This window comes from Phoenix dactylifera, chromosome 18 (genome assembly GCF_051530095.1).
Source record: "Phoenix dactylifera cultivar Ajwa chromosome 18, Ajwa_hap1_PhDact_Kaust_v1.1, whole genome shotgun sequence".
NCBI classification, from domain to species: domain Eukaryota; kingdom Viridiplantae; phylum Streptophyta; class Magnoliopsida; order Arecales; family Arecaceae; genus Phoenix; species Phoenix dactylifera.
Genome location: NC_143207.1, coordinates 9,080,916 through 9,153,004, shown reverse-complemented (window position 1 = coordinate 9,153,004; position 72,089 = coordinate 9,080,916). Strand labels below are relative to the sequence as shown.

General features: G+C 40.8%; 3 protein-coding genes across 3 annotated transcripts; 1 reads left to right on the top strand and 2 right to left on the bottom strand.

Annotated features, from left to right (window-relative positions):
- Positions 1-8,359: 8,359 nt before the first annotated feature.
- LOC103716362 (uncharacterized) lies at positions 8,360-11,622 on the bottom strand. Its single transcript, XM_008804324.6, has 4 exons — positions 11,385-11,622; positions 9,934-11,295; positions 9,650-9,854; positions 8,360-9,110 (listed from the first exon to the last, which is right to left on the bottom strand). Exons 1-4 carry the CDS (start codon positions 11,532-11,534, stop codon positions 8,515-8,517), a joined length of 2,313 nt encoding a protein of 770 aa, XP_008802546.4. The 5' UTR covers positions 11,535-11,622; the 3' UTR covers positions 8,360-8,514.
- A 23,115-nt stretch (positions 11,623-34,737) lies between these two features.
- Positions 34,738-37,967, bottom strand: LOC103716363 (putative histone H2A variant 3). The gene is made up of 3 exons (XM_039131910.3): positions 37,835-37,967; positions 37,513-37,630; positions 34,738-35,292 (listed from the first exon to the last, which is right to left on the bottom strand). The coding sequence occupies exons 2-3, from the start codon at positions 37,618-37,620 to the stop codon at positions 34,996-34,998; spliced, it is 405 nt and encodes a 134-aa protein (XP_038987838.1). The 5' UTR covers positions 37,621-37,630; positions 37,835-37,967; the 3' UTR covers positions 34,738-34,995.
- A 12,021-nt stretch (positions 37,968-49,988) lies between these two features.
- Positions 49,989-51,653, top strand: LOC149750898 (uncharacterized). The gene has a single exon (XM_089928545.1). It carries the CDS (start codon positions 49,989-49,991, stop codon positions 51,651-51,653), a length of 1,665 nt encoding a protein of 554 aa, XP_089784671.1.
- The last annotated feature ends 20,436 nt before the right edge of the window (positions 51,654-72,089 follow it).

Genomic DNA, 72,089 nt, shown 5'->3' with positions numbered 1-72,089 from the left:
GGCATGAACGATTGGGACATGTACACTTAAAGAAAATTAAAAGAATGATGGATCTAGATTTAGTCCCTAAATCCAATCTAAACTTTAAGCATAAATGTGAAGTGTGTGTACAAGCCAAACAACCTAAAAGGCCTTATAAGTCTGTAGAAAGAAACACTCAACTCTTAGAGCTCATACATAGTGATGTATGTGATTCGAACAGACCACCTACTAGAGCAGGAAATAAGTATTTTGTGACTTTTATAGACGATTGTTCGAAATTTTGCTATGTGTACTTAATAAAAACTAAAGATGAGGTGTTTAATAAATTCAAGATTTATAAGACCGAAGTAGAGAATCAATTAGAAAGAAAGATTAAGAAACTCAGATCCGACAGAGGAGGTGAGTATACCCTTACTAATTTTAGCATCTTCTGTGAGGAATATGGAATAGTACATGAAATAACTCCGCCATACTCTCCTCAATCTAATGGAGTAGCTGAAAGAAAGAATAGAACTTTAATGGATATGGTTAATGCGATGTTGATAAGTTCTGGACTACCTGAGAATTTATGGGGAGAAGCAATTCTTACTGCATGTTTCATATTGAATAGAGTAACTGTGAAAGATAATGATAAGACCCCTTACGAAATTTGGAAGAAAAGAACACCTAATCTTAAAATCTTGAAAGTGTGGGGGTGTTTAGCTAAAGTAGCAATCCCTGAGCCTAAGCGAAAGAAGATAGGGCCTAAAACTATAGATGCTGTCTTTATAGGGTATGCTCAAAATAGTAGTGCCAATAGATTCTTAGTTATAAACTCTGAGATTAGTGAAATTTCAAATAACACAGTTATAGAATCTAGAGATGCTACCTATTTTGAAGATATATTTCCTTATAAAAATAAAATTTCACACCAAGTAATAGATAAATCATCTACTAATGATAAACCTTCCACTAGTACAAATGCATCTAAGGAACCAGAAACACAATTAGAGTTAAGAAGGAGTAAAAGGTCTAGAATAGAGAAAATTTTGGAGACGAATTTTATACCTTTTTAACAGAAGGAGATCCTACTACCTATAAGGAAGCTATGTCTTCTTTAGATGCTCCATTTTGGAAGGAAGCTATACAAAGTGAGATAGAGTCTATTATTCAAAATAACACTTGGGAGTTAACTAATTTACCTCCTGGAAATAAAGCTATTGGGTGTAAATGGGTGTTCAAGAAGAAGTTAAAACCTGATGGAACCATAGACAAGTACAAAGCTAGACTAGTAGCTAAAGGTTTTACACAAAAAGAAGGAATAGATTACTTTGATACATATTCACCTGTATCCAGGATAACTACGATTAGAATTTTAGTTGCTTTAGCATCAGTGCATAATCTAGTGATTCATCAAATGGATGTTAAGACTGCCTTTCTAAATGGAGACATAAATGAAGAGATATATATGGAGCAACCTGAAGGTATTGTAGTTAAAGGTCAAGAACATAAGGTCTGTAAGTTAGTTAAATCCTTGTATGGTTTAAAACAAGCTCCTAAGCAATGGCATGAGAAGTTTGATAAAGTGATATTAGAATATGACTTTAAGATTAATGAATATGATAAGTGTGTGTATTACAAAGAGAGTAATGGAGAACATGTGATATTATGTCTTTATGTTGATGATATATTAATATTTGGGACAAATTTGGAGATAGTAAATGATGTTAAGTCTTATCTTTCTAGAAAGTTTGACATGAAGGATTTAGAAGAAGCCTATGTAATTTTAGGAATGAAGTTGGAAAGAACACCTAATGGAATTACTCTTAATCAAACCAGTACAATAGAAAAGATGTTAAAAAAAATTAATTATTTTGATTGTAAATCTATATCAATACCATATGATCTAAATGTGCATTTGAAGAAAAATAATGGTGGACCAGTATCTCAACTGAAGTACTCACAAATGATTGGATCATTGTTATACATAGCAAATAAAACTAGGCCTGATATAGCATATGCTGTTGGGAGACTTAGTAGATATACTCATAATCCTAGCAAAGATTATTGGGTTGCTTTAGAGAGAGTCTTTAAATATCTTAGAGGAACCTTGGAATACTCATTGTGTTATAAGGGATTTCCGAATGTAGTTGAAGGGTATAGTGATGTGAATTGGATAACAGACAATATGGATGTAAAGTCCACTTCAGGGTATGTATTTCTTTTGGGTGGAGCAGCAATATCTTGGGGATCTAAGAAACAAACTATTATCTCTCGCAGTACTATGGAGTCAGAACTAATAGCTTTAGATACAACTTGCTCTGAGGCTGAGTGGATTAAGAACTTGATGCTTGACATGCCTTTAGTTAATAAACCCATACCTGCCATTTCCATACATTGTGATAGTAAGGCAGTAATAGAGTTAGTAAGGCAAGCACATACCAATAAGAAAATGAATAGGCATTTGCAAGTGAGGTATAAATCAGTTAAAAGCCTATTGAATAAGAATATTGTGTCTTTGGAATTTGTAAAATCTGAGAAAAATATAGCTGATCAGCTGACCAAAGCTCTTTCTAAGAGAGCTATCATTGACTTGTCGAGGGGGATGGGCTTAAGCCCATAAGGGAGTCACCTAGGGAGGTAACCCAACCTTTGTGATTGGAGATCCCATGAAGAAGGTTCAATGGGTAGAAACAATCCATATTGCGTGACTCATTTCAGCACTACTTTTAAGGAGAGAGTCTCCTGCTCATCCCTATGGCAATAGTGCTTTGATATGTGACATTAAGGAAGGGTATTACCCTGAATGAGCCCAAGGCAGGCATACTCCTGCAGGATACAGGTCACATGTATTCTTGGAGGACTCACCTAAATGAGAGTTGTCGTGAGGCCGCGACTGTGAGAATTGGGCTGTTCTCTAATAACTCTCATGAGAATCAAGATTCAGCGCATGGCTATAAATAGCGCTTACCCGCACCAAGTCTATATCAATACTATGTGTGTGGCATGTTAAAATCTGGTCCAAAGGGTCTAGTTCAAGACTTAGTTCACTATGATCCTTCAGGTTAGAACTGTCAACACTAAGTGTAGGTTCAAGTCCGGAAGACACCTGCACCCATTGCATAGTATAAAGCTGCCCAAATTCCTCTCTATATATATGTATATGATTTTATAAAGTTTTGAAACTTGTGGGGGACTGTTGGAATTTGAATGAATTTTGAAAAGTTTTAAAGAGGTGTAAATAAAAAAGATTTGTAACCCCCAAATTTTTAAAAGAGTTGTTGTAACATTTAAGTATTTCAAATTCCATTTGGAAGTTTCAAAAACTTCCCATTATCTTTCATTATGGCCTTAATGAGGCCATAAGTATTCAACCGTTATGGTTGGATTACACAAGGCCTATAAAAGAGCCATTCCCTGCATCTAACAAATATACAATACAAAACCCTTCTTCTTCCTCTCATTGTTTCTCTCTACCACCATTCTCTCTTTTACAATTTTCTATATTATTGGGCAACCGATATAGACTAGGTAATCTGCCTACTACAGACGTGCACTGTAGATTAGGCCCGCTGTGAGCCGTTTGGGTTGTATCTTGGAGCCATCGCTGACCGCCAATACCTGCACGTGGGGAGGCAACAACGGTTTTAGGACAGTGCGTCTTTTGGCGTGCCTCTCACACCTCACAGGCCAGATATTTTCTTACCACTATTTTATTATAATTGTTAGATTTTCTTTTTATGTGATTTAAATATTTTACAAAGCATCTTGATAGATCAACATTTTTATGTGATACGACTCTACCAACGGATAATATTAGTTGGTGTTTGTCGATTACGACCCTATCATAGGTATAATAGTGATTTTAGCATTTAATCTGCGAGTAGTAATTTGATCATGATATGGTTAAATGGTAGATGATTTATGATTTTATTTATGCTATATACCTGAAACCATGTTTACGACATATTGATTATTTATGTATGCATGATTGACTTTATAACTTACTTTATCATAGGATACTATGATATGTTCTATTTTACAATAATTATTATTTTCTCTATATAATGCATCGATTAATGCAAAAACTTATGCTTGATCCGGTAAGATAGTAAAAGATTTATTTGATGAGCTGTATCACTCATATATCTCTATTCTTATTTTTCTCTCCCCAAACAAATAGTGTTGTTAGGAATGAAGTATGGTCTAGGTTTGGAGTTCGTACAAACAAGTTTGACGATTTTGTAGACGAATTTTAGTATTTTAAATTAATTGTAAATTTGTAGTTAATGATTTTATGAATATTGAAGATTATGGATTTGGTATTTATGTTTGTATTTAGATGCTTTGAACCAATATTGGTTGTATTTAATGAAAAATAAAATTAAACTTTTATTTATTTTAATTTTATTTGAGAGAAATTTGGAAGTTAAATAAAATATTTAGCTTCGTGTTATCGTGGGTTGTACCCCTCAATAGCATGGCCATGTCCTTCTTCGGATCTGGTGTGTGACACAAACAATTCTTAAGATGAGGTATTTGAGTCTGCTTAATTTGGATAAAAGTAACATATGGAAAGTCACCCGAAGTTGGTTATCTAAAATATAATATAAACGATGCAGCATCATCATCATCTAGATCAGGCATTAGTTTGATTGTTAGAGATTATAGAAGACATCATGTATTTCGTGAGGCAATACCAATGTCGGTGTTAGGGGAAAAACCCCAAGTCATACTGTTACGGAGGCGCTCGGCCAAAGAACGCCGACCGGAAAGACACTCGGCCAAAGAGCGCCGACCAGAGAGCTGCTCGGCCAAAGAGTGCCGACCAGTGAGGTGCACGACTAAAGAGTGCCGACCAGAGAGGCGCTCGACTAAAGAGTGCCGACCAGAGAGGCGCTCGGCTAAAAGGTGCCGATCAGATGTCGCCAAGAAAAGGCGCTCGGTTAGAAGATGCTCGCTCAAAGGGCGCCGAGCAGGAATACTTCACCCCGCCACAGGGTGCCCCATTGGGTGATCAGCTCGGCTCGGCACTTCTGCCGAGCCGATGCCTTAACAAGCACTCAATCCTCTAGGGGATTTGACAACTCAACTACAACTTGCCGCCTGCCATTATCTCTAGCCATCAAGGCATAAGATCTCCGCAGGTATTCGGCACGACCCGCCATTAATGCATGGGACTCCCCCAAGTCTCCGATGCACTCAGTCATTAAATGAACACGGCTCAAGACGATCTCCGGGCAATGAACCGTCAGGGCGTATGGCTCTCCCTGACCACCGGTTCATTCAGCAATTAATGCACTCACCATCCACGAACCACAGGCTCACCACGGCCGGCGGTTCAACCACTCCAACAAGTCCGATCGACCGTGACAGCCCCCTGACTCCGGTCCGATTCGGCTTTATCCTCCACTACGCCATTAATGGGCCAAATCACGCCCAATTATTACAAAAGGGACAAGCTCCCCTGTCACCTCCCAGGTAACGCAAAACCCCACTATAAAAGGGGAGCCTGGGGGAAAAAGGAGGGGGGGACAGACACAATTGATGACATCAAAGCTTTCATCTTTGCTTCATCTTAACTAAAATATTCTGTGCATACACTCTCTCTTCCCCGCTCTCTCCACATACTTGCCCCCTCTAACTTAAGCATCGGAGGGCCGGCGCCGGAAAGCCCGGCCACCGGTTTTTCCTGCAGGACCGGCGCACCCCCACCAGAGGACGTCAGCAGCCAGCGTGCAGCCATCCGCCATCCCTGTAGCGGGACCCCCTCCTTCCTCGACTGTGTCCGTGCTGCTCTTTTCCACTAGGAGGTCCGGCACCCACAGTCCAGTGGAGGACGTAGCCGGCCGGCGCACCGCCGTCCGCCCCCTGTAGCAGCGGAGCTCCTCCTTCCCTGGCTTCGCGGCAGCCCCCGGGTCCAATTTCCAGCAACAGTCGGTATTATAAGAAATTGGTGATTCAAAATGCTCATATAGAGGATGATGCAAATAATACTTGCAAGCTTCTGTTTGCTCATCCACCTTGACCCATCCATCAGTCAACTTCGGGCTGCAAAAGCCTCCTCCATAAACTTTGGCATATCAAAGTAAACTATTCCTGTAATTCCAACAATGATTGTGCTCATATGCTTGTCAAACTATCTTATGCAATACTAATCCCTCCACTTGGAATTACCAAAGTATTCCTGGATGTATTGAACATATCTAGTTAATGAGTGGTTCGATGCAAATGTTTTTGATAATTGAATGAAATCAGGTCATGAGCAACCCTTTATATAACCCAAAAAAAAAAAGAGCACAGTGAACAAGAAATATTTATGGAAGTATAAATTTCATTTTTTATGCAGATTTTCTAATTTCATATTAATTGCTAGTAAGTTATATATTTTGCTTTGACATATGTGCGGAAATATGAGAATTTGTGACTAGATAATTGTGCTAGAATTGCAGCTCATCTGAGACCGAAGAACATCAGTACTAAAAGGATCCATCTGATTTTGCAAGTCTCAAAATGTGAAACCATGATCATGTTTCTGTTGCCAATGACCTTGAATATGCTAGGAGAAAAAAGAAACTATAACAATGTACTAAGTGATTTGTCTGGAATTTCTCATCCCCTGCTTTGAAAGTGAGCTTTGCATTTGAAAGCAGGGGAAGTATTTGGAACACCTTGCCTTTAACATAGGAAGGCTCTCAGGAGTTACATGAAAAATCCCTGCTTTTCCACAGGCCCCCTACCTCAGCGAAGACACACCACGACCACCATTTAGTTATGAAAGAAATGTTTCCCCCCTTGGGGTTGACCATGCCTAAACTGCCTTTCTCTTGGCCTTACCTACTCTTCTTCTCCTATCAATTTTCTTCATTACTCATGCTAGGCGCATTCTTTTTTTTTTTTTTCTTATTTTTTTGACTCGTTCCTTTGAAGCGATGATCTGTTAACTATAATACATGATAGTGCAAATACTTTGGACATCAGTAGTAGTAGACATATCATTGGGAGCATAATGGCCAAATACTCTCCATGCAGCCATTTGGCTAGTTTATAAAGGTGCGACAAGTCCCTTTATGGAGGAGTCAACATGAGTCCTGATTGCAAAAGGAATCTATAGAGAGAAACCACATAATGTAAATTAACCAAAACTATATACCTGAGGATAAGCCACCAGCCAATGCTAGAGGGGTCTGCTTGTTGGAGCCATAATTTAGTTTTTGTCATAATCCAAGGCTGACTCATTAATCACAGGGCCTAAAAGCTAGGCCGGCAAGCATGCAACAACACTGGGACCAAGTCCACACAAGGCGGAATGGAATTTGTGGGCCCGGCGGGCGACGAAGCCCATGTGCGTTCCTGAAGCCCTGCCTCAGGCTTAAATGTGGTAAAAAGTAAGAGCTACCTACTCGAAGGGTATGATCAAGAGATTCAAGACAAATCCGCACTATGCAAAAAGTGTATCCTAGTGAAGAATCTTCTAGCCAAGCCAGGGTCAAGCATGGCAAGATCCGTCAAGGCCGGCTCTCCCTTACGACCCTTCTTTCACATACCCATCATGGACTGCCTATATCGACCCCACATTGCCCTTTCCCCAGTTCTCTAGGCTGATGACTGAAAAGCCTCTGCCTTGTTGATGCCCAAGTGGAAAAAGGAAGTGAAATTGGTGAATCAAGTCTAGGCAATGTAGGCTAAATCATGCGCCGAGATGGCCAAATCTCACCTCATGTTCTTTTCCATTACCACCCATACGGTACCGACACTGTCACTAGTTAGTGTTCAGCTACAATGCCAATAGAGTGGGCCTACTGCGAAACAGAGACGGCACGACCGACTGCTGCCTTCTGAGTGCAAACTATTCTGGTGTGGCCCAGCCATGTCCCGGTCAAAAGGGGACATTTAAGGTCGATGCGGACCCGAAGCTGCCATCCGGCTCAGTGATCATGAGGCCAGTCCTGGCCCCCCACTGCAACCCTCCAAGCCAGTGGGATGGGGTTTGCACTCTTAGGGATAGCAGCCAAACTTGACTCTGGGCCCCCAATAATTCCATCATGTTCGGTCGGCCGAACCTCGAAATTTTGATCACTTGCAGAGCACGTGAACAAAATTAATTCTGCTCCTCATAGCCATAGTGCTCCACAATATTCGCAGATTATCGAGAAAGTATAGTTCTTACCAGACCATACACATCTACAGAAAGACAAATAGTACTGCTAACTGAATTGCCTTCTTTGCGGTTCACCATTATAGAGATTTTGTCTGAGTGGATCATATCTACAGAAAGGTAAATAGTGCCACCAACTAGATTGTCTTCTTTGCGGTTCGCCATTATCGCGGTTTAGTGCTGGAACTGTAATGCAATCTTTTACTTTTACCCCATCCACACTGGTGATTGTACCAAAAAGAAAAAAAAACGGATCCACCTTATCATCCCACCGTCAAATCACAGCAGACTGTTAATATTATACATCAGGACCGTTGCACCGGGATCCAACGGAGAGAACAACCGACGCCTTGGAAATATGTTTTAAGTTAAAAGAGAAAAGAAGAGGGAAAAGATTAGAAGAGAAGCTTGCGACGGGGGCGGGGAGGAGGCCGCGAGGAAAGGTCGGCGAGGTCGCGGATGGTCTCGGCGACGAGATCCTTGAAGATCTGCCGTTCGATGTGGAGGACGGCGTCGGACATCTCGGCGGAGGGGAGGGTGCCCCAGCCGCGGTCGCCAGCGAGGTCCTTGCGGATGGCGCCGCAGGTGACGTCGTTGAAGTCGTCCGCCGGGTGGACCTGCTCTCGTATCCGCCGCACCTCCACCCACACCTCCCGCGCCAGCGGGGAGGCGGCGCCGGGGAGGGACCTCGCGCGTGTGAAGGCTTCCCAAGGGGAAGCATGGCGCTTGCGGTCGAGGATCTCGGTCACGGTGTCGAAGACAAGCCGGCGGTGGAGCCGCGAGACCTTGGAGAGGCCGGCGGCTGACGCCTGGTGCCGCTTCTCGAGGACCGCGAACACGTCGGAGGGGTCACCAAGGCGATCGGACACGCGGACGATCTGCGAGACGTACACGTAGTCGTGGTCCTCCGCGTGGGGCCCATCCGCGCCAATCGATCCGATAGCCGGCGTTGCTGCGCTCCAGGGCTCCTCCTCCCAGTCCAACGTTTGACCTGTGGACGACCACACGGAGATACAAATCAACGGCCGCAGAACAAAACTGCGCCTAGTGCGCATGTTAGCATTTTTCCTATGCTTTTTTTTTTTGTTGCACGTTAGATATAAGTCATCGTACTCGGCTAACGTGCGCACCGGCTGGGCGAAACATTTCGTCGTACTTTCCGAAAAGAAAGTGACGGTTACTAGCATCCGCTGCCGTGCATCGGTGAGGGGAGCACGTTAGATTCAGGGAGGGGGAGTGCTCGGCGCACCTTACCGCACCCGGAATGAGCGCCAAAGAGGTTTTTTTTTCGCCCGTTTCGTCCCCGGCGGTTCTCAATATATATATATATATATTCGGGTACGGGTGCGTCAAGGGGCACGCACGGCACTTTCCCTCAGGGACTCGCGTCCAGTTGTGATGCGCGCCGAGTGCTAACGTAAGCCGCCAGCTCGGCTCCAGCTGGAGCACGAAGCAGAAGGCGCGAAAGCAATGCTAACGTCGGCCGAGGCAGCGATGGGTTTCGCAGTTGGGAAAGGCTCGCTCGCTCACCTTTGAAGTCGATGGCGCGCTTCGTGACGGGTGACGGCGAGCGCTCGTCGCAGAGAAAAGACGAGTCCAGCACCGACACCGGGCTCGGCTGCTGTTCCATCGCGGTAACCTGCTCCGCCCCCGTGATCGCCGCAATGCTGTGCAACAGCTTGTCGCACCTCTCCAACAAACTCTTCCCCGTCCTGTACTCCTCCGCCGTCGATCTCTGCGGACCATCACCGTCCATTTTAAAGACATTTTAAAAACGCTAATAATGCATTTAGGAAATTAAAAAATAAAAATACCTCGAAATCTAATTGAGGGAAGGAACTCATGCTGCTGGTATCGTCCTCCATTAGTGAGCAGATCATATCCTTCATAGAGATCTCAGATGGTACTCTCCGATTCCTCGGGGATCGGACGGCCAGCGGGTCCGGCCCGACCCTCTTCGGGCTGGCCTTGGGGGATTGGACGCCGGAGATTATCCGCTGGGGCAGGGGGCTCGTCGGGAGCTCTGCATTTAAGGCCCTCCGCCTCGCCGGCGAGCTTGGTTCCGCCGAACTCGGGGTCCGGGTTCTCCTATTGTTGATACCTCTCGGGTTCCGGTCGACCTCCGCACGGTCCCCCCTGGCCCTCGCCGGCAGAACGGCTGCGCCCACGGCGGCGGCCCGGCGGGGGGGTGTGGACCGGGACGGAATGGGAGGGGACTCGCTGGCGGGTCGCCGGGAAGGCTTCGCCGAAGGCTTCATGACGACGATCGGGGAGTCGGTGGCGGAGATCTGGCGGTGGTGGTGGTCGTAGATGAGGTTGCGGCGCCCGTTGATCTGTTGATCGGACGGCTTGGAGCGGAGGAGGCCCTTGAGCTGGAGCGCCTCCAGGATCTGCTTCAGAGTCTCCAGATCCTTGGCCGGCTCGTCGATGCCACGCATTCGAAGGCGCCGCTCGATCGCGCCGTAGAGCGATCGCGTCCGCTTCGGCGGCTCCGGGAAGAAGTCCTGGGCGTCGAAGAAGCTCTTCCGCTGGAGGGGTGGAATTGGTGTTCTCGACGGCGGGTCGAGCTTCGCGTATTGGAGCCGGAACTCGCCGAAATCCGCCCCGAAGAACTCCTCGTCCGAGATCACGGCACCCGGATGAGGCTTCTGGAAGGAGCTGACGTCGACGAAGCGGTAGTCTCTGGGGACCCGAGACTCGGATGCGGATCGCCGAAGCTCGGCCCTCTTCGGCTCCCCTCCTCCCCCGCCGCCGCCGCCGCCGCCGCCGTCGCCTCCGGATTTCGGCAGCTCATCGAGCCCCATCAGCCGCGCGACAACGCTCGGGGACCGGCGCTGCCTCTCGCTCTCGTCCACCGCCTCCGAGACGCCGGATTGATTCCCGGAGACTGCCGTCCGGATCTCCCGTGGTCGGAGCTTGCCCCTGGCATCCACGACGGCACGGCTGTCGAGAGAGAGCCGCGGGGTTTCTCGTAGCTTACAGGAGGACCTTTGCTCGTCCTTGAAATCGGACACCGGGAGCAGGAACGGGAGCGAAAGCCTTGCCGGGGCCTGCGCCGGAGCGCAGCTCTCCGGCAAGGGCGGGCACGCCTCCGGAGACGGGGACCTCTGGATCTCCTTAACGAATGAAACCGACGAAACCTCGGATCTCTCCGACGGTGACGTCGATCCGGCGACCTGCATTCACTCACCAAATGCACCATTAGAAAACCCCGAAAACCCACAAAGTCAAATATTTTTTCAAGAAAACGAGCCCGAATTCGTACCGGAGAGGAGGGGAGGCGCTTGGAGGCGTAGAGCCGCTTTCCAGCGTGGATCTGGTGGCGATCGAAGAGTTGGAGGAATCCGGCCATGCAACCCATCTGCCTCTCGAGGCTCTTTTCGTCGGAGATCCCCCGACCAACGCCCGGCGTCATCTTCTCCGGCGGCGGAGCGCGTCTGCTCTCAGGTGAGATATCTCCCTTCTCTCTCTGTTTCCTTATTTCACATGCGTCGCCTATGCGAGCTTTCGTCACGGCTCCCGCTTCGGGGGTTTTAAAAGCGACGTCGTACGGCAAATGTCAATATGGCCCCTGTATAATTTCGGAAATGACGAACGTGTCCTAGTTTGGGGTCTATTTGGATATCGGTAGTTTGGTTTTTTGTGCGGGAACGGGGGTGAGGGAAAATTTTTTCCTCGCGGTCTTTTGTTGGGGGAGGGCCCGCACGGGCTTCCAGCTGCGGGAGCATTTGACCGGAAGAAGACCAAAGTGCCCTTGGGGGTGACGCACTCGAGTCCGACTCGTGTCCGATAAATTAATCCAATTGTTATCGCAAATCACATAGTTACAGTTCGAGCCTAGCAAGCCGGCAGATATTAAAGTAAGGGATGTTGAATAGACCGCTATTCTCGGTTTGCATTTTTACTAATCCACATGAGAAAATTAATTTTTCCTTTCACTATTGTTGCCACTAGAATTTAAATTGAAGAATTGAGATCGGTATACGATCGAGGTGGAGCTTTGGTATTGAGGTTTCGTGCTATAAAGCTAGGCCGGCGAGTTGGCGGAAACTGCCAATGGAAAAGGAACTTGAGCTCGAGCGAAACAACTCCTGGCTAACCTAAGAACAGCAAAAACAAGTTTTGTCGTAGGAGTTTGTCCAGCGGAAAACCCTCGGATGCTTAAATCAGTCGAATTCTAGGGAAACAATGAAAAAATTGAGAGAGTGAGAGTTTTTTTAGAGAGAGAAAGTGGAGAAAAACCTACTTAAGGGTCTCTCATTTGTCTCCTTATATAGATAGGGATCAGTACCCATTATTGAGATTGATGAGACATACTTTAACTATTCAATAGTGGCTGCCAGATCATGTACGTGGGTAAAAATTAATTACCCAATCATGTTATAACGGCCTACCAACCATAATAGGTTATAATTACTGCTGAGATTATGACCATGCTCTTAATGGGCTAACTATCTTTAAATGGACTTTAATAGGAGACATGTGGCTCTTCTTAGAACGACACCGAGATTAGATACTTTGGCTCATATCATAGTGGGGTCAACAAATTTACACCAAATCACTTGCCCCACTCTTTCAAGCCTGAGGTTGCCTCCGATCAGATGAAGGAAGTAGCAATATTGAGTTGGTTGAGGTTATATTTGACACTTGTAGATCATTTCGGAAGCGTTATTTGATGTAGAATGGTGTCGATTGAGATCTCTCAAGCATCATTTTTTTGTCACAATTCTCTAGATGACGATGGAACTTTTCAAAAGGATTTGAAATGGCGATCCGGACGAATTAATAATAGCGTATCCCGAGCTGAGACATAGCACAATTAATCCGCTCCTTCTTCTTCTTCTTCTTTTCTTTCTCTCTTATTTCATGTTTATTCTTCCATTTCTGCCATGAATAAAGGTGGCATTTCTTTTGTGAATTGCACGTCCGACCCTCTTTCTCCTAGGTCCATCGTTCTCCCTCTGGTAGCTCGAAGATTGGGTTCGAAGCTTTCTTCGGACCTAAGAATAAGGAGTTCATCCTCATCCAAGAGGATTTGGACAGACTTCGAATCCAATATTTCATCCCTTCAGAATTCAATCTCAAGCTTCCCTGTCCCCAAGACTGAGTTACTTCTCCCCCTCCTCATCTTGGCTTGTACGAGGAAACACTTAAAGTGGGGTTGAGACTTCTACTCCATCCCTTCATCTCTAAACTAACGATTTATTATTATTTGGTTCTGTTGGGGGGGAAAATGGGCCACCCCACAAATACAATTAAAGTACCCAAATCCGACAGCGAGCCGAGCTCATAGGCCAAGCCGAGCTCAGAGGCCGAGCTCAGAAGGCTGCCGAGCTCAGAAGGCCGAGCACAGCAGACCGAGACCAGAAGGCTGCCGAGCTCAGAAGGCTGAGACCAGAAAGCCGAGACCAGAAGGCCAAGCACAGAAGGTTGAGCACAGAAGACTGCCGAGCTCAGACGGCTGTCGAGCTCAGAAGGCCGAGCACAACAGGCCGAGACCAGAAGGCTACCGAGCTCAGAAAGCCGAGTTCAGAAGGCCGAGCACAGAAGGCCGCCGAGCACAGAAGGCCGAGGACAGCAGGCCGAGACCAGAAGGCTGCCGAGCTCAGAAGGCCGGACCAGAAGGCCGAGCACAGAAGGCTGCCGAGCTCAGAAGGCTGTCGAGCTCAGAAGGCCGAGCACAGAAGGCCAAGCTGACCTTAGAAGGCCGACCTCGTCGTCTATATGCTGCGGCCATGCCCTACAGCAGCCTCACCGCACCATGCTATACTTGCCGGCCACGCCACGACATATCAATCAGGAACCATACCCTGCTACGACTGTCAACGTCTCACCATTCCCAAGAATGTACTGCACTGCGCGCCACAAGCAAGCTCTGGCTACGCGTCATCTCCTCCCATGATGGGAACAGGCCATCCACGGCAACTCATTACTTCACACGCCCACGTCCAATCGTGACGGTAACCCATTAATTCGCCCAGTCATATCACAGGTAACCCTGCCACTCTCCCTATAAAAAGGGAGGCTTCCTCCTCCCAAGGGAGGGTTTTGGACTTCTACATACAGTCCCTCTCCTTCTCCAAAATTAAGCCCCCCTCTGACTTAAGCATCGGAGGGCCGGCGCCGGAAACTCCGGCCACCGGCATTTTGCAGGTCTCCCGGAGGACACCGCCTGCCGACGGACCGCCGCCCGCCATTCTTGCGCCGGAGCTCCTCCTCCTCAGCCGATGGCCGCCCCCGGGTCCAAATTCTAGCAACAGGTTCCAACCCACTTAGTCCCCAATTTCTAGCGGGTTATCATCGATTTTCTTGTTCTCTATCTTCTTCTTGTCTGACCCACCGTTACTCTCTTTCGAGCTTTTTTCACTTTAAAGAGGCATCTTCGGGAGAGGAATTGGTGGTATTTTTGTCTTCAAAAAAGCTATCAACTTATCTAAGGAACTTCTTTCTTGGTTCATGCGTGGCATTTCAACACGCTTTGGGAAAAGCCTCGTGCCCCTCTTGCGGGATTTGTTGTTCGAACAGACTTTGATCAATGTCGGCCTGAGCATAGTTGATCTCTAGGGTAAATACTATTACTTTTGATCGTATTCTGGTCTTTTGTTTAGGTTGTAACAGAGTCTAACATTTTATCTTCGATATTGCAATAATGAAGGCCGGTCTTACTATACTAAAGTAAATCGTCCTTAAGAGGATGACCACTCGGAGTAAGCCCCACATGAAAAGGGCTTAGAAGGCTTCTTCTTTTGTCCCTCCAAAGCTAATTGCAGCAGCCTTCGACTAGGATTGGGCAGCAATTAATGACGATGACAAAGATGGGGCAAAGACTTCATCAGAGTATACAAACTGAAATGCCGAAGAAAAGGGGAGAATGGTCGAAGATGGAAATGCATCGGCATAGTAGCCCTCAAGTCTCAGGTGAATGCAGCTGAGAGAAAAGTAGGGGGGTAAATACCTTTCATAAGCATGAAATAGCCTAGATTGATGCAACCTTATAGCCACCTGAGTTGATCGTGCCACATATCGGCTTAGGATATGCTGTTATCAACTTACCTGGATCGTCATTTCAAATCTTCTTGAGCAATCCTATCACCACCTAGAAAATTGCGCCAAAACAATGATGCTTCGGAGACTTCAATCAATGCCACTCTGCATTAAATGCTACTTTCAGACCCTTATGCATAGATCTAGAATCAGGCTTGAAAGTGAGGAACAAGTGATGTGGTTTATATATGCTGAGGAACCTTAATACAAACCAAAGTACCTAACCTCGATGTTATCCGAAGTGATTGATCTCAGAGATAGCTAAAGTGCCATTCTAATCAAACCAAACAATGGAGAAGGACCATGTGTCTCCCACATTAAAAATATGGTCATTATCTCAGCGATAGTTCCAACCCATTATGGTTGGTTGGCCATTACAGTATGATCGGGGTAGTTAATTTCTACCGGTGTGCATGATCTGGTAGTCATTATTGAGTTGTAAAAGTATGTCTCATCAATCTCGGTAACAAGTGCCGATCTCCCTCTATGTAAGGGAACAAACGAGGGACGTTCAGGTAGGTTTGTCTTCTCTCTACAAACTGTGTCTCTCTCAAATCTTTTACTATTTTTTAGAATCCAGCTGACTTAAGCATCGGCAGTTTTCCCACAAGCCAAACTCCGGCAAGAGGACTTTCTTTTTCTATTTTTAGGTCAACCATATGTCATTCTGCTCAAGCTCAAGTTTCTTTCCCATCAGCAATATCCACCAACTTGCCAACCTAGGTTAACAACTCGAAACCTTAATACTGGCCTCATCTTCATCTCGGTCATATACCGACGTCAATTCTTCTGTTCAAATTCTAGCGACAACAACTACAATTTTCATTAGTTCATTTTTTTCATGTATATTAACTCAAGATGGCAATCTTTGAGACAATTCATTAGCCTAACTTACTAGACCATGTTTGTACAATAATTGCCGTGATTGATCTACTTATTGAATAAATAAAGTTCATCATGAGATCCTTGCTATGAACTAGGACTTGCCTCATCAATCAAGTCACTTTATTTAGCCATTAAAAATGGAAAAGTGAAGTATGGGCCAGTCTTCCTCTCTATTTCGCTCAACAATCGGGAGAAAAGTCTTGATCTATAGGTGCCCATAGAAAAGTTGGTAAAATCACTAAGAATTTAATTTCAGTGGCTTGGATTCAATCCTACCTTTGTCCTTAAAGGGTAGGTTGGGCTCATGATATATCCCTCATAAACATTAAAATATAATAAAATAAGAAAAAAATCTTGATCTACATGGCCTAATTTGGTCTATTTAATAATTGGTTCCGGTCAACATAATTATGTCCCAAATCAACATCTAGCTAGTAACTTAAGACCTCTATGGTTGAATGAATTACATAGATCGGATTAGGTCATCCTCTTTTTAGTTAAATTTGTTAATCAAACATGATCTATTTATTCAATAGGTTACATGGATTAGTCGAGTTACCTGTTTAAGGCGTAGGTTGAGCCGTCAACTTTAGGTTTAATCTCACATATTTGTTAGACGAGTTGAGTTCAAAATGAAAGTTTTCTTGAATTACCCGGTCTTATCTTAACATTAACCCACCTTGACTTGTTGCCATCCCATTGCTATAATCATGTCTGCAAAGTAGAGTGTTCCTTTTATACAATGTACCGATATTATTACCCATTAACTTATCCATCAGATGCCAACACTATCGCTCTCCCATCAATGTTATACAGAAAACTGAGTTGATTAGTATAGCAGCATATTATCTTGTTTTATCCTTTTTAATTTCTAAACTTGTAGTCAACCTTAATTGTAATATCAAGGGGGTTTCAATAGTATGATGTTCAGCTAAATCATTTAAGATCTCTATTCAAGTTGAAATAACACAACTAATTAACTATATCCAGTGGCGAGGGACAATATTTCTAGTAGAATTATCTTGTGGCTTCTCTTGATTCTGTTTGTGCATGTCTAGGATAGGCATATACTAGTTAGTGGTAGAGTATCTGAATGAGAGAGAATTTAGTTACCAAAAAAAACAGAGAGAATTTCCTGTCCATTGGTACATGTGAGTTAGCTATACAATTATTGGATTTTATTCTTTAATGTGGTTTAGACAATCACAATTGTTGATTGTCTAAGACCAAATGATGATATTGCAATTTAAAGCTCAAATACGAAAGGTAAATGAATTCTTGTATAAGTAAATTAAGCTCATCAACAAATAAAATATCAGTAGAGCTCCATAAATTAGGATTTCTTTAGGATGCCCTATACGAAGAAGCGATCGGTCTTGAGCATATGTTAAAAGCTTATCTCACATTGAACCTAGTGTTCAAGGAATTGGAAGACTGAACTCATTTGAAATAGTGATTTGGTTGATCGTCAGAGCAAGTATATTTTTACCTTTCAGTCTAATGAACTGAGGCTTGTCCTGGTGGTCATGCCCCTCTGCGCAGCAACCAAAGAATCCAAGTTTGAATTTAGAATGGTGTATAGTCACAAATATTAGGAGCTAGGTAATTGTAGTAAAGATGGGTGCACCTGCCTTTTTTCTTGAAAAAAATCTACAAATAAATTCCATCAATAAGATCATACATTTTAAAATGTATTAAAAATTCTGATTTTTTTATAAAATAAAAGAATGATATTAGATGCAAATCAACTGGGTAATTTAGCTATGGAATGTGTATTGCTTGAGAACATCAAATTAATTCTTGATCTGACAGGACCTTGGAAACATATATCCACGTGCAAGAAAGGTATAAAAATTAGGGATGAAAATGGACATAATAATATCCATCCGGATCCATTTTCATACCCGAAGCTATCTCCATATATATAGAAATTTGAGCATTCGACTCATGTTCGTATCCATATCTAGACTTTTAAAAAAATAGATATGGATATACAACTATCCCATCTCTATCCGAATATCCAATCCTATTTTTAATTTTACTTAATTTTATATAGCACTCATAGATTTTTAATAAAAATATATAACTATTTTAATATATTGTTAACTGGATTTATCATCCACTTCAAAATATTTTTGATTCAAACTTCTAGTATCTGATTTGTATCGGTATCTACTAAAAATAAATATGGATATAAATTTTTGCATCTAATTAATATACATATCTATATCTATATACATCAAATAAAATAAATATAGATATAAATATACTAGTATCCAATCCGATTTTAGTCATAATAAAAACTGATTAATTAATTTTAGTGGTGGTTGTTTTGCCCAAAAAGTTAAGCTCATTGCTAAATTCTAATAACAGTTGTCCCGAAATTTTCACGGCAAAACTAGTTAGGCACAAGTGCAGTAGTTCATTAATCTAAGAGTATGATGATGGGTTGACTAACTTGGCTTATATATATATATATATATATATATATATATAGAGAGAGAGAGAGAGAGAGAGAGAGAGAGAGAGAGAGAGAGAGTTGAACTTAGCTACACTCAAGTAGATCTCTATTCAAATTTGGTCAGGTCTACATTAGATAATAAGAGCTCTATATTGATGATCCGAACTGTTAAATGATCTTCTACCTCTAAATTACTTACACAATAAAAATTGTATGATTTGGTGTCGTCGTTGAGTGGATCTTTACTCAAATTCATTGGGATGTAGATTGGATGATGGGGTCCTACATTGGTGATCCAATTCTTTGGCTGTAATCTACTGCCTTTAAACTTCTTATATACCAAATATCATAAAATTTGGAGACTTCTTTTTCATGCATCAAGTGGTTAAAAAATTGAATTAAGGAGATTGGGTTCAACCAAAAACATCTTTCCTTAGTCAACAAACTTCCATAATTTCTAGTAGGACAAGGATAACATAAAAGATAAAAACAACAAGGAGAGTAATAACTCATAGGTAAGAAAAACCTCTTAACATAGAAAAAATAATTGGATACTGACAAGATTCTTGAGGGATGGAATACTTTGTCACTCTAGAAACTAAGATTTAGCGAGTTTATGGATACTTCCATGGAAAATTTGAAGCATATTTAAGATAGTTGTGTTGACATATTAGTGAAGCCCACTTCAAATATAACCTTGTTCTTTTATACTTGATAATCACAAGTAAACCACCCCAGAACAATTACATCAGCCCTATTCATATTTTAAATTACATTCAATTCTCAGAACTATCTTGATACTTGTTTGCATTTAGTCGGTCCAATACAATCGATTCTCAAAACTACCCTAACATTTGCGAGCTTATGGTCGATTCTCAAAATTACCTCAACACCCGTGCTTGCTGTTACTTTTTTAGGTGGTGTTTGGTTGTAGAATAAGTTAGGGATATCCTCCTACATTCTTGCCAAACACTAAATAATTGGAGCTTATATCGAGCCGATGATATCCACCACATGGTCTAAATCTATTTCACTAAAATAGTGGAACAATTTAAACCTAAGAATAGAGGATATCCTCCTAAATTCTTGCCAAACACTAAACAATTGGAGCTTACTTAGTGGCGATGATATCCTCCACATGGCTTAAATCTATTCCACTAAAATGGTGAAACAGATTTAAACCTAAGAATGGAGGATATCCTCCTAAATTCTTGCCAATCACTGAACAATTAGAGCTTACATAGTGGAGATGATATCCTCCACACAGTCTAAGTCTATTCCACTAAAATGGTGGAATAGATTTAAACCTAAGAGTAGGCTTGTCCATATTTTCTTCAATTACCATTTTACCCTTTTCCACTATAAACACTTGAAAAATGAGAGGACAATTTGCTCTTTGTGAATCATTCTTACCTTTTTCCCTGCCTTTGATACCGATTAAAGATAACTGGGATCTTGGGTCATCTTCATATTCCGTCTTCTTGATACTTTATATCATGATATCCTAAAATGACTACAAAATGTGCATGGCCATCACCAATCTTTTAGTTTTGACTAATTAAATGCTCGTGGGGGTATATGTTTCAACCCTAAATTTTATTTCAAAGTTGTCATATTTATTTTTCATAAATTAATTAAAATTGTGGCTTCTTGCTCAGAAATTTGACTTATATAAGTAGAACTTTTTTATCAATAATATGGGCGTCCAATAACTCTTTGATATGAGACATAAAAACAAGAACAAAAAGAATATCCTAAAAATCTAAAGAGGAACAAATTGAAATTTTTTTAATTATTCTTATAATAATAAGAGCAAAAATGAAAGCAGAATAATTACAAGAAGTTTAAAAAAAATGACATGAACTCTCTAGTAATTAATAGCAAAATTTAACATGTTTTAAATGATCATTTATTGTACAACTGCTGAACCATTTTGGATGATATTTTTTGCATCTTAATATTCAAGCATTGATTTGGATAATTTTAATAGATCATGCTTCAACTATTTTATATTTATGGAGCTAATAAAACTTTCATTTGTGGCTTGTTTGCATATATACATAAACAAAAAAGAGAGTGCACTAAGTTACAAATATCCAATATGGTAATACGTTTTTTTTTTTTTTTGGTACATCAGCTGCTCACACTAATCCCGCATGAGCACTGTCATCTAAGTCAAGAGAAATGATACACCTCAGAGGTGGGGGAACAGAAACATAACAGGTCCAGAGAATCTCTCCGGAATGGTGAACAGCAAAAAAGGCGACCCTACTTTAGCCTTTACATTGCAGGATATCAGCATATTTTACTATTCATGATGTCCTCTGTGTTCCCAGTTTAAGCATCATTTCCTCGAGAGAAACTGGTAAGCTACCCATCAGTTTCTATAGACCCAAGTGGCCTTGTAGGCTTTACCACAGTAGTAGTAGGAAGTGTGGAGGCATGTGGTTTTAAGGCTACTGGAGGCTAGAGGCGTGAGATCTTAGGCGTCGATGAGGGAAGGCTCCTAATTCCGAGGGCAGCAAAAGTTTGTTTGGAACGGAGCGGGAATGCGTGTATATGTATACAGTTCTGTAGGGTTGTGTAACCTTAAATGGGCATGAGGATGGAATCCTTAGAAAAACAAAAAGGAAAAAAAAAAAAGAAGAAAAAAGAAAGAGATAGGCTCTCTTGACTCTTTTGATTTGCAAGGAGAGAAAAAACAAAAAAATATGGTCAACGAGAAAATAAACCTAATGTATTTGGAGGTTTCGCATGGGAGAGATAGAAGAGTAGCTTTTTCCATATAAATAAGTTTTTATGTTTTATGAAAAAAATCTATATGGAATATAAAAAAGCCACTTTGCTATGGGACGGATTAAAAATTATATTATTTTTTTTTCAAAATTACCCTTAATCCATCGTAATCTCCTTAATAATTATTTTTAATAATTAATTTAGATATTGAAAATTACTGCAATATAAAAAAGTTGTCTAACAATTAAAAATTGTTAGAATCTAAAACTCAATCTAATAGATATTTTAATACCTATTTTTAAATATTTAAGAATACTTTTACATATTTTTAGACTTAGAAATATTTAAAAATAGCTATTAAAAATTATATATGTGATGTTTTATAGGTATGTTACACAACTTTATTAAGGGCATAATAGATATTTTGTATTTTTTTTAGAAAAATAGATGCTCAATTAAATATAAATCACTCTGAAAAGTGTGCTTTCTATGCTACTTTTCTATGAAAAAAAAAATGCAAAAATTACTTTCTCACATACATCAGCTCTTCAGAAAAAATATTTTAGCGGTTAAAATTTTTTCTATAAACCAAACAAGTCTTTATTTCTTAATTTAATGTTCACTTTTTCGTTTATTTACATCACCTATTTGACTCATTTATTCAGCCTCAAAGCCAATTATTAGCTGTGATCACAAGGAGAATAATAGTAGAGTCTCACAAGGTCAGTAGTTCCAGTTTCTTTGTGGCAAATGATGTAATTGCCCTGATGAGATAGAGGGTGAGCACAAAGCTAGATGGGTGTCCAAGATCATGGCTGAAGCAAAGTTCTAGCAAAGGCATCTATTGTTTAGAATTCTGCATCTGAAATTATTAATCTTGATACTAGAGGATAATTGGAACCTTATCTGTTGGAATTGATGATCATATCTTATATAATATTTGTCTTAATTATAATCAAATTACCTGCGTAGGGGTAACATGTTGATTTTAAATACTAAGGGCGAAGGAAATTTTCACATTTTCAGCATATACTTGGTGTGCTTGTGACATACAATTTTGCGGGAAACTCATTTGAATACCTTATAAACTAAAACAAGACTGTAGTGTGACACTTACTTTATCGTCCTCAATAACCTTTCTCTTATGATATTTTAAGGTAGTGTCAAAAGAATTGTAAAATTTTGGTTCACCTCTCGGCGTCCCTTCGCCTTGGCTTTGTCCACCTGAGGTTTTTTCCATGTCCCTCATCATAGAATAAGAAAGTGGTTCATCTCTGTTTTGCTAAAAAATAAAAAATAAAAGAGTGCAGTATTTAGCTTATAAATTATGGAGAGATTTAATTGTTTTGCCATTAGGACACAAGTACATGTATTTAAACAATGATCATCACCCATATGCTTTGAGAACGAAGACCCAAGTGCAGATTTGTATGACAAAGTGAATGCCCATTCAGCACCTTTCATGCCATATCCCCTCCAAAGTAGTTGCCTTTCATGCACAAGCAATCTTTTCTCCACCTTTGGCCTCGGAGAATTCCTTCCACTTTTTACATTACTTCAAATTATCAAACAATCTTTGGGGAAAAACAAATCATATTATATGGGGGATCCATGCGGGCTATATTTAGTTCCATATCGGTTATTTACTACAAAGATCTTGGGTATTTATATATAACTAAAGAACTCAAAAAAAAAATACCTTACTGTTACAAACGGTATTAGAGCGGACGCGACCCATGGCCTACATAGACTAGGGGATACTGCAGTACGGGCTTATTGAGGTCGATTATGGTGCTTGCGATTAGATTTCAATGAATTTGGATTTGATGAAGACAGTTATTTTAGGAAAGATTTTGGATACTTATACGATCAAACCGGTCCAATTCTTAGGCGACTGAGGCAGTCACCTAAGGCCCCGGCCCAGAGAAGGCCCACTGCAGGGACAAAACGGAAAGAAAAAAGGTTCCACTGTGAATTCGCCTTAGGTCGGTCCACTGCAGGAAAGGTCTCAAAAACAAAACGATCTTAGGCCTCCAAATATATTGGGCCATTCCTGTAAACGATCATAAAAAAATTTTATTTGGAACGACGCCCTTTATCTTGGATTACTAATGATATACCAATTAATTATATCCAAAAAGCATTCTTTTGCCTAGGACTTGCGTGGGTGGTGGTCCGGTGGAGACTATTGAATACTTCATTGGTGAGCTCCCTCTCCCCCACCCCAACTGGTGTGGCAGCCAACACGAAGAAAACAAAACAAATATCCCCATGGGCACCATCTCCCTTGCCCCTCTTTTCATGTGGGCAAGCCTCCTCCCATTCCCAAGTCCAATCCAATCCAATCCATCTTTTCATCCGTCTTGTCACACACACGAAGGCTATGAAAAGCATGCATCACCTTTTTTCCTCGTAGCTTTTCATTGATACCACCCCCACTCGTGCTCACATGCAGACCCTAACGTGCACCACTGACCACCCCACCACCCCATAAAGCTTAAAAAAAAAGTCTGGCCCACTTCAGCTCAAAAAAAGATCCAATAGCCATCTGGTCCCCAACATACAAGAGGACCAGAGCCCTTAAAGTAAAGCAAAATGCTTTCCATACCCCCTTACCCTACCCAACCCGGTTCTCTGCAGAAGGGCTTAGGGTAGAATGATCAACAACTTCGTATTTGGATATTTCTATAGAAATATATATCCTGCAGGAATCAGACTTGTTAGTCCACTCAGTTCATACCTTCTAAGAGGCTGCGAGCCTATTGGTTTGCAAAAGTTTTAAAAAATAAAAGATTCACCGAGATCTTTCAGGATTCGAATGTGCTGGGTGTTGGTATGAGCCATACTCAAATGAGTTTTCTAATTTATAAATCTAGCAAGAAATTGAGTCAAAATCCTACTGAATTATTCAAACAAGCTCTAATTTTTTTTAGAAGCTAGTATATGGCGTTATGCAGAAGACCCAGTTTGACGCTCCTCTCCTCTGGCAACGCCTAGAGGCATGCAAGCGGTGCATTAAATTAAAAGGGTACACTGCTTCCCATAAGCTAGTGATCTGTATGTGGATCATGACACACTATAGGGCAATAGCTCCCATGTTCTCTCACACTCCCCTTTCCCTTCTACCCACATTCTCTGGATCTTCTTTTCCCCCTCTCCGCTGCCCCCTCATCCACATTCCCTTGAACCATGGGGCAAGATATAGATATAGTGGTATAGGTGCAATAGAGTAATAGGGAGCACTGATGAGTAACGTGCCTCGTTTTGTTTATTTTCCTTGACCATTTGCCCGAGAAGCTCCGCCCATATTTTATGTTTGATCTTTTGGCTTGTGTGAGCAATTGAGATTGGGGAATGGTGTTTCAATCATGAACTTAATGGGGTCAGATTCCCGTTTGAAGGGGAGGCACCACAATTTATGCACACTAATGCCAAGGCCAGCCAGATTTTTATTGGTACAACTTTGTATTTTAAGGATAGGAGCCAATGGGATAGGGCTAGGACAAAGGCTAGGGTTAGGGTTAGGGTTTGTTGAACTACTCTCTTTTTTTTTTTTGGGGGTGGATGTTCTGTGGCTTGCAATTGTTGTCTTTGCTATTGTAATTGGTTAGCTACCATGTGCTATGTGATTACAATAATGATTGTATTTTGAACTCCATAGAAGGAACTTGAATTTGATTGATTCCAGATAATGAATACCTAGATTTGATTGTAGGTATAGCATCTATGTATACTTCTAGTTGGAAATTTATAGCAAGACTAGGGTTTTGAGGTAAGCATTCGAATTATCTATGCTTAGTTAACATCTCAATAACATTCCTTATAAATTAAACCATCCTATTTCATAGGATATCCTGGGGTGTAACCGAGCTATATACAATAACTAACTTCTACCAATTATCAATTGAGAACTTCTTCTAGATGCAACTTCCAAGATTTATAGAGTTGAGGCCTTGACCGTACAACTGCAATAGCTGCATTTCTAAATGCTCAAGATGATGGAATTTGAGTTAGGTTGCTTGCTTAAGGTATAAATAATATTTTGATTTATAGAGTGTGTTTATCTTTCCTTTACTTTTTCTTTCTATCTTTATGTCCTTTTTTCTCTATTAATTTTATAGGATATTGCTTGTAGGTTTTATTTCCTATTCATGAACAGGAAGAGGAGACCCCTTTAAACATTCATGATATTTAAGTTTTGATAATTTCATGCATTTGCAAGGACTCTATAACATATGATATTTTTGAGATCCATGCCCTAACTCGCATGTTATAGAGAGAGTAAGCATAAAGAACAGGAAGAGGAACAGGTAAAAAACTCCACAAAAACTCTGTTGAGCAATTAAAAGAGGTTTACTGCAAATTAAACCCTAGTCTATATTATATAAATAAGCTTTACATAGTCCTACAAAAAATAAGAAACTTGAACCAAAAAGAAAAGAAAATGCATTGAAAATGTTCCAGTAGAAAATATAAAATTTGATCAAAATTAATATTGGCTTTAGTGAAAGCTGATAGGACTTTTGGCTAAAAACTTCTCCCATCCTGTTCACTCACATGCTTGCCAATGGGGAAAAGGAATAAAATAAATATCGAAACGTTGGGGTCTTTGACTATGATAGTACATACTAGCTTCTATAAGGTTTAGCATGGTCCAATTAATCATAATACCCACCATGTATATCTTGCACTACATCATTTTGTTTATAAGCATTTTTATACCTTGCAGACTGAAGCAAATAATTTATACTTTGTTTATGCAATCCTCATCTTAAACTCAGTGATGCTTGCTATTAACTTTCTTTTCCACAAATTCCACCCCCCTGCCCCCATTATTTGTTCGAGTTGACTCTCTCTTGTGATGAAGCCAAGGAGTGGCTATGGAATCTTGTTTACTTATAGTATGTTTTGTTATATGGAAAACCATGGAAAATCAAAAGGAAAAAACTGAGACTTTTCTACGAGAATAAAATTTTTTCTAGAAAATTAGTTATATTTTTTTCCAAATTTATTAGCTTTCTAATAAAACAAACAAACAAACAAAAAACTAGATTTTCAAGGAAATGAGTTTTCTAAGCGGTGTTTCTTCTGTCCAACATACCCTAAAAAAGTTTTCATCCATTATGAACAAAAACCAATATATGACAATCAACAAAACTTAGTATTTGTAAATAAATCTTAGAACAAATTACAATTACACATCTTAACTTATTTTATGAAAAATAAAAATGTTGGTGGGCATGGGATTACGGACGGAAGGGGCAAGCACATCCAAACTTGACTCCACCCCTGCATCTTTTTACATGCTAAACTATGAAAAAGGAACATCCTAATGCATGAAGCTCCTGTCACTACATGATCGAGAGTTGAAATATATGAAGGCTTATCTTTACTAGTAGGGAACTTGTTTAGAAACTTATGGTACTTTAAGTCATAATGGAGCAACCTCACTGTTGCGCCTAGATGACCATGAAATCACTATTAATTGCTCAAAAGAATTTTATATAACCTAGCCCCAAAGAACATGACAGTTTCAGCCCATTCTTAATTCGCTACCCTTCACCATTGGACATCTCATGGTGCTGCAAATTCATGGTTTTCACATACTTAGCATTCAATAAATTTGCCCCCATATAGAGTGCCAGCGAACATATATGCCCACGCATGGGCATGTCCCATGTCTATTAATATTTAAATATTTAATATTCATAATCAAGCCTAACATCTTTACATATATCTAATGTTGCTGTTTTGCATATTTTATCCATTGTCAAGGATAAATGCATGGTTTAGATGCCAAATATACAGCCCCCCAAACACTCCTAGAACCCATGACATTTGCTTGACATGCATGGTGCTTGGAACTGATTGCATTTTTAAATAAGGATCTTGGTTTTAAAAGTGTTTTAAAACTTCACTTAGAATTTTAAATAAAATTTTATCACCTTAAGTTTGCGCAATTTTATACAATTGACTATGTGGTTTTTGTTTGGCCACACATTTTGCCACCTTAGGCTTAGTTTGGGAAGTAGGTAAGGGGTGGGATAAGGCATCAGCTATTCTTCCTCATCTGTGGCATGAATTCCAAGCAGATCAATAAGTATGGTAACACCACTGAATCCTTAACAATTCGGTCAAATCAAGTAACTGAGAACCAATAGATACATAGAGTGGGCTCTTCCCTTTTTCTATCAAACCTATATTATTATTATAATAATAATAAATATTTATTTGCTAAAAATGATCATAAAGAGAACAACATTTTGCCTTTTAATCCAAAGACAACTGCCATAATGTTATACTCTAGTACAATGTAATCGATATATTGTGATAAAAATGATTTTTCTAAAGAAGGCCTATCATCTTATTCCACCCTATCCTGGAATTGATTGCATAGATCAAGAATAATAGTAGCTTGTATCCGAATTGCTTATCTCACTTTGATCGTGAGCCTTAATTGTGATCATAAGCCAAATGTGCGGCGGACGTACTAAAAGGTAGTTTATCTTAGATGAGTTGGTTGAGTCTTGCTAATAACAGCCAAATTGGACGCACTTGACCAATTCTAGGCCAAGGCTTTATTAGAACCAAGACATCAATCATCTCAATGGGTGATGAACACCAAGATAAACTATATGAAGGTATGAAATATGGATAGACGTAAAGTTTTTGAACTTTTAGTTAATATTTTAGGACTAAGATATCAAAATCTTAGGTATCATGGTAAAAACAAGAGTGACAAATATTTTTAGGGATTTATAAGGATGACTCATAAAATAGCTCGTACGACCTATATTTAGGATAAAATATTACCACGCCTATTTGGAGTCCATGTAGTTGCTAAAACTACTCCAGGAATCAAATGAAGCAAATTCTATTAACTAGCATTTGATCTTCACCGGGTGGTATCTTTCACATGAAAGAAGGATTTACCTTCCTTCAAATAAATTCTCCGTTGGATCACCCGCCAGCTGCTTCGAGATCTGAGTATATATGCAGATGGGTGCTAGAGTTTGGAGTGCTTCAAGAACTATGCGGTGTGTTAGAATTATTGCAGGACCATTGATTGTGCCAAACATGGTCGACCTCCATAAAGGCTGTCTGCTCCTATACATTATAATAGACAGACAGAAATACAATTTTCTTGCTTTATTCCTCTGTTTTCAATAGGTGGGTCATCCAACAGTAGATTCGTGCGAAGGATTCATGCGAAGGAAGTTAAATCTTTCTTTCATGCAAGAGATACAACCCTAATCCGCTGCCACCATGTTCTGTGGAGCACCTGCAAGTGGTGCAGTGCTCGGTGACCCAAGAAATACCGAAGTTGCAGCCCTGGGAAAGGGATGCTTCATTTCAAGAACCCATTTGACCATGTCTTAGAAAGATGCAAAACATAAATTTTTTTAGTCGTAAGGGAATCTTTTGAGAGTGGTATAGAAGGAAGCGGCAGCATATGACTGTGATGGAAGTAAGGGCCAGGGCATGTACCCGTCACCCTGCAATCTCATGCAGTGGTGACAGCGTTTTAAGGGCCTTTTTTTTGTGGTATTGGGAGGGCCAACGAGGGCAAAGGATATGGCAAACAAACTTGAGGACCATGAGATTCCATGCTTGCATCATCCCTTTGAATGGATGAGTGACTTCTCCTTTTCTCACTTCGGAAAGTGTAGCCAATAATTTCAGCTTGTTCAGTTTATTAATTTCCATGGAAAAGGTGCCAACCTCACATGCCCCATGGATTTGAGAACTTTGGATTACCTAAGCAAAAAAAAAAAAAAAAAGATACTTTGGATTAGGGGTTGGAAGAGAACAAACTTCCTGTTGGGAGACAGCCAGTGTGGGAATAACGGAGGCTGATGAAGCAGAATCCAATGATATTAGGTAAAAATCATGGTGTTGTCAGCTTTGTATAACAAGTTATAAAAATATTCTCATACAAACCTCACTTGTGTGCATCTCTCTCCTTGCAATGCTTCAGATAGTATTAAAGGCAAGCAGGTGATGCATCTGTTAGAAAGCAGGCCTGTAATTATTATTCCCCAAGGTGGTTGTCTGCTGTGAAGCTTGACAATAAGGTCCTTCTAACGAGGAACTTTCGTATCATTTATTTGGAGTGCTAATGCATCCAGCTCCAAAAATTTATGCGACATACCTGTCTGAATTTGCAGCATGTAGAATTTTTTGCTACTTAAGAAATTTATAAATTCAGCATCCATATAACAATGTTCTAGATTCGTCATAATGACATTATAGGTGTACTTGAAAACGGTTTTACAGGATTTTTTTTCCAATAGAAAAGTTTTAATATCTATCCCTTTATATAAGTCCTATTTTGTGCTTCTTCCATGCACATTGCTCAGTCCCTTGCACATATTTAGCTTTTTGTCTTTAAACATAGTTTATCCATTTTTTAACGCAATTATATTTGTTTTGCACACACTTATGCATGAGCTATCGATGAAACATAAAATGAACTTAAAAAAAAATTATGAATAAAAATTTTGGTCAATAGGAGCCAAGCATATAATGCCAATCAACCTGAGGAGTGGACCTCCATTTTTTGTTCCTACATGTTTGAGCTAATTGCAAGATTAGGATGGCAAACAATACATACAAAGGCCTTTAAAACAATACTTTTTGATATTTTTTGCGTTGGATTTAAAGAGTTATCTTTATACATCATTTGAGGGTGCTGTCCTAGTTTCCAAACAAACACACAGATATCTATTATACACATATATAGTTGCACTTAACTTTTTTCCTAATTACTGTTGCATACATTTTTTTTTCCTTAATCGTAAGCCAAGTTAGATATGTGAATAATCATCCAAATTTGATTCCTTTGTTTATCTCCATGCAACATTGTTTGACAGGAGTAAATGATTAAAAAAAGAGGAGCGTGAGATTTAATCATGAGCCTCCAATCTTCTCGGAGGAAAAAAGAAACTTTTGCTTGTATATCAGTCAAAAAATATTTATTTGCTTAGTTATTTGTCAAAAAAGTGGAAAGTACATGTACCCCCTATGATTAAATTGGCATTTATCAAGCAAATATAACATTACAATATCATGCTAACTTTATTCTTTCTAGGGTTGTTTTTTGCGTTATACTCTTCAAAAGTTTTTTGATTTGCTTATCATCCTCACAAAAAATGAAGTACTAGTACATGCGTATGCCATTATCACAAAATTTCGGCTATATTTCTTATTTTTTGAGAAAATATTTCAGAATAAAATCATCAATAAACAAGTTACCTTTTAATTCAACTAACTAATTTTAGTACAATGAAAATCGGCATAAAATGATAGGAGGGTGGAATGTGCAAATTTTAGAGTGTTGGAGGCATAACATAATTTTTATGTGCTTTTAACTTCTTGAAAAATGAATACTCAATAAAAAAAACCCATCAAGAATATAGACTCAAAAATTCTAAAAAGAAATCTCAGATCTCTCGTGAAACTTTTAACGAACTTTACCAACAGGCAAAGCTTAAAGTTGGTCATATAAACTTTCTTAAATTACATCTTAATCAAAAGAAAAGTCCAATCAATTCCTGTTTAACGCTTCGACCTCATTTTTTTCCTTTTTATTTTCTTAAGACATAGACTAAGTGGCCTAAAAAGAATATCTACTTAATTGCATTTCTCCACCACATAATCCGCAACTTGTTTCCGTTCTTTTTATAAACATAAGTTTAATTCCTAGAAGCCCCTAATTATCTTTCTCCATCAACTTATCATATATTTTGATGAATCAAACCCTATTATGTCATGGCCTTTAATATCCTTTTCCAAGTCCTTTTTTCCCCTCTTAATTAGCAAAGAGAAATATGTTTAAAATGATTTAATTTTAATGGAGACAAAGTGAGTGGTAAATGATTTTGGTCTAGCAAATCCCTAGGGGTAGTATCCAATGAGGTTTATTTATTCATACTAGATATTATCATGGGAAATGTTGGAATTGATGATGTTCAGTTGCACCAGCAACTAGCTCAGAGTAAAGAGCATTGAGATGAGGCTTTACTTTGTAGTTATTCTCTGGATGTCAGCAGTAATAAATTGGTACCATGTGGGGATGCTCCCACATTCAGCTAATGAACAAGTGCCAAGTGTGCCACCAAACTTCCCTGTGGGTTTACCGAGGCTGTAAAAGATTCACCCCCAGCCCCAGGTGTTCACCAGGTCAAGCAGTCAAACGGTCAAACCTACCTGCATTTTAGTGCCAGGGGTAATCAAATATAACCAGTCATCAGACCTTCTGCCGGCGGATTGGTTGTTCTACGCGGCACAGGATGCATCATAACCCCGCAAATAAAGGTTGGACAAGTGCCCACAGTGAGGATGCAATATAATGTAAATAGGCCAGGTCGAGTCAGACACATGTATAACTCGAACCTAATCCGAAAATATTGGATCCAAGTTGGGTCCATGTTATAGTCTTAAGAAAGCCGTCGGCCCAAGTCAAATGGAACTGAGCCTGATTTTTAAAGTGGATATCATTTTGCAATGCATGGTCTGTAATCTAGTCAGCCGCTTGGTTTCCTTTGCGATAGATGTGGATCGTCTGAACAGCAAATAAAGCATGCTACTAATGGATGATATCAAGCATCAATAGGTGAGTAGCATGCCTGCAATTAAATGAAGAATTAATCCACAAGTAATAACTATGGCTAAACCCCTTTCAAACCAAACTAGTTGTGTTTGAAAGTGAAGTATGGTTGTGCCAAGACCTACCCAAGTAGCTACTAATTCTACATATGAGACTGTAGTGGCTGCGAGCCTTTTCCCATGAGCGCATAGCAATCTTTTCTGTTGATCTCATATTACAAAATTTTGCTGTTGCATAGTCAAAATATTGTGAAAGTAAAAATTGAATCCAAGTTTCCTATATTGATATACTAAATTTTATCAGCTATATTGAGTAGACTTGTTGGAGTAAAGTGTGAGAGGAATCATAAACCAAGAGATGATGCATATATAAAAGGAGATTTAATGAAAGCAATGTTTCTATCTCAAAGCGATTGTATCATCCTAATTAGTGGGAGAAAGAAGAAGAGTCTCTCAACTCAGAAGGCTTTTTTTTCTCGAATTGTTCAATTACTATCTAAGTAAAAGTCAGCCATCTCATGGAATAAGTGGGTGCCAACCGAATTTGTCAATAGAACAGTCGGGCCCGTAAATAACTTGCATTTAACAAACAAAAATCATGAGGCACAAATTCCCTCTCCTTGTCTTCCTCTTTCTAAAAAATACTCATGGAAAAAAAAAACTATTTGTTTCGTTTTGTTTCTTAAAAACAGAAATGGGCACGGCTCATCTAGTGATTTCTAACCTCTAGTGATTTTATCAAATAAAATCAATTGGCATTATTAACACTATGGCAAGGGATGTCGCAATGTGGATAGTAGAATTTATTGACTTGTATCAAATTGGACTGCCAAGCCTGCTTATGAAAAGCTCCCTTTCTTGCAGACCTATTTCATAACCTTTGACCAGACTAGTTTGAATCACTTCAAATAAGAAAAGAGCATAGAGGAATTAAAACATAATATACGACCATTGTCAAAATGTTTCATCATGTCAACTGAACCCAAGGCTAACTCCTGGAGTTGTGCATGTACAAGAATACCTGTCTCCTTGATGTTGTGGGCCCTGCATGCATTACTATACGTGACCAACTCATGCATTCTGCCTTCCTGTGACCACCTAATAGCAGGTGGTTAGGCGAAGTTGGCTAAGTTTGAGGACCAGCACTGCCTTGTGGGCCACTTTATCATTGGTTATATACGTTATGTCTTATGCTTGATGGTCCTCCTCCTCCATGCGAGTTGACAACTGGCGCGAATTTTTGAATCCCAGCAGAGGACAACCCTAGGTTTAGCTCATTCATTACCCCTGTTCCAAATTACTTACCTTGTTTTATGCCAGGCTCCAACATCTTTCAGTAAAACTATGTGAACTTGGGGATTTCATGAGCTCTTAATGAAGACAGACTACTAATGGACAAGCAACAAAAACTTACGGCCTGGATGTTGCTGCATTGTCCAATAGGCTAAATTGTATCTGAGGCTCTGTGCAATGCATTCATTATTGGATAACAAAGCTGAGTGGGAAGCTCTGCACTATGAAGAGCACAAATGCTGACTGACTTCCCAAATGATTTTCCAAGCGAAAAAGCATGGTTTGACAGAAAGGTTCAGTCAAGAACATGGAATTCAATGTAGCATTCTTTGATTTTCCAAGCGAAAAAGCATGGTTTGACAGAAAGGTTCAGTCAAGAACATGGAATTCAATGTAGCATTCTTTGATTTTCCAAGCGAAAAAGCATGGTTTGACAGAAAGGTTCAGTCAAGAACATGGAATTCAATGTAGCATTCTTTGCTGAATGGAGGGGGGAAGAAATTAACAAAGAGGAGAGCCAATAGTGGTCTGTAATAGAGTTACATTGGAGAAAAATCGTTTACCACCTTAACACTGCTCCTTTGTTTTGGCCATGAAGATCCAGGATGATAGAAGTTCCAACGTCTATTCCAAAAACCTCTTATCGCTTCCCTTGGATGCTTGGAAAACACAAATTATCTGACATGGTGTTGGAAGCAAGTGCAATGGTTGGCTCAAGCTAAAACAGTATTTGGTGGAATGCCCTTAACCTAATGCCGCCGCCGCCGCAGCTGCCACAAATTGCCCTATATCCAGATTAAGCGACAGCCCGCAACCTCCTCAAGAGTCCATTGGAGAGACTTCTTGACAAGCTTGGCAAGCTCAATGCAGTGGGGTCAAAGAGGACGAGGATAGATATGGACTTGATCAGGCTGGAGGATGGCACTGCAGGATGGGAGACGGTGTTCTCCAGCAATGAGAAAACAATAACAGGTTTCAGCGAAGCTGATCAAAAATCAGATCAATCAAAGCCAACTAAGGTCAGCCAAATCTTTTGGCCCAAACAAGCTAATTCGAGTCGGTTAGATCAAGACATCCAACCAGGCCAAGTAGCTAGTTTACAGAGTACGGGAGGCCAAGACATTTAGAATTGAGTTTCTATACCTTAGAATTCATCACCACCATCAAGTTTTACCAGATGCACCGAGAATATTATCCTGGGTTACAGGCATCAATATAGCGCATCAATCCAAAAGAAAGAGAAAGAAATCATCTAAAGCTAGAAAATTAATATAAACCATGCAGATCAAAACATCTAAAAAACAATCAAATTCCAATTTTTTTTTAAAAAAAACAAAATTAAAAATGAAAACGAACAAGCCAAAGTGATGAACGGGCTCCATTGATGATGCCAACCAACAAACACACAAAATTGCCAGCCTCTTGGTCATGCAAGACAGTGATCAACTAATAACGCCAACAACAGACTGCACATATAAACACATGCACACACCACCAGCATGCACAAAGAAGAAAAGGGAGCATAGAGGTTAATTAGCCACAAGATACATGCCTCGTTGCTCCCATCAACAAGAAAGACCATGGTTCTAACTTTTTGAGCAGTAAGAAGCACTTGGAATTGGAATTAAATTATATACGAACGCACCAAATGCCAAACACTGGTCTAAACAACAGAAGGTCTAAAGCAAATCATGAAGAATCCTGAAGCCAGCAATCCTAGTTAAGAGTTTTGAGCTTGTTCTAATTTAAACCTACAGGTTCACAATTAGAGTTAAGAAACACATCTAAATAAGAAGACATACATGGCCACTAACAGTAACAAATCTCTATGTATAAAGAACCTCCATGGTCATTCCTTTGAAGATTTGTTGATAAGGGACTTGTGAATATGGGGAATGACGCCACCCCCTGCGATGGTGCCCTTGATGAGGGTATCAAGCTCCTCATCTCCTCGGATGGCAAGTTGAAGGTGGCGTGGTGTGATCCTCTTCACCTTAAGATCCTTGCTCGCATTCCCTGCAAGCTCCAACACCTCCGCTGTCAGATACTCCAGTATTGCTGCTGAGTACACAGCTGCAGTGGCTCCCACACGACCATTTGCTGCAATCCTTGACTTCAAATGCCGGTGGATCCGGCCAACTGGGAACTGCAAAAATAACAACATGAAAAGCATAGGTTAAAAATGGAAATATGTTTTTCAATTTTAGCTGTCCATAGATCTAATCTGCCTGGAATTATACAGGGTGCACCAACCATAGCATCAAAAGAGATTATGCACTAAAAATAATTCCATTTTCTTTTTCTCCCCTACAAAAAGTTTTAAAGAGCATTATGTTGACCTTACACCACAACGTCCACCCATACCCACATTGGATCCAAGCTATGATAAAATTATAACATGAACCCGCACCTAAAGCCAGAACAGAGAACAAACTCAACAGTGCATTGCCTCGAATGCCCATTCACCAGATTTTATGCAGGATATTCTGCAACAAAGGCAGAACCACGGAAGCACTGGGGTAAATCTTCTAGCAAAACTCTCTCACACACACATACACACACAGAGAGGGAGAGAACACGCGGAGAGAGGGAGAACACACAGAGACAATTTTCTTCAATTATTATTAGCAAATTTGTAGAAGCATTGAAATGCATCCTTCAAAATATAACAATTATGCAACTCTCTAGAAGTTCTCATTAATTTTGAAGAATAATTACTGATTAGACTGAAGGCTCAATTAGTTAAAAGTATCAAACATAGAAAGAACACATCTCAACCCTGTAACCCTCGACAACCTTGATTGTAACCCCAAGCTGCAGCCAAATCTCAGCCAATGGTCCAACCAAGTTCAAACTATGCTGCGAACATTGCGCCCCAGACCTAGCCCATGCTGCTAAGCTCAGACATTTGCTTCATTGTATCAACAAGCCAGAAAAAAAAAATGTTTTTTTTTTATTTTTATTTTGCCAGCCTACAGTAAACTTTGTGACAACTAGTGAGAACTATGAAGAGCATGTGAACACTTACATTATGGTCCAACAACCGTAACATATGGTTGGTGTTTATAATTGATCTTTCATCAACAAACAACACCAGATTTGCCCATCATTGGTTGTCCAGGAAGTGCTTGGTCACTTCAATGTCAGCCCATCTCAAGCTTGCAGCTCGCTTATGCCTACCAAGCAAGCTAGTAGGCCTAACATATATGTTACAAACATGTAACATATATGCATGTATGCATAGGTACATGTCCATCTCTCTCTCTCTCTCTCTCTCTCTCTCTCTCTCTCTCTCTCTCTCTATATATATATATATATATATATATATATATATATATATATATATATATATATATATATATATATATATATATATATATATATATATATATATATATAACAAGAAGGAAAGTCCCAGCTGACATCCTAAGCTCTACAACTACCAGTGTGGCCTTTTCAGGTTCTGGATACTCATTCTGTTGAGCGCCTCTGCTAGGCTAAGTGACTTCATAACCTTAACATACTATTTTTTTTCATACTTTTCCCCATCAGGTCTAACCTTTTCCAGGCTTTCATCCCTTAACCTATAGGCAGTGGCTTGGCTTTGCTATTGCCTTCGATAACTTGCTTATTCCTTTTTTTAGACTATATATTCCCTTAATCTATAGTCCGTCACCAGCTGAGGTAGACAATATAAAGGTCAATCGCAGGTTAACTACTATATACCCACAGTAGTACTGGTACATCCCCAGAACACCTTCAAAAGTCTCTCAACAGACGACAGAAAAAGCATAGATAAGTTACAACCAAAGCCCACAACCTAATTCAACACAAGAACTTGGAAATAAAAGGATAACAAATAATACCTTTCATCATCACCGAGATAATTCATTTGAGCCCTTAGCTTTATAAGCTACTTGCTATGCATCAATTGTGACTATTACAGCAAGCATGTTGATTCATACCAAAAGCACAGATAACTCCTGAATAATCATAACTTCACTGAACAAAACATATTAATGCACGACAATAACTACCATTGTGTGTAGTTTTTTTTCTTTCAGAGGGGGCCTGTTCAAGTACCATTGCAAATGGAAATAAAAATTTTATCGAGAAACAAAGAGTCTTAAGATAATCCAGCATGCCCTCCTTGATCTAGGAAGGCAAAGAGGCATCTTGATCAAACACAAAAATCCAACACAGAAAGAGGCATACTAAGGAGAAAAGAACAACCTTGAGATCTACAAGATAAAAACCGAATCTATAAACGCGTCAGATCTGACCCAACTCACTGTGCAAAGAGCTCAAAGAAATCGAAACAAACAACATCAAGAGGAAGAAGAAGAAGAAATGAAACGAGATTTACCTGCAAACCAGCTCGCGAGGACCGGGAGACGGGCTTCTTCTTGTCCTTGTCTTTGTTCGCCGCCGTCGTCTTCGTCGCCAGAAGACCCTTCCCTCCTTTCCCCGCCATCTCTCTCTTCCTAAAACCAAAGAAATAAAAGAACTCCTTTCAACGCAAAGACAAGCCCGAAAACCCTAAACCGCCCGAAGAAAACCCTAGATCTAGCCTAAAGAAGATGCGGCACCCCAATAAGGAAGATCAGGAATCAAATCTTCGGAACTCTGATCGAATCGAGAAACCCAGGACTCGAAGGAGAGAGAAGGAAGAGAGAAGGGAAAATTACCTTCTTTTCTTTTCTTTTTCCTTTTTCGTTTCTCGAGAGTGGAAGGGTATGGAGAAGGACGGTGAGGAAGAGGACGAAATAGGAAAGGGAGCGGGGGTGGAATTGGAATAAAAAGGAATCAGAAATTTCGAAAGCGAAGGCGGTAACTTTTGGGGGGGAGATCGGAAATTTCGAAATTCGGTTGGTTCCCTCGTAGTCCATCTGATGGCATATAAAAGATGCCAAGCGCGGTAATATATAAAATTTGGACCTATTTGAATATTTCCATATTATTAATTAAATATCATGTCGGAATCGGCCGTTAGCCTGTTCGAGTTTCAGCCTACGGTAAAGACTAACATGAATCACATTATCCATCCCAAATCCTACCTAATAGGAATTTTTAAAAAAATGATAATTTTTTTTTTCCTGCCACAAGATTAGGTCTGAAAGCGTGTTATGGGTCATGCTTAAATTCTTTATACAGTTCAGTCCAACAGAAATTCCATCGCAATCCTATTGGATTATCTAAAAAGCCCTTTAGAGGCTTTGTGAAGAGCTAGAAAACGTTTTGGGGATTGAGACTTTCTAACAATAAAATTGCCCTTGTATAACTTGAATGGGTTGCTTGGTTGGCTTTGTAAGAGCCATGGTAGTACATTGATTACTAGATATGAGAACAATAACTCTACATTTCTAAGAGTGTAAATGGGTCGGGTCGGATCATGAGTAACTTCGACCCAGCCCAGTTCTTTGTTCAAGTTCTAATTTTGGACCCAGATGCAACCCAATAGAAAATCAGATCGGGTCGGATCCGGTCTACCGCTACATTTTTGACTCAACAAGTCATTCGAGTCAGGTTTGAGTCCATGTATAACTCCGGACCCAATCTAAAAAATTTGGATCTGGTTTCAGTCAAACTATCCATAGCTTCAGAACTTGTTTGCACCTTCACGGGCTCAAATAATTTTACATATTCAAGTCGAATTGGGTTGTAGGATTGAAAATTCAAAATTATCCAAATTTCAAATTGGCCGGATCAAGTCTGAATTCAGTAAATCCAGACCCGATCCGAAAAATAGAAAGGTCCAATTTTAGGATCCGACCTGGCCCCACAGGTCCTCCAAAATAGATTAGGTTAGGTCTAAGTGGGTCGGGTCATGTAATGGGTCAACCTAATCCATTTGCATTCTTAACTGTGTCTAGCTGAAACCATGCGAAACCATGCTATAAAGAGTGAAGATGTTTTTGCCATGCAGTAGCCTTTGCATATACTTTCATATTGAGGAGTCCATATAAACAAGCATGAATCTAGTCACTTTGATAACAAGATTCCTCAAATCAAGATTCAAATTTGTGTACAGCAGCTAATTGGTTATTGAGTTTGAGTGGACAGAAGTACGCGAGAAGAGCTTCCAAGAGCTGAAGAAGCAGTTGATGAATAAAGTGTGATTATGTTACTATCATGTAATAGCCTTTTCATATACTTCCACATGAGGAGTCCATATGAACTTAGCATGAATCTATTCACTTTGATAGCAAGATTCCTTGGGTCAAGATGTAGAATGGCAAAATAGCAGTTTTTACCTCTAAGAAGATAATTCTATCTATATATGGAATTCAGGGACATCTTTGTAAATCACAAGAGTCCGAAATATATCTTCACTCAAATGGAGCTAGATTTGAGATAGAGGAGATGATTAGAGCTATTAAAGGATTGTGAGGAGATGGTTAGAGTTGTTAGAAGCTGGATTTAAATAAGAAATCTTCAGAAGTCCTAGCAACTCGATTCACTTTATAACTTAAGAGGTCAAAGAGATGGTAAGTTTGACTACTAAAATCTATAGATTTTTGAATGATGGTGAATTGACGGCATATATGTCAACATTTTGGAAAGCCTTGGTTCTTAAAAAAATTAAAATCTTTCTTTCGTTGGCAGTCAATGATAAACTCAACAGTAGAAAGAACTTGAAAAGGAAAGGGATCCAAGTCAGCAGTGAATGTGCTTTCTACAATAATTAGATTGAGTCAATCTTTCATCTTATGCTCAAGTGCTATCATGCTCAGAAGATTTGGAACCCTTCGCAGCTCATAATATCAAAGGCCAACCCCCATTGATGCTATTACTGTCCCATACTTGGAGCCAGAAAACAGTTCATAAAAACTGCAAACTGGCTTGGGATTGATTAGTGTTGGCAATGTGCTTGGCAGTTTGGAAGGAACAGACTGGACCAATTTTTCTTAAATTAGATAAGCTCTGACAAGAAGATTCTCAGGCCCTGTTTGGCAAAGCTTTTGGTGGGCCAGAAATTACTTTCTGACCCTTCAAAAGTACTTTTAGATAGAATAAAAGTATTTGGTAAAAAAAATTAGAAAACTGTTTCAGTTTTATCAGAAAGCTAAAACAGATTCTTGGAATGGAGTTTCTTCGAAAAAGCACTTTTAGCATGCATCGGAAATCTGTTTTGATTTATAATTTTTTTCTTTTTAGACCAAAATACCTATAATAAAATATTATAATTATAGAAAATGATAATATTAATATATAATAATAACAATTATAATAATTTATACCTTTATTATTATATTATACCATAAATATAATATAATATTATATTATATCATAATATATTGATATGTTATGTTATATAATACTAAATTATGTTATATTATTATGCTATAGTATACAATATTATATTACTATATTATAATAATATTATATTACATTACAATAATATTATACTATATCATATATTTATGTATTAATAAATATTATATTTTATTATGCCCTGTTGTTTAATACTATGAAATGTTTTTTATAGTCATTTTGTCATACCAAAAGTATTTTCTTAGTTTGTTTACTAAATACATATTAAAGTTCCACAACACTTTAGAAATATAATTACCAAACAGCAAATAGCTTTTTATAAAAACCCTACTTCCGAAAACTCTACTACCAACAGCTCTGTCAAACGAGGCCTTAGATGACTATTCTCTTTTATCCATAAAAGAAAGCAAAATACACAAGCAGCCATGTGTGGCCATTCTCTTTTATCCAAGTTATCCGTAGTTAAGATCTTATTATTGTAAGCAAGCTAGTAGAAAAATCTAACTTTTCTCAACCTCCAACCTTCCATAACTTCATGATGCCTTGCACATATAGATGCCACCAAAATTAAGGAAATTGTAGAAAGATTTAAACTAAGTTCTCTAGAAGAAATCCATCTTCGTAAAAGATGATCAGATTCAGCAAATATAGCTAAACAGTTAATAAATTCCACCAAATAGTAGAGATCATTAACCAAACCAAATCCCTTCCAAAAGAAGCCATTAACCGAATTCAAATGGCTTTGGATATGACTTCATCTATCATCCTAAAATCTATGCATACCATTCCCTAAAACTAAACATTTACTAGTAGGGAAAACCTGATTTATCTTAACAACTCCTTTCCAAAAAGCAGCAGCATTAGCAGGGATGGACTGAGCTTTCAAAGGTATTCTTCGCTTATAGTGCAAACGCCATATTTGTTAGCATAATTCTATGGATCACGTAACAATCTGTACGCCCGTAATATTTTTCTTTATTAGCGTGATTCTATATCAACCTGCATTAATTTTCTTTATTAGCATAATCTTGTTAAAGTGATTTTTGAGATCACATAATAACTTGTATCAGTCAGTAATATTTTTTATTGTTAGTGTGAATCTATATCAGCCTATATATATATATTTTTTTTGTATCAAGTCTGTACACAAGTATATATAACCCCTAAGATATACCGAATATAATGGAACAAAGATATAAAATCATTTTTCTCTCTTTTTTTCTTTTGTTTTCCTACTTCTTCTACAAATATTTTAACATAGTATCAGAGCCACCGATCATGTAACTTGCTACCATCATCTCTTCTCCCTTGTTGTGGTCGTCATCGCCATGTCTATAAAATTTGAAGACCTCCATTGCCGATCTATCGATCTTTGTTCTCAGATGAATCAAAATCCAATTTTTTTTATTTTTTAGTGGATCTGCAGATCCTTTGATTCTCCACAAATCCTCTATTTCCTAATAAATTAATATTGTTCTCATTAGTAGATCTGCATATTCTCTATTTTTTGTAGATTACTAGCCGATGATCTTTTGTTTTCTATGGATCCGCAGCTCCTCTCCACCACTTTTTTCCTCATTTTCAGATCTTTGGTCGTCTCTCCTCATTGTCACTTGGCCCTATTCTCTCCATCTCCAGTTTTATTTGCTGCCTTCGGATCCTTCACCCTCTAGTTCGAAGTCAATTGCTTCTCTTCCATGGTGCCTCCATCTACTAGGTTTGTCGACCTTCGGTTAATTTCTCTCCAAGCTCTATCCTCGCTGGAATTGTCATCTTCTCTGGGTCTTCTCGCTGCCACATCATTAGACAAGTCAATGAGCCATATTGACAGACATGTCAATCTGCCATAGCAGACAGACACATCAGTCTACCATATTGGCTTCTGAGTTGCTATGTCAACTCCTAATTTGCTAGATCAGCTTCTGAGCTACTACAATAGGTCGTGTTCTGCTACATCAAGCTCCATGCTACTATGTCAGCTTTTGATCTACCACCATGTCAGTCTCTGAGCTGCTATGTCAGCTCTTAGGCCCTGTTTGGGGGAGCTGTTTGGGGGAGCTATTAGTAGTAGAGCTTTTGAAAGTAGAGCTGTTGGAAGTAGAGCAGTCTGAAACAGAGCGTTTATAAAAAGCTGTTTGATGTTTGGTAACTACATTTCTAAAGTACTGTGGCACTTTAATATGCGTTTGGTAAATAAACTGAGAAAGTACTTTTGTGTGACAAAATGACCATAAAGAACATTACCAGTATTATATAACAGAGCATAATAAAATACAATATGCATTAATACATAAATATATGATATAGTATAATATTAATGTAATGTAATATAATATTATTGTAATATAGTACTATAACATTATGTATTATAGAATAATAATTTAATATAATATTAAATTATTTAATTTAACATATCAATGTATTATGATATAATGTAATATAATATAATATTTATAGTATAATACAATAATAAATATATAAAATATTATAATTATTAGTGTAAATTAATTTTTCATCATTCTAATGACCATTTATCTCTCTAACAAATTTTCTAGCTAGGTGATAAAATTGGTTAAATATTTACTAATATTTTTATTTATTTATTTATTTAGATCAGATTATTTGCCACTCACTCATTATTTTTCTTTTTATTTATTTTATTTATTTATTTATTTATTATTTTATTTCATTGAAATATAGAGGGGTCGCCGGCCATGGGTGGTAGCCGGCATGGTGGCTGCCACTGTGGGCAGCCACGAGCTCCCAAAACAAAAAAAAAAGAAAAAAAAAAGAAGAGGAAAAAGGAACATAGGCGGCGACGTTGAGAGGAAGAAGAAGATAGAGAGGTAGAGGGAGAGGATGGGTGAGAGAGGAAGAGGCGGGATGAGGATTTTAGGGGAAAAAGTGTGATTTAAATGGGGATATTTTGGTTCAAAAAACAGCTTCCCGACAAAACTAAAAACAACATTTTCAGAGAGCTCCAAATTGGAGTTTCTCCCCCAAAGCTGTTTTTAGCTTCCCGCAAAAGCTGAAACAACTTTTTGAAAATTTTACCAAACACCATTTTTTATCTAAAGTACTTTTGAAGGGCTAGAAAGTGCTTTTTAGCCCTCCAAAAGCTCCCTTAAGCCCTGTTTGGGAGAGCTGTGGACAGTAGAGCTGTTGGAAGTAGAGCTGTTAGAAGTATAGCTGTCTGAAGTAGAGCTGTTATAAAAAGCCGTTTGCTGTTTGGTAACTACATTTGTAAAGTGCTGTGGCACTTTAACATATGTTTGGTAAACAAACTGAGAAAGTACTTTTGTATGACATAATTACTATAAAGGACATTGCATAATATTATAAAACAGAACATAATAAAATATAACATATATTAATACATAAATATACGATATAGTGTAATATTATTGTAATATAAAATAATATTATTATAATATAGCATAATAGTAATATAATTATTAGAGTAAATTAATTTTTGATAATATAACATAATATTAAATTATTTAACATAACATATTAATGTATTATGATATAATGTAATCTATATTATATTTATAGTATAATACAATAATAAAGGTATAAAATATTATAATTATTAGTATTAATTAATTTTTCATAATATAACATAATATTAAATTATTTAAAATAACATATTAATGTATTATGATGTAATGTAATATAATATAATATTTATAGTATAATACAATAATAAAGGTATAAAACAATATAATTTTTAGTAAAAATTAATTTCCCATAATATAACATAATATTAAATTATTTAAAATAACATATTAATGTATTATGATATAACGTATTATGATATTATATTTATAGTATAATACAATAATAAAGGTATAAAATATTATAATTATTAGTATAAATTAATTTTTCATAATATAACATAATATTAAATTATTTAAAATAACATATTAATGTATTATGATGTAATGTAATATAATATAATATTTCTAGTATAATACAATAATAAAGGGAGTCTGACGGGTAGGGTTGTTAGCTCCAGCAGATTTCTAGGTTTATAAAGGGACAAACTATGTTATTATTATATTTTAATATGGGTATTTTTGTGAAAAATACAGCTTTCCGACAAAGCCGAAAATAGCATTTGTGGAAAGCTCCAAATTGGCGCTTCCCCCCAAAAGCTGTTTTCAGCTTCCCGCAAAAGCTGAAACCGCTTTTCGAAAATTTTACCAAACACCATTTTTTATCTAAAAGTACTTTTGGAGAGCCAAAAAGTACTTTCTAGCCCTCCAAAAGCTTCCCCAATTAGGGCCTTAGTCTATCACGTCAGCTTCTGAGATACTACTCCAGCTTTCTATCTATACGTCAGTTTTTCGATACATCCGTGATCCAGTTTTCAAACTCAAGTTGCCACCTATAGTACCATCTTGAGTTTGAGGAGGGATATTAGTATAATTTTAGGCATCACGTAACAATCTGTACCCCCTATAATATTTTTCTTTATTAGCATGATTCTGTATCAACTTATAGTATTTTTCTTTATTATCATAATCTTGTTAGAGTGATTTTAGAGGTCACATAACAACTTGAATCAGCCAATAATATTTTTTATTCTTCGTATGATTTATATTAGCCAATATTATTTTTTTGTATAGAGTCAGTACATAAGTATATATAACTCCTGAGATGTACTGAATATAAAGAATCAGAGAAATAAATTCATTTTTCTCTCTCTTTTCTTTTATTTTTCTCTTCTTCTGTAAATATTTTAATAATATCAATTGCATCCAGTAGCCTTGTTCGCCATTGTAAAGTATCCACCATCACTTTCCAAGCAATGCCTACTTAAATTCCTGAAGATTCAAAACATCAAGACCCCTTGCTGCTTAGATTTACTGACCTTTTTCTAATGTGCCAAATAGAAACCACCACACATAGACTTCTGACCTTTCCATTATAAACTTCTTCTTATATTATCAACTCTTTCTGACCCTTCCATTATAAACTTCTTCTTATACTATAAACTTCCATTATAAACTTCTGACCCTTCCTAGGTTACAGTTGATAAAGAAGCAAGCCTGTCACCTTTTCACATTATCACTCCCTATATATATAAGAGATATCTTTAGGAAGTTGAATAAGTCCAGATAAAGATTCAAAGCTGTTGCGGGCCTTTCGACCCGACAACAGCACAGTCCCAACCAACTGACGACAGAGAACGGCCCGCATCCCCCACGAGGTATTGTCTGCTTTAGGACTCCGGCCCGCGCGTCCAGCACTACGGGAGGAATTTTTTTTGGCCCGCGTGTCCAGCGTTGACGGGAGGATACCCGCATGGTTTTGCCCCACAAAAGGCGCCTCGTGAGGAAAGAGGTTTCCCCTTCTTATAAGGCACAGACCTTTCCGCTGCCTAGTCAGTATGGAACTAAATTCGGCACTACACCCACAACATAGCCCCCTCAACGGGAAGGTCCTGGGCCGGCCTGAGCTGACGCAGCCCCCTAGGCCTAGATAGAGTTTCTATGTGTGGGCGGGCCCCTACCTAGCGTGCCATCTGTTGCGGGCCTTCCGACCCGACAACAGCACAGTCCCAACCAACTGACGACAGAGAACGGCCCGCGTCCCCCACGAGGTATTGTCCACTTTGGGACTCCGGCCTGCGCGTTCAGCGCTACGTGGGAAATTTTTTCCGGCCCACGCGTCCAGCGCTGACGGGGGGATACTCGCACGATTTTACCCCACAAAAGGCACCTTATGAGAAAAGAGGTTTCCCCTCCTTATAAGGCACAGACCTTTCCGCTGCCTAATCGGTATGGGACTAAATTCGGCACCACACCCACAACAAAAGCGATAAAGAATGATTTTCAAATTATGAACCTGGAATTCTTCTAAATGAAAAAAAAATACCAAGGTATCATCAGCAAATTGGAGGGTTGATATTTTAGAATTTTAAGTCCTAGGGGCCAACACTGTAATGTCCGGGCCCACAACCTACTAGGCCCAATAAGAAATAGGCCCAGTTAGGGGTTTGGGCCCCAATTTTTACTGTGGGCAGTATTATTAGAATGGCAACCAGGAAGAGGTTGCCACCTCATGCTAAGAGATGAAGGGACAAGGCCACAACTGGCCGACAGAGGGAGGGCCACCTCACGCCCCACGTGGCCAGGCCAGGCACAGTGGCAGGGCAAGGGGGGGCGGCTGTTAGTCCCGGAGCCAGAGGGTAGGAGAGATGGGACTTCACAGAAGGAAATCCCCAGCCATGCAAACCCTGGGACGGTGACCTCACCCTCTGCTGGCAGCCGATTCCGGCGGGCCTGAGACAAGGGGGGCGGCTGTTAGTCCCGGAGCCAGAGGGTAGGAGAGATGGGACTTCACAGAAGGAAATCCCCAGCCATGCAAACCCTGAGACGGTGACCTCATCCCCTGCTGGCAGCCGATTCCGGCGCGCCTGAGACAGTGGGGGCGGCTGACAGTCCCGGAGCAAGGAGGAAAGGAGAAGATGGGACCTCTCAGAGGGGGGTCTCATCCCTTAAACCGATTATTTAAGCCTCTGCCGGCAACCCCAAGTCACAGACCCCCTAAAATTTTGAACGAGAGAGAGAGAGCCGAAGCCCTGGAGCCTAAGGCCAAGGAGCCCTGAAGCTCTGAGAAAGGGGGGACTACCAGGGAGGAAGCACTGTCCGACTACAACCGACTAAAACTAGGTATGGACCCCCTGTTAATAAAATTTTAAAGTCTGGAGAAACCCTCTGTGGAGGATTTCCCCTCTGTTTCAACAACGAAATAGAGAGGAGGAGATCGGCAGAAGAGAGAAGGGTCACGGGCCGGACCCATGGACCCCGGACCGGCCTGAGAATGGCCGCGACCCAAGACCAGGCCCGATGACCACTCGGCCGAGCCGCCTGCAGGGCACCGCAGCCTCGGCTGCGGCTACTCTAGGGCTCGAGGGGCAACCCGGGCCGCCGGATCTGGCCGAGCCGGCAACAGAGGTGGCCACAAGGCCACCAGCCCCGGCCGGACCGCCACCTCTTCTCCGGCAAGAGGTGGTGGTGCCGGAAGGACCAAAGAAAAGAAAAGGAAGAAGGGAAGAAGAAAAAAAAAATGAACTCACCGGACCTTAAGGCTTCATCCCCTCCGGCCATGCCCTGCCGTGGACGGAACGGATGGAGGCTCTCGGGTATAGCCCGGACTCCGACCCATCTCCAAGCCCCCTTCCCCTCTCCGGCATCACTTCGGAGAGAGGAAGGGCCGGCCTCCCTTTTCGCCGGTGCACCGGGGGGAAACCCCCACCTCGGTTGGTGGATCGGGGGGAGCCTCGTCTCCCTGGTCGCCTGCGGGAGAAGAAGGGCAGGAGACAGTGGGTTCCGGTGGGGGGGGGGCGAAGGGCCGGAGGCTAGGGTCTCGGCAAAAACAAAGAAGAAGGAAAAGAGAGGGAGTGACCGAGAGGGGGAAGGCCACAGATCTGGCCGGAGGAGAAGAAGGGGAGCCGGAGGACCGGCCGGAGGCGTGGGTTCCGGTGGAGACGAAGGAGAGAAAAGGGAGAGAGAGCGGCCGGAAGAGAGAGAGGGGAGTCGGGAAGGTGAAGAGGCGGAAGCCTCTGGAAGGGGGAGAAAGAAAACATGGTAACGGGTTTGCGGGTCGGATCCAAACCCGCAACCCGTTAAGCTTAAATATATAATTAAATGGGTTAGGTGAACCCAATAAAACCAGACCCAGTCTATTTGGGGGAACCCGGATGAGGGATGGAGTGAAATCTGAACACAATTAAACCTGAACCCGAGCCCAAGTAAATTGGGCTAAGTCTAGACGAGCCCAGACTATGAATTTAACCAAAATTTAGCCTAGATTGGATGAGGCCCAAACCCAATTCCGCTGGAATCGGTCCTAACAGACCAAACTAGTCGAAATAGGTCCAATTCAAACCCAATGCGACTAATTTGGGGCCAAATTAACTCCGGATTAATCCTGACTCAGGCCCAAATAGACCACAGTGACCCTAAACTTGGAATTAAACCCAATTAAGCTAGGGATTAAGCTTATTGACCAATTGGAAGGCCAATTAAACCATGTGGCCCAACCAAGGCTCCAATACGGACACATTAGACTTGGGCTATAATTCGGGTAGGATCCAAACAAGTAAAAAGAAAATAATGTGCGTATTATGATGTGATTTTAGGTAACTCAGGATTCGTCACCAGGACGTAAGAAACTTGGGAGAAAGCGAATCACTGTAAGTAACCTGTCCTAATCTTTTATGGATCATGCATGAAATTTAACCCGTTATACTTGTATGGTAGGTCATGTACCCTAAATTATAAGCTGTGAATGGTGAATGTATATGGCATGCTTTAGTTATACAAGTTATGATTATATGTGCTTTATGATTTCCATTGTGCCTACGAAATAAGTAAATTACATTATATCCTAAGATATGGATTATGAATCATGTGTATGAGTGGCATGTGTTAGCCATATAATTGGTGATTATGCATAAATCATGCTTATGTAGATTTCATGATGCATGTAAGGTGAATGGAATTGCATGTCATAATTTTCATTAGCATGAGCATAAAGCATGATGATGAATTCCCTCTAGTGGTTTGCACATCTTGCAAGGGGTACCTAAGGGTTCTTGATGCTATGGGCCGAATGCAACTGAGCCAGCCTTGCCAGTGGCCGATAATGACTGAGCCAACCCCGCCAGTGGCCGACTAATAACTGAGCAGGCCCCGCCACCGATAATGAATTCGCCTTAGCATCCATGAGGTACCACCCATAAGAAATATTGTTCACGAACTCTTAAGAGCTACTGATCGAATGCAACTGAGCCGGCCTTGCCAGTGGCCGAGAATGACTGAGCCAGCCCCGCAGTGGCCGCCTAATAACTGAGCTGGCCCCGCCAGTGGCCGAGAATGACTTCGCAGTAGTATCTGAGAGTATGACCACGGCATGCCGGTGGCACGATTTTCTTTATGTATGCATGTTACAAGATTTCTTGTTAATGTAGGATACTGATTTATTTACTCAGCATGAATATTTTATTATAATGATTTATGTAGTAGTATACATGTCAGCTTCTCAAAACCTGATTAAATATGATCAGTACGGTAGTTGATCCGATGAGATTATGCAGGACCAGTTACTGAGCTATGTAGCTCATACCCGTGCATTTATGTTTTTTTTTTCAGATTCCCACCAGTGACCGCTACTAGGAGCATTTTTCTTTTGTAACAGGGCTTTCTTATTTTTGGGTGACATGAACATATTTGTGTACATAAACTGTGTAGAAGCTCTGTACTTTATATGAACCAGTACGTTGTAATACCTTCTTTTTGATATATGTAAGTTTGACTGCTTTTGACTACCTGTTGACCATGTACGAGGTTGCGTGCTATTGTGGGCAGTAGTCGGCAATAGCACAGCCGTGTCACGGATCCGGATCCGGGGCGTGACATTTCGTGGTATCAGAGCCTTAGGACTAACAAGAACATAACAATAAAAATCGGGGTTAACGGGTAGTTAAGTGTGTTGAGACTTATTAGGGTATATTGATCTTACTTTGAATTTTGGTTGCAGTAAACACTATAAGATATGGAGGATGATAGGAGGGCACCGTCCCCAGATCCTAGCTACCGATCCGAGTCCCCGGATACACCACGCTCTAGGGCAGGTAGCGCGGATCTAGCTGGAGTGTACCAGCTGATGGCGCAGCTCCTCCAGCAGCAGCAGCAGATACAGCTAGCTACCATACAACCAACCAGCTCTTACTATGAGAGGTTCCAACGATTGCACCCACCAGTATTTGATGGTGGACCGGACCCGATAGCGGCCGAGACATGGATTCGGGATATGGAGAAGATGTTCCAAGCACTCCAGTTCCCCGAAGAAACGAAGGTCCGACTAGCCATTCCCCAGCTGAAGAGAAGCGCCGAGTTTTGGTGGACGACCATGGAGCCCGCATACCCCGCCAGCAGGATAACCTGGAGGGACTTCACGAGGCTGTTCTATACAAAGTATTTCCCGAACTCGATGAGCCAGATGAAACAAGATGAATTTTTGACACTGACGCAATCCGAGCAGATGTCTGTCCTACAGTATGCCAGCAAATTCAACGAACTGGGCCGGTTCTGCCCCCAGTTCATGGACAATGAAAGGAGTAAGGCAAGCCGGTTTGAGCAGGGGCTGAGGTACAGGATCAGATCCCGGATATCTTCTCACCTATTCACTTGCTACAGAGACATGCTGGACCGAGCCTTGAAGGTTGAGGCCGACTTGATGAGGCCTGACTTGGAAAGAAATGATCTGATGAAGGCCAGGCCAGCAGGAGGACAGAGCAGTAGGCCCAAGGGCATCAAGGGGTCTATGATTAAGAAAAGACAGAACCGAGGTTGCCCTAGCTGCGGCAAGCATCACAGTGGGCCCTGTCTGAAGAAAATTGGGGCTTGTTTTACATGCGGGCAACTCGGACATATGGCACATGACTGCCCAAAGAGGGCACCCAGACCTCCTGCAACCGAGGGCCAGAAGCCAAGTAACACCCCCCGAGTATTCGCACTGACTCGCCAGGACGCCAGTGCGAGCGACCAAGTGGTGACAGGTACACTGCCAGTTAATTTGATTGATGCCTCTATTCTATTTGATTTTGGTTCCACACATTCCTTCGTGTCAGTTAGTTTTTCCAAACAGTTGCACTGCACATCTGAGAAAATAGAACCATTGCATGTTGCCACACCCCTTCAAGAGACAGTGATAGTTGACACTAAATACAAAAACTGCATAATTCAGTTGGGAGGAAAAGAATTAGAAGCAAATTTTCTACAGCTGGACATGCATGATTTTGACATCATTTTGGGGATGGATTGGATGTCCCAGTATCATGCCCATATTGATTGTTACCATAAGAAAGTGGTATTCCGGATGCCAGGGGAACCAAAATTCTTCTTTCAGAATGACGATACACCCCCTCAATGTAAGCCGACACTGCATTTCATTTCTGCCTTGCGAGCCGTTAGAGCACTCAGAAAGGGGTGCACGGCTTACCTGGCATGTGTCACGGATACCCAAAAGAAAATCAAACTAGAAGATATTCCAGTAGTCAGAGAATATCCGGATGTTTTTTCTGAAGAGTTACCGGGACTACCCCCTGATCGAGAGGTCGAATTCACTATAGACCTCACCCCTGGAGCAGGACCTATCTCCAAGGCTCCTTATCGAATGGCCCCTGCTGAGCTCAGAGAATTGAAGACACAATTATAAGAACTTTTGGATAAAAAGTTTATTCAACCCAGTGTGTCTCCATGGGGAGCTCCAGTACTGTTTGTAAAAAAGAAGGATGGGAGCATGCGGCTGTGCATCGATTACCGGGAACTGAACAAGATAACCATAAAGAACAAATATCCTCTGCCCCGGATCGATGACCTGTTTGACCAGCTGCAAGGTGCCCAAGTCTTCTCCAAGATAGATTTGCGGTCCGGTTACCATCAGTTAAAAATCAAGCCTGATGACGTGCCAAAGACTGCATTCCGAACCAGGTATGGGCATTATGAATTTCTGGTTATGCCATTTGGACTGTCCAATGCTCCAGCTGCTTTTATGGACTTAATGAACAGAGTCTTCAAGCAGAATTTAGATCAGTTTGTGATAGTCTTTATTGATGATATACTGATTTACTCAAGGAGCAGGGAAGAGCACGAAGTTCATTTAAGAATGGTACTACAAACCCTTCAGAAGAAAAAGTTATATGCCAAGCTGAGCAAATGCGAGTTCTGGTTGAGCAGCGTGGCATTCCTTGGTCACGTGATCTCTGGGGATGGGGTGTCAGTAGACCCTAAGAAAATAGAAGCAGTGGTGGATTGGCCTCATCCCACCAATGTCAAAGAAATTAGAAGCTTTTTGGGACTGGCCGGGTATTACCGACGGTTTGTGGAAGGATTTTCCAAAATAGCCACTCCCTTGACCCGATTAACCAAAAAACGGGCCAAGTTTATCTGGGACAGTAGTTGTGAGAAGAGCTTCCAGGAGTTAAAACAGAGGTTAGTATCTGCTCCAATTTTAACTCTGTCATCCACAAATGGAGAATTTACTATTTATAGTGATGCTTCCAAAACCGGGCTAGGCTGTGTATTAATGCAAAATGGCAAGGTAGTAGCCTATGCCTCTAGACAGCTAAAGCCCTATGAGCAGAATTATCCAACCCACGACCTGGAGTTAGCTGCAGTGGTCTTTGCCCTGAAAATCTGGAGGCACTACCTTTATGGAGAGCATTGTGAAGTGTACACTGACCATAAGAGTTTAAAGTACATATTCACTTAGAAAGAACTGAATATGCGGCAAAGAAGATGGTTGGAACTCCTGAAAGACTATGATTTGGATATCAAATATCATCCAGGCAAAGCTAATGTGGTGGCTGACGCTCTAAGCAGAAAGTCAGCAGTAAGTTCATCTGCACTACTCACCACCCAGCCACAGGTTCAGAAGGATCTTGATAAGCTGCAGGTTGAAGTAATTGTACAAACTACAAAAAGTCTACTGGCCACTCTAAGGATACAACCGACACTGATCGACAGAATAAAGATCGCTCAGCAGTCTGACGCACGCACAGGTCAACTCAAGGATGAAGTAGAAAAAGGGGTTACGACCCGAACTCTAGATTCACTCAGATGGTACCCTGAGGTTCGGTCATCGATTGTATGTCCCAGCTGATGTGGAATTAAAGAAAGAAATCCTAAGAGAAGCCCACCAATCCCGCTTCTCCGTTCACCCCGGCAGTACCAAGATGTACAGGGACCTCCGAGAGCATTACTGGTGGAAGGGTATGAAAAGAGAAATAGCTGAGTATGTTGCCCGATGCATGACCTGTCAGCTGGTAAAAGCAGAACACCAGAGGCCGGCAGGGTTACTAGAGCCATTAGAGATTCCAGAATGGAAATGGGAGCATATCACTATGGACTTTGTTACAGGGCTTCCAAGAACAGTAAAAAGGAATGATGCAGTGTGGGTAATTGTCGACCGCCTCACAAAGTCAGCTCACTTCCTACTCTTTAGGGTTGGAACCTCATTGGACAGGCTGGCCCAAATATACATTAATGAAATTGTGCGCCTACATGGAGTGCCAGTGAGCATCGTCTCTAATCGCGACCCCCGATTTGTATCCAGATTCTGGGGAAGCTTTCAGAAGGCCATGGGTACCGAATTGAGGCTCAGTACCGCATACCACCCCCAGACCGATGGTCAGTTAGAACGAACAATACAGACCCTAGAAGACATGTTGAGAGCTTGTACCATGGACCTAGGTGGAGGCTGGGACGACCACATACCTCTGGTAGAGTTTGCCTACAACAACAGTTACCATTCTAGCGTCCAAATGGCACCATATGAAGCTCTATATGGAAGAAAATGCCGATCTCCTCTGCATTGGGATGAGGTCGGAGAGCGAAAACTACTCGGTCCTGAATTGGTTTAGAGTACTAGAGATAAGGTACTGCTAATAACGCGAAGACTACAAGCCGCTCAGGACAGACAGAAACGATGGGCTGACAAAGGCAGGAGGGAATTGGAATTTTTGGAGGGGAACTTTGTCTTCCTAAAAATTTCTCCGTCAAGGGGTGTTACCCGATTTGGGCGGCACGGTAAACTGAGTCCCCGCTATATCGGCCCATTCGAGGTTCTCGCTAAAGTGGGTAGGGTCGCCTACAAGTTGGCCCTACCTCCAGAGTTATCGGGAGTACACGACGTCTTTCACGTCTCCCTCCTACGCAGGTACATCCCAGATCCCAGCCATGTATTACAGTATGAACCCTTGCAGATAAATGAAGACCTGACCTATGAGGAAGCTCCTCTGCGCATCGTCGATAAGAAGGAGCAAATTCTTCGGAGGCGTACCATCCCTTATGTCAAAATTCAGTGGACCAACCACACTGAACGGGAAGCCACCTGGGAACTTGAAGAGGAGATGCGCCAAAGTTACCCCCAGCTCTTCGAAGATAGAGGTATGTATAATTTCGCGGACGAAATTTATTTTAAGGAGGGTAGGATGTAATGTCCGGGCCCACAACCTACTAGGCCCAATAAGAAATAGGCCCAGTTAGGGGTTTGAGCCCAAATTTTTACTGTGGGCAGTATTATTAGAATGGCAACCAGGAAGAGGTTGCCACCTCATGCTAAGAGATGAAGGGACAAGGCCACAACTGGCCGACAGAGGGAGGGTCACCTCACGCCCCACGTGGCCAGGCCAGGCACAGTGGCAGGGCAAGGGGGGCGGCTGTTAGTCCCGGAGCCAGAGGGTAGGAGAGATGGGACTTCACAGAAGGAATCCCCAGCCATGCAAACCCTGGGACGGTGACCTCACCCTCTGCTGGCAGCCGATTCCGGCGGGCCTGAGACAAGGGGGGGCTGTTAGTCTCGGAGCCAGAGGGTAGGAGAGATGGGACTTCACAGAAGGAAATCCCCAGCCATGCAAACCCTAGACGGTGACCTCACCCCCTGCTGGCAGCCGATTCCGGCGCGCCTGAGACAGGGGGGCGGCTGACAGTCCCGAAGCAAGGAGGAAAGGAGAGGATGGGACCTCTCAGAGGGGGGTCTCATCCCTTAAACCGATTATTTAAGCCTCTGTCGGCAACCCCAAGTCACAGACCCCCTAAAATTTTGAATAAGAGAGAGAGAGCCGAAGCCCTGGAGCCTAAGGCCAAGGAGCCCTGAAGCTCTGAGAAAGGGGGGACTACCAGGGAGGAAGCACTGCCCGACTAAAACCAGGTATGGACCCCCTGTTAATAAAATTTTAAAGTCTGGAGAAACCCTCTGTGGAGGATTTTTCCTCTATTTCAACAACGAAACAGAGAGGAGGAGACCGGCAGAAGGGAGAAGGGTCACGGGCCGGACCCATGGACCCCGGACCGGCCTGAGAATGGCCGCGACCCAAGACCAGGCCCGATGACCACTCGGCCGAGCCGCCTGTAGGGCACCGCAGCCTCGGCTGCGGCTACTCTAGGGCTCAGAGGGCAGCCCGGGCTGCCGGATCTGGCCGAGCCGGCAACAGAGGTGGCCACAAGGCCACCAGCCCCGGCCGGACCGCCACCTCTTCTCCGGCAAGAGGTGGTGGTGCCGGAAGGAAGGACCAGAGAAAAGAAAAGGAAGAAGGGAAGAAGAAAAAAAAAAATGAACTCACCGGACCTTAAGGCTTCATCCCCTCCGGCCATGCCCTGCCGTGGACGGAACGGATGGAGGCTCTCGGGTATAGCCCGGACTCCGACCCATCTCCGAGCCCCCTTCCCCTCTCCGGCATCACTTCGGAGAGAGGAAGGGCCGGCCTCCCTTTTCGCCGGTGCACCGGGGGGAAACCCCCGCCTCGGTCGGTGGATCGGGGGGGAGCCTCGTCTCCTCGGTCGCCTGCGGGAGAAGAAGGGGAGGAGACAGTGGGTTCCGGTGGGGGGGGGGGGGCGAAGGGCCGAAGGCTAGGGTCTCGGCGAAAACAAAGAAGAAAGAAAAGAGAGGGAGTGACCGAGAGGGGGAAGGCCACAGATCTGGCCGGAGGAGAAGAAGGGGAGCCGGAGGACCGGCCGGAGGCGTGGGTTCCGGTGGAGACGAAGGAGAGAAAAGGGAGAGAGAGCGGCCGGAAGAGAGAGAGGGGAGTCGGGAAGGTGAAGAGGCGGAAGCCTCTGGAAGGGGGAGAAAGAAAACATGGTAACGGGTTTGCGGGTCGGATCCGAACCCGCAACCCGTTAAGCTTAAATATATAATTAAATGGGTTAGGTGAACCCAATAAAACCAGACCCAGTCTATTTGGGTGAACCCGGATGAGGGATGGAGTGAAATCTGAACACAATTAAACCTGAACCCGAGCCCAAGTAAATTGGGCTAAGTCTGGACGAGCCCAGACTATGAATTTAACCAAAATTAAGCCTAAATTGGATGAGGCCCAAACCCAATTCGGCTGGAATTGGTCCTAACAGACCAAACTAGTCGAAATAGGTCCAATTCAAACCCAATGCGACTAATTTGAGGCCAAATTAACTCCGGATTAATCCTGACTCAGGCCCAAATAGACCACAGTGACCCTAAACTTGGAATTAAACCCAATTAAGCTAGGGATTAAGCTTATTGACCAACTGGAAGGCCAATTAAACCATGTGGGCCCAACCAAGGCTCCAATACGGACACATTAGACTTGGGCTATAATTCGGGTAGGATCCAAACAAGTAAAAAGAAAATAATGTGCGTATTATGATGTGATTTTAGGTAACTCAGGATCCATCACCAGGACGTAAGAAACTTGGGAGAAAGCGAATCACTATAAGTAACCTGTCCTAATCTTTTATGGATCATGCATGAAATTTAACCCGTTATACTTGTATGGTAGGTCATGTACCCTAAATTATAAGCTGTGAATGGTGAATGTATATGGCATGCTTTAGTTATACAAATTATGATTATATGTGCTTTATGATTTTCATTGTGCCTACGAAATAAGTAGATTACATTATATCCTAAGATATGGATTATGAATCATGTGTATGAGTGGCATGTGTTAGCCATATAATTGGTGATTATGCATAAATCATGCTTATGTAGATTTCATGATGCATGTAAGGTGAATGGAATTGCATGTCATAATTTTCATTAGCATGAGCATAAAGAATGATGATGAATTCCCTCTAGTGGTTTGCACATCTTGCAAGGGGTACCTAAGGGTTCTTGATGCTATGGGCCGAATGCAACTGAGCCAGCCTTGCCAGTGGCCGATAATGACTGAGCCAGCCCCGCCAGTGGCCGACTAATAACTGAGCAGGCCCCGCCAGTGACCGATAATGAATTCGCCTTAGCATCCATGAGGTACCACCCATAAGAAATATTGTTCACGAACTCTTAAGAGCTACTGATCGAATGCAACTGAGCCGGCCTTGCCAGTGGCCGAGAATGACTGAGCCAGCCCCGCCAGTGGCCGCCTAATAACTGAGCTGGCCCCGCCAGTGGCCGAGAATGACTTCGCAGTAGTATCTGAGAGTATGACCACGGCATGCCGGTGGCACGATTTTCTTTATGTATGCATGTTACAAGATTTCTTGTTAATGTAGGATACTGATTTATTTACTCAGCATGAATATTTTATTATAATGATTTATGTAGTAGTATACATGTCAGCTTCTCAAAACCTGATTAAATATGATCAGTATGGTAGTTGATCCGATGAGATTATGCAGGACCACTTACTGAGCTATGTAGCTCATACCCGTGCATTTATGTTTTTTTTTCAGATTCCCACCAGTGACCGCTGCTAGGAGCATTTTTCTTTTGTAACAGGGCTTCCTTATTTTTGGGTGACAAAAACATATTTGTGTACATAAACTGTGTAGAAGCTCTGTACTTTATATGAACCAGTACGTTGTAATACCTTCTTTTTGATATATGTAAGTTTGACTGCTTTTGACTACCTGTTGACTATGTACGAGACTGCGTGCTATTGTGGGCAGTAGTCGGCAATAGCACGGCCGTGTCACGAATCCGGATCCGGGGCGTGACAAACACCATCTAGCATATTATTTTTTAGTTGCCAAATTAATCATTTTAGTTCAGACAATAGTCCCAAAATAAATAGGAGAGGGGATTCTAGATCCCCCATGCCTCAAATCTCTTCTACATTTAAGCCATCTTCCCAAGGAGCCATTTAATAATATAGCAAACTTATCATGTATGATACAAGCATTTATCCAAGTCTATCGTTGAGAATTGAACTCTCTGATGTCTAGTAAATTGATAAGAAATCCCAATCGACATTATCAAATGCTTTTTTTAAAATTAATCCTTAACACTAGAACCTCTTATTCTGTCAATTTGGCTGAATGCCCTCCATCCCAAAGTTCCTTTCATTAAAAAGACTATAATCCCATAATTACATCCTGATTATTTGCTCCTACTAATTACAGCACCTCTAAATAAGAAAGGTATTTACAATAGCTTCCATACAAAACTGTACAACAAATATAGTAATATGTACAGCTATTTCTTTACAAGAATAGGATGCTATATGCGGTTGTAGGCAGGCTACGAACTTAAGGTAGAAACCCTAGAGAGTTAAGCTAGCAGTCCAGATGCATATCACACTAACATCCCCTCTCAAATTGATGCTAGTTGATCAAGAAGCATCAATTTGCCAACAAGAAACTGTCGGGTCATAGCCTTGGTAAACACATCCGCTATCTGAAGATCTGTGGAAACATGTGGAAGAAAAATGACCCGAGTATCCACAGCTTTTTGACTAGAATGACAATCCATCTCAATATGCTTGGTACACTCATGATAAACAAGATTTGCTGCAATCTGAATAGCACTCATGTTATCAACATGGAGAGGAGTGGGAATGGACTAAGGAAAGACAAGCTCAGCTAGTAACCCACGAAGCCAAAAAACCTCCGAACAAGCAGCCGACATGGCACGATACTCAAACTCAGTCAAAGATTTTGAAATGCGATCCTGCTTCTTACTCATCTAAGAAATTAAGGAATCTCGAAGAAACATACACTAACCGGTGATAGAGCGACGAGTATCCGAATATCCGGCCCAATCTGCATCACTAAATGCAATAAGACGAAGAGGATAACTAGCAAGAAACAACAAGCCACGGTTGGAAGAACCTCGAAGATATCAAATGATACAACAAACATCCACCAAATAAAAATGTCGAGGAGACTGCATAAACTGACTAACTTGCTGGACAACAAAGAAGATATCAGACTATGTAATAATGAGATAATTCAAGCTGCCAACTAACTGCCGAAATAGAGTAGGATCAGGAATAAGATCACCCTCCTCACTCCAATACTTAACATTCACTTCCAGATGAGTATCCATAGAGGAAGAGTCCTGTAGATCATCCAAGGCAATCAGGTCGTTCGTGTATTTGTGTTAATGTAAAAACACACCAAATGGATCAGTATGAACTTCCAATCCCAAGAAGTACTTAAGAAGACCAAGATCCTTCATATGAAAGGAATCATGAAGGTGCTGCAGAAGTTGAGTAACTAGCAAAGAATCCATCCCAATAATGACAATATCATCAACATAAACAAGAAGAAGAACCACACCAAATGATATCTTTCGAAGAAACAAAGAGAATATTTGTTAGGATCTGTCACATGCCGCTGAAAATTCAAAAATTTTCAGATATGCAGCGGAAAGACATGTGCATATCCCGTTCATCGTATGAACGTATTTTAAAACCATTTATAGATAGATTAGGATTAAATTCTAATTAAATCATTTTAAAATCATGATTAAGAAGATCAGATCTTCATCTTGTGCGGGTAGATGGTCTCCGCAAATCTGATTCACGTGGTATTTGATGAAGGTTCAGTGGAAGCCGCACACGCGTCCGGCCTGTACGGGTATCCACACGAAGTAATGATTCGATCGAAGCCTTTGGATCTCCCCGGGGTGCTAGCTCCCTTGCAGAGAAGGCTATTAATGGCTGAGATCCTCTCCTTTGAATCAACTCTTGATTGCCTTGAGAAGAGGAAGATGAAGAAGGAATCTAGGAAGAAGAATAAAAGGCCCTTCGCTGTCTTTTCTTTTCCATACGCTAGAACCAAGGAAGAAAGACCAAGAAGAGATGAAAGCCTCCTCTTCTTTTCTTCTTGCTGATGGCGGATGAAAGGAGGAAGAGAGGAGAGGTCTTCACAGCTGAAAATGAAGGGAATTCACAGCCCCTTGACCCCCTTCTTTTATGGTGTGTGGATAAGGATGAGCTCCTAAATTTTAGGAGCTCATCTTTATCCCTATTTTGAATTCAAATAGGAGGGGCATGGCCCCTCCTTTTTCCTTCACGCCACCAGCCAAGGGAGAGGCGTGGGCCCCTCCCTCTTCTCCCATATGGTCAGCCCCTAGTTGATCAAATCAAGTAGGGAGGGTTGGGTCCAAAGGATCGGACCAATCCTATTCAAAATAGGATTATGTACACCCATTTTAATTTCTCCAAATTCTAATCCAATTAGAATTTAATTGAACCATGACTCAATTGAACTCTTCAATCCTAATCCAATTAGAATTTAATCTAGGTCCTTGATCATAGTCAAACAGTGATCGTAGACAGACTGCCCCTCGCACATTTTTGCCTTGAAGAGCCTTTTGGATACTTCAAAACGTGCAGTACGGCTCTGCTCACCATACAACTCTTGCAGGTGTGCCAGTATTTCCCTAGCTGTCTTCATGTTCTCATGCTGGCATTGAAGTTTATTAGTCATGGATGTCATGATGTAGCACTTGACTCTAATGTCATTGTCCGTCCATTTTTCATGCGTCTCACGCTGATCATCGGTCGGATGTGATGGTAACCTGGGGATGTCATTCTCGAGCACATACCCTAATTTCTCGCAACTCAGAATAATTTTCAGGTTTCTAAGCCAGTCTTTGTAATTGGTTCCGGTTAGTCGGTTGGTCTCAAAGATACGGGTCAAAGGGTTCGAAGCTGACATTGTGATCTGTAGAGAGTAAAGATTCTAGTTAGACTTTGTACTTGAACTCTATTTATTTTAGGATCTTTTAAAACAAATATGCTCTCACTATTTTCTCGAATCCCTCATACTCCTCTCATGGAGAAACTAAAACCCTACGCGACTAAAATTTCTAGTGGGTACTGCGGTCTCACCGATTGACATGCTGCCTCACCAACAGTTATTAGTGACATATAAATGGATGAGTGTACAACTCTTGTACAATGCTTCTCAAGCATATTGTAGTGGTACTTGGTCTCTAAGTGATGAAGACATCACCTAACAGTTATTGGCCCCATTACTAGTTAAGTCAGACCAACCATATAACCGCAGAAATAAAGTCGTCATTGGGTCCTCACCTAACAGTTATTGGTGCCCAACCCCACCTTTACCCCGCAACATCTCATGTCTAATAGAGAGGTCCAGTCCCCCGATGCAACTTGCCCACTGTGTCCAGCCGAGACAAATCAACACCGGAAAGATCTTAGCAACTCTACTACGGTGGAAGACCTATGGACTTAATATTGTATAATCATGTCTTAGTGTTTGCAACTTGAGTTATTCATAAGAAGTAATCGAACAATTGGCCAGGTAAGCAGGTGGGAGGCTTTTCTTACTCGAAGAGTAAGGTCATAATTAAGTATCTACCTTTTAGGCTTGCCTAGACACCCATTAGATCAATTAATCTAATATGACTAACTCATGTTGGTTCACTCTCGACTGATTAGGGAGGTTTATATTTAGGTCTCACTCGATCGCGTATTCACATCTCATGTAAATATAAATCTACCCACATAGACATAAGCATTAAACATCCAGGCATTTATCAAAATAAAATTAAATGGTGATGATCATGGATCTAGGATGGGATCATTTTACAAGCACATGCACGTCAATTGGTTTGATCGTCTTCAACTCTTGACTCGATCTTGATCCTCTAGGTCCAACTGTGATCAACTTCTTGATCCATCTTCAATCAACCCTTGATCTCGATCCGTGCATGTTGAGCTTGTTGATGTAAATATCGATCAACCATTGACGTGCAACACACATCACAGATTACATCCCATATTGCTTTAAAAATTAAATAAAAATAAAAATAAAATTACAACCCTTTTTCATGAGACACGCAGGTCTTTAATACATGAATTTAAGATGCACGCAGGCATCTGAAAATTAAAATTACATGCATCACAGAACATTGCAGAATATTTCAGCACATTCAAAGGGTCCATCCATGATCATCACCATCCGCATCTCATGCATTTTAATTGATTATTTCATCTCATGACTTGATGATCATGTAAGATTTGATTCTAAATATTTGTAATCATATTATCAAAGCATTAGAATCATTAATCTAAGCATCCAAAAATCAGCATGCAGAAAAATCAGCAAGCTGAAAATTCTGCATACATAAATTTCAACAAGTATAATCCCTTAAATTTCAGATCTAAAATGCCTTTAAAAATTTAATCATAATCTTAATCTAGTAACCATGACTCTGATACCACTATTACAATCTGTCACATGCCGCTGAAAATTCAAAAATTTTCAGATATGCAATGGAAAGACATGTGCATATCCCGATCATCGTATGAACGTATTTTAAAACCATTTATAGAACAGTTATTGCTTTACTTATTGTATTCTCAAATGTATTTATATACAAATCAATACAATGAGTAGACGTATTCTCTTCAATTGTGTGCAATTTGATCTCTAATTGATTGTTTGTTCTGCTTACCTCCTTTTTGATACGATGACAAAAAGGGGAAGAAATATTTAGTAGATATGTAAATGGAATCAACATAAAAGAACTCAAAATGAGAATCAAAAATTAAAACATAATTTGTTCTTAGTGGATTTGGTACCTCGAGGCTCATTATCTCTCTGTTGGGGCTCCTAATGGAGTAATCTCCAGAATCTATTCAAGGGATATTCGGAGATTAGCTGAATCCTACTCAAGAATAAATTGACAGATTTTTCCTCTAAAAACCAAAAATTTCAGTTCAAAAACTTCAATGCATTAAAAGAAAATTCAGAGAATCAAAACAAAGTTGAATGCATATGTTGAGGGGGAGAATCTGAATTTTTAAGAAAGCTAAATCATTAAATATATATAAGCCAAATAATTGATTGCATGATATGAAGGCTTATATAATTCCAAATAAAAGGGGGAGCTTTAATTCCAAAAATTATTGTTTCACACCTTTCAAGCTTGGATAAATTAAATAACCAGACACTTGAATTCATTTATGGATTTTATTTCCTTGTTTATTGAGCAATTCACTTTACATATACTCAATGTTTTGTCATCATCAAAAAAGGGGAGATTGTGGAGTGATTGATCATAACCCTATTTGATTTTGATGAGCTCAAAGCATCTGAGTATATCTCTTGTTTACTAATGAATTCAATTGAGTGTTTCAGTAAAAATCTTGTCTAAAGTGTTTCTAGACTTGGTTCATAATATTTTGGATAAGTTAAGAAGTCAGTTTGAACCAAAGTCTGAGACTCGAGTCGACTCCAGAGTATTACGAGTCGACTCCAAGCGTATTAGAATCACTGGCACGGGCTCGAGTCGACTCCGGATCATTACGAGTCGACTCCGACTGAGAACAGACAGACGAGCAGAAAGCATCAACTCAAAACCTGTCAGCGAGTCGACTCCTGAAGTGCGCGAGTCGACTCCGATGTTTACCGAGTCGACTCCGGAGTAGTATGAGTCGACTCCAAGGAGTTACAGACAGAAAAGTCAGAGAGCGAATTTCGACCCTGAGATTCGAGTCGACTCCTGTGGAACGCGAGTCGACTCCGATGGTTGGTAGGTCGACTCCAAAGAAAGCGAGAGTCGACTCTCAGTGGTTCACAAGGCAAAAGTCAGAGAGCAGTTTTCGGACTCTGAGATTCGAGTCGACTCCCGCAATGCGCGAGTCGACTCCGAGACAGCGCGACCCCAAAAAGACAGAAGACCGAATTATTATCTCTGAGAGCCGAGTCGACTCCCAGACAGCTCGAGTCGACCCCAAGGCAGCGCTACACCAAAAAGGCAGAAGGCCATGTTTCGGAAACTGAGAGCCGAGTCGACTCCAGAACAGTCCGAGTCGACTCCAAGACTGGACGAGCCAAAAGACAGAAGATCGGGAGTTCGGGCTCTGAGCGCCGAGTCGACTCTCAGGATTGTCGAGTCGACTCGAGTGGGCCAAGTTGAAAATTAGCTCCGTGGACTTCATGGGATGAGCCGACTCCGAAAATGCCAAGTCAGCTCCAGAAGTTGGCGAGTCGACTCCGGGTCAAGTCGAGTCGACTCCCAGTCGAAGAGGCCACTTTAATTCAAATCCGGAACAGTTGCCGAGTCGACTCCAGAAAAGCATGAGTCGACTCCCGCTACAGCCGAGTCGACTCCTGATCGCGCGAGTCGACTCCGACCCCCAACGGACATATTGTCAGGTTGTGCAGAGTGTGCAGAACGGGCAGAAAAAGGTGTCTAACGGCTAGTTTCCGTGGGGGATGGCTTAAATAGCCACAGAGGATTGTAGCAAGGCAGAGAAGCACCATTCCATTCAAAGAAATCAAGCATTCATTCTCTGCATACTTGTCTTCAACGAAAAGAAGGAAAAGCGCCATTAACTCCATCCAACTTCCTCTTCCCAGCATTTAAAAGAAGCCTCCTCCTGCATTCAAGTCGACCAGACATTCCAGAGGAGACTCAAAGTTCAAGAAGCCCTACTCTACTCCAACTCAAAAGTATTTGAGGGCTCTTAACTTCTCTCTAGTTTATATTGTAGCAAATCTGCTTTTTAAGAAGCTCAGTTTTTCTGTTTGTTTCTTATTCTTTCCATATTGTCTTTGCTTGGTTCAATCGGGGGATTGAATCAAGAGTGTAGAGGTTGGTTGGTGAGCCGAGTGTAAAACCAACGTGTAAGGGTTCGATTGTGATCCCGAAAAAATAATCGGGGTGGTTCTAGTCGGTGAGCCAGGGAAAACCGACCGAGTTCGTTGTGAGCTCGTAAAACAACAAGTTTGGTTGTGAGCTTGTAAAACAACCGGCTGTAATCCAAGGGGTTATAGTGAATTCCCAAGTGAGACTTGGGGAGTGGACGTAGGAGCAAGGGTTAGCTCCGAACCACTATAAAAGCCTTGTGTTTGTGATTGTTTGTCTCTTTCTTTTACTCTCATTTCATTCACAGCACATAGCAATTAATTAATCATCTTGGTAACGCATTAATTAGTCATCCACAACGTTTTAATTGCAAAATTATTTTAAAACCCAATTCACCCCCCCCTCTTGGGTTGTCTATCTGGGCAACAATGATTAAGAAGATCAGATCTTTACCTTGTGTGGGTAGATGGTCTCCGCAAATCTGATTCACGTGGTATTTGATGAAGGTTCAGTGGAAGCCGCACACGCGTCCGGCCTATACGGGTATCCACACGAAGTAATGATTCGATTGAAGCCTTTGGATCTTTCCGGGGTGCTAGCTCTCTTGCAGAGAAGGCTATTGATGGCTGAGATCCTCTCCTTTGAATCAACTCTTGATTGCCTTGAGAAGAGGAAGATGAAGAAGGAATCTAGGAAGAAGAATAAAAGGCCCTTCCCGGCCTTTTCTTTTCCATACGCTAGAACCAAGAAAGAAAGACCAAGAGGAGATGAAAGCCTCCTCTTCTTTTCCTCTTGCTGATGGCGGATGAAAGGAGGAAGAGAGGAGAGGTCTTCATGGCTAAAAATGAAGGAAATTCACTCAAAAATTCGCAGCCCCTTGACCCCCTTCTTTTATGGTGTGTGGATAAGGATGAGCTCCTAAATTTTAGGAGCTCATCTTTATCCCTATTTTGAATTCAAATAGGAGGGGCATGGCCCGTCCTTTTTCCTTCACGCCACCAGCCAAGGGAGAGGCGCAGGCCCCTCCCTCTTCTCCCATATGGTCAGCCCCTAGTTGATCAAATCAAGTAGGGAGGATTGGGTCCAAAGGATGGGTCCAATCCTATTCAAAATAGGATTATGTACACCCATTTTAATTTCTCCAAATTCTAATCCAATTAGAATTTAATTGAACCATGACTCAATTGAACTCTTCAATCCTAATCCAATTAAGAGTCATTTAATTAATTAGATTAAAATTAAAATTAATTAGGACTTATTAAATTTCAGCCCTAAGGCAATTAGGACTTTAGAAATCCTACTCCAAGTAGGATTCTAATTTAATTTGAAATCCTAATCCAATTAGGACTCCAAGAATCCTACTCTAAGTAGGACTCATGATCAAGTCCAATTAATTAAATTAAATTACAATCTGATTGCAATTATTCCTTCTTCTAACCACTAACTCTTAGCGGGTTAACTAATTATCAATCTAATTGATCATATGTGATTCTTAATCATAATTCAACCATTGGATCGGTCATTACCTCTAATGTGTGTGACCCCATAGGTTCTATTCTGACTGGTAGTGAAATATATTGCAATCTCTATCACAATATCATTGAAAACTCCTTTCAATGGGTTGAAACAATTCCAACTCAACTCACCAGGGATTATCGACCATCAAGATGATCCCTGTGAGTCTCACCATCCACTAGTGACACATAGCAGTATGTAGTGACTATCCAGCAGAATAGAATGATGAACCTCTAGGTACAGTTATCGTATGATACAGTCCTTCTATCATGGATCCCTATAGATCGGAGGTTATGGATAACTCGTCGAACCCCATTGTCTGTCATATGTCTAGATTTATTCGACTTGAGTCCGATAGTGGAAAACTCTTTCTCCACTGTATATTACTGCCCTGGCCAAGGTCTTAAAACTCAGTCTAATAAATCACATAGGATCACTCCTCTTCTATCAAGGTTGATAGATTCCATGTAAGTGCATACCCTACTCTTACAGTGAACCTACTGCAGCCAATCTACGCTACAAGGACCCATATGACTAGAGACCATGTATATGTGTAGTCAAACTACAATAACCTCACTATGAGTAGCCGAAGCACCGCAGGTCAAAGGACCAGTCACACTACTGCAACATCAAGCAAGTCACTGACGAGTGGATAGGCATCCAAGTGACTTCTTGTCTTGATCACGCTCAGTACCCTTGTTCTCTAACAAGCACCTGCACTATCACTTCAGTATCCCTACACTATGGACTCGAGTCTCGTCCATCCATATGGAAAGCGATCTGTATACTGATTGGATCGATCACCGTCCTCGTGATGATCCATTGATCAGGAGCATTTAGAAATTAATCACCAATGATACATGGCTCAAATTCTCAACTCTTGAGAATATGTATCATCATCTTATTAATTTTTTTGGACGATTCATAGACACATAAACAATATGAATGAAAAGATGCCCATTTATTATTCAATAATAAAGTCAAGTACAAATTTATGTCTCAGAATTAATAATGTGTCCGCCAGATTGGCTTCTAGGGCATACATCTAACAATATTAGCTCTGCACAAAAGAGAAATGAAGCAAAGTAGACCAAAATTTCTCAAATCATGCCTGGGGAGCCTATTTCAAGCCATACAAAGACCGTTTCAACTTACATACATCTGAAGTAGATGAAGAGAATAAGCCAGATGGAGGTGCCATGTAAATATCCACCTGGAGATCACCATGAGGAATGGCATTTTTGACGTCTATTTGATGGTGTGGCCAACCTTGTGAAGCAACAATAGCAATAACTGTATGCACAATAGTCATTTTTGCCACAGGAACTAATGTCTCCTCATAGTCCACCCCATACTCCTGCCAGTTATCAAGAGCAACCAAATGTGCCTTATAGCAATCCACAGATCCATCAGGGCAAAGTTTAATTTAGTAGACCCATTTATACCCAATGACCTTAACATCAGTTAGACAAGGAACAATGTCCCATGTTAAGAGCCTGAAGTTCTTCCTGCATAGCCTTCCACCAACACTCATGCTTGACTGCCTGAGAGTAGCATGTGGGAATCAAAATAGTGGACAAGGTACCAGTGAGGGAGGTATGAAGAAAACCATATCTATCAGGAGGATGAGAAACTCGGCCAAATCATTGAAGAGGAGGCAGAATAGGATCAAGCAGCGGGTTAGACTTAGGAAGGGGTGCAATCAGTCGATATCGTTCGTACACAAACCCGAGCTTGAACCACTCAGGAGGAGAGGTCAAGTCATCAAAACTAGGAAGGATAAGAGCCGCAGGAGGGGATGCAATATGACTAGGAAAGTAATACCGGTTCTTAAAGAAGACAACATTTTGAGAAATACGAAATTTGTTAGAGAATGGATCATCGCAAGCGAAACCTTTTTGAGAGACGCTAGAGCCCATAAAGACGCATTTAACAGACTATGCAGAGAGTTTGTGATGTTCGTGAGGTGGCAAATGCACAAAACAAACACAACCAAAAGTATGCAAATCATGATAGCTAGGATGTTGGTTGTGCAGATGAAATGGAGAGTCGAGGATTAACACCCGAGATAGCAGTCTATTAATTAAATATACTACAATAGCCAAAGCCTCATCCCGAAATTTAGATAGGATAGAATATTCAAGTAATAAGGTCTAGACAAAATCTAGAAGATGATGATTCTTTCATTCAGCAAAAAATCATGAAACTCATGAGACATATATTTTCTTCCGGAATCAGATTGCAAGACCTTAATACTAGTAGAGAATTGAGTCTCAACATATGCCAAAAAGGACTTGAAAACAATGAAGACCTCAAATTTTGAATGAAGAAAATATACCCAGGTATACCAACTGTAATCATCAACGAACGCCACAAAATACTTATAGTGTGCATGAGAAATAATGGGAGTAATGCCCCATACATCACTATGAATAATATAAAAGCACTTCTCTGCACGACTCCCAGGAGAAAGAAAAGGAAGAGTTTTACTCTTCCCTATTTTGCATGTAGAACAATCAAAAGAAAGACTATGAGACACAAAAGGATTTTTATTCTCCAACAAACCGGAGTTCAACAAATGAGACAAAACCATAGAGTTTGGATGGCCTAAACGTTTATACTATATTTTATATTTATTTAAAACAGTGGTACAAACCAAAGATACTAAACTAGATCCTTTTGTTAGAAGTATGCCCTAAAAGCCAAGGTGGCTGACGCATATTTGTAATCTGGGGCATAAATTTATATTTTGATAATTATTTATAAATAAGATTGGGCAATTTATTCATCATTCATATTTATATGTGTCCATGAATCGTCCAAAAAATTAATAGATGATGACACATATTCTCAAGGAGTTGAAAATTTGAGGCATGTGTCATTAGGGATTAATTTCTAAATGCACCTGATTGATGGATCCATCACGAGGGACGGTGATTGATCCGCTAAGATTAATGCACATATCACATAGTCAGATAGACGAGTCTCGAGTCCATGGTGTAGAGACACTAGAGTGATTGTGCGAGTACTTGTTAGAGAATAAGATACTGAGCGTGACCAAAAAAGGTAGTCATATGGATGTCTATCCACTCGTCAGTAACTACTTATGCTGCAGTTGTATGACTGGTCCTATGACCTGCGATGCCTCAGCTATTCACTGTGAGGTTGCTAAAGTTTGACGAGCATGTAAACTTGGGCCCTAGCCATTCGAGTCCTTGTAGTGCAGATTGGCTACAGTAGGTTCATTTTGGAATAGGGTTGCATCTAGATGGGATCTATCGATTTTGATAGATTAGGAGTGATCCTATGTGATTAATGAGACTGAGTTCGATAAATTTCTGATCAGGTATTTTGGAAAAAGGGTTTTTCATATCTTGAACTGAAAGTCGAATAAATTTGACATAAGACGGACGATGGGGTTTGACGATATTTCAATAACTCTGTCACGTCGGGATCCATGATAGAGGGACTGTATCATATGCTAACTATACCTAGAGGTTCATACATTTTATTCTGCTGGGTGGCCACCACATACTGCTAAGTGTCACTAGTGGATTGTGTGACTCAAAGGTATTCATTTGGTGATCAGTGAACCCTAAGAGTAGAACTGAAATAGTTTCAGTCCACTGAAAGAAGTTTCAGTGATATTGAGATAGGGATCTTAATATGTTTCGCTACTAGATAGAATAGAACATACGGGGTCACACATATAGAGGATTTAATTAGTCAGACTATCATAATTGTGATTTAGAATCACAATAGAAGACAATCATCAATATGATTGGTGATTGAATTAATCCACCAAATGTTAGTGAGTTAATGGAAGAAAAATTAAGTGGAATTGATTGCAATTGGTTTGCAATTGGGCTGTTTAAATGAGAGAAATTAAATTGGGTTCGACCCAAATTGATTTGAGTTCATGATTGGGTCAATTGGATTAAACTTTGTGCGGATTTTAAAATCCACATGTCATCGTAGGATGAATATGACTTAAGTCGTGTTCACACTATGCGGACTTTAAAGTTCACATGACGTCTTTGGATGCATGCTCCCAATTAATTATTCTAATGTGATTAGGAGTTAGCCCAAGTCCTAATTTAATTACGAGTTAGGCTTATCTAGGAAATTGATCAAGACCTAATGTGATTAGGACTTGATCATGGCGCCATGAATGGGTTCAAGCCTAATTGGATTAGGCTCCAATCTCATGATCCAATGACACTTGTTATGCATTGATTTGATGGCACCATGGGCATATGGATTGGACACTTGGGATTAATCCAAGGATGGGTTATTTTGAGAAGTTTATCTCTTACTCCTAATGAGATTAGGAAAACCATAAACCCAAGTCTATAAAAGGGACCCTTGAGGCGTGTGCATAGGTGAATTTGCTCTCCCTCTCCACGCCTCCTCTCCTCCTCTCTTCTTCCTTCCCATGGCAGCAAGAGGCTTCCCCTCTTCTTCCCACGGCAGCAAGGGAGAAAATCTTCATCTTCCTCCAAGCGTTGGAAAGGAGAAGACGAAGCAAGGAAGAGATCCATCATGCCAAGGAAAAAGGTGTTCTTCCTCACGCCTAGCCCCATCTTCTTCCTCCTTCTCCACGGCAGCAAGGGGAGTTCTACATTCTCAAGAAAGATCCATGTGCAAATCTACCTCATTTTCTCCCTTAATTGCGAGCAAAGTTGAAGAAGAAAGCGTTCTTCTTCAAAGAGGTAAGTTGCAGAATTTCTTCCAACTCTTTTGATTGTCATGAGAGGTTTTTACAAGGAGCTAGCGCTCCGGTAAGACCTTATCTTAGATGATTAGATCCTCGTGTGGATACCTGTAGAGGCCGGACACGTGTGCGACTTAACTAAAAATCTAGAAATATTATCAGGCTGCGGTGTTCTACACCTGCAGAATTTTTGAGGATGAGATCTTCAAATCTATAACTTCTGATTTTTATTTCAGTTTTATGAATCTTAATCAATCCACCTCAGATCTTAATCTTCCCTCCCTAATTAGTTCAAAGATCTTCTGGATTTGGATCTAGAAAAATGTTTGAATTTCTACAATCCGAGTCGTGTTCATGCGATGAACGACGTCCCGTATGAATTCCGCTGTGAATGTCGCATCGCACGGGGTGTATCTCAGCAGTGGTATCAGAGCCAAGATTTTAGAGAGCATGATTAGGATTTAAGAATTGATTACCATATTTTTAATCTGATTTTTAAAAGGATTATGCTTGCTGGATTTTCTGTGTACTGAAATTTTAGGTTGCTGAAATTTTCAGCAAACAAATTTTTATTTGCTTTGATCTTGCAAATTATTTTTAAATTGCAATTAGATTATAATGTTTAAAATCAATTAATGCATAATCTGAAATTTAGAGAAAGCATAATAGATTAAAAGTTACAGATCTAAAAAATTATACATGAGATGCATGTGGTAATTATAATGTTCATACTTGTTTAAGGTTATGTTTAAAACAATACATGCATGAGATGTATGTATTAGTTAAACAAAATTTATTTGAATGAGATATAAATAAAACTTTTAAATAATAGGACATTTACATAAGATGTAAACTGAAACTATTATGTCATTTACATAAGATGTAATCACATAATATATGAAAGGGTTTGATAATTACATAGGATATAAACTTGAACTAATGTGACATTTACATAAGATGTAAATCAAATGACATATGGTATGGGGTAGATGGTTACATTAGATGTAAATCCCAAGAGACCTAAAACTTTCCTAAATCACTCAAGAGTGAACGATACATTGAGCTAGCCATATTTGATTAATTGATCTAATTGGTGT

What these genes read in the sequence shown, in the direction of transcription:
- LOC103716363 (XM_039131910.3), bottom strand. Translation starts at nt 37,620, where the DNA reads ATGGCGGGGAAAGGAGGGAAGGGTCTTCTGGCGACGAAGACGACGGCG. An exon ending in CCTCGCGAGCTGGTTTGCAG is followed by an intron (nt 35,293 to 37,512) that starts GTAAATCTCGTT and finishes TTATTTTTGCAG; the next exon opens with TTCCCAGTTGGCCGGATCCA.
- LOC149750898 (XM_089928545.1), top strand. Translation starts at nt 49,989, where the DNA reads ATGGAGGATGATAGGAGGGCACCGTCCCCAGATCCTAGCTACCGATCC.
- LOC103716362 (XM_008804324.6), bottom strand. Translation starts at nt 11,534, where the DNA reads ATGACGCCGGGCGTTGGTCGGGGGATCTCCGACGAAAAGAGCCTCGAG. An exon ending in AGCGCCTCCCCTCCTCTCCG is followed by an intron (nt 11,296 to 11,384) that starts GTACGAATTCGG and finishes GAGTGAATGCAG; the next exon opens with GTCGCCGGATCGACGTCACC. An exon ending in TCCCTCAATTAGATTTCGAG is followed by an intron (nt 9,855 to 9,933) that starts GTATTTTTATTT and finishes GATGGTCCGCAG; the next exon opens with AGATCGACGGCGGAGGAGTA.